At 42.5% G+C, this 72,089-nt stretch overlaps 1 protein-coding gene and 1 long non-coding RNA gene across 2 annotated transcripts; both read left to right on the top strand.

Annotated features, from left to right (window-relative positions):
* The first annotated feature begins 49,109 nt into the window (after positions 1 to 49,109).
* Positions 49,110 to 64,818, top strand: LOC121581700 (IgGFc-binding protein-like). Its single transcript, XM_041897176.1, has 23 exons — positions 49,110 to 49,186; positions 49,800 to 49,840; positions 50,237 to 50,493; positions 53,817 to 54,369; positions 54,803 to 54,999; positions 55,105 to 55,485; positions 55,843 to 56,144; positions 56,334 to 56,599; positions 56,953 to 57,006; positions 57,124 to 57,261; positions 57,545 to 57,807; positions 57,911 to 57,995; positions 58,106 to 58,177; positions 58,304 to 58,441; positions 58,802 to 59,064; positions 59,275 to 59,359; positions 59,452 to 59,787; positions 60,418 to 60,432; positions 60,639 to 60,847; positions 60,952 to 61,108; positions 61,371 to 61,750; positions 64,124 to 64,253; positions 64,685 to 64,818. The coding sequence occupies exons 1-23, from the start codon at positions 49,110 to 49,112 to the stop codon at positions 64,816 to 64,818; spliced, it is 4,533 nt and encodes a 1,510-aa protein (XP_041753110.1).
* A 3,866-nt stretch (positions 64,819 to 68,684) lies between these two features.
* Positions 68,685 to 69,529, top strand: LOC121581494. Its single transcript, XR_006003212.1, has 3 exons — positions 68,685 to 68,857; positions 68,988 to 69,076; positions 69,254 to 69,529. It is a non-coding gene; the product is annotated as an uncharacterized LOC121581494 (long non-coding RNA).
* Positions 69,530 to 72,089: the final 2,560 nt, after the last annotated feature.

Genomic DNA, 72,089 nt, shown 5'->3' with positions numbered 1-72,089 from the left:
TGTGGCTTTTGAAACACACATACAGTGGGGGAAAAAAGTATTTAGTCAGCCACCAATTGTGCAAGTTCTCCCACTTAAAAAGATGAGAGAGGCCTGTAATTTTCATCATAGGTACACGTCAACTATGACAGACAAATTTAGATTTTTTTTTCCAGAGAATCACATTGTAGGATTTTTTATGAATTTATTTGCAAATTATGGTGGAAAATAAGTATTTGGTCACCTACAAATAAGCAAGATTTCTGGCTCTCACAGACCTGTAACTTCTTCTTTAAGAGGCTCCTCTGTCCTCCACTCGTTACCTGTATTAATGGCACCTGTTTGAACTTGTTATCAGTATAAAAGACACCTGTCCACAACCTCAAACAGTCACACTCCAAACTTCACTATGGCCAAGACCAAAGAGCTGTCAAAGGACACCAGAAACAAAATTGTAGACCTGCACCAGGCTGGGAAGACTGAATCTGCAATAGGTAAGCAGCTTGGTTTGAAGAAATCAACTGTGGGAGCAATTATTAGGAAATGGAAGACATACAAGACCACTGATAATCTCCCTCGATCTGGGGCTCCACGCAAGATCTCACCCCGTGGGGTCAAAATGATCACAAGAACGGTGAGCAAAAATCCCAGAACCACACGGGGGGACCTAGTGAATGACCTGCAGAGAGCTGGGACCAAAGTAACAAAGCCTACCATCAGTAACACACTACGCCGCCAGGGACTCAAATCCTGTAGTGCCAGACGTGTCCCCCTGCTTAAGCCAGTACATGTCCAGGCCCGTCTGAAGTTTGCTAGAGTGCATTTGGATGATCCAGTAGAGGATTGGGAGAATGTCATATGGTCAGATGAAACCAAAATAGAACTTTTTGGTAAAAACTCAACTCGTCGTGTTTGGAGGGCAAAGAATGCTGAGTTGCATCCAAAGAACACCATACCTACTGTGAAGCATGGGGGTGGAAACATCATGCTTTGGGGCAGTTTTTCTGCAAAGGGACCAGGACGACTGATCCGTGTAAAGGAAAGAATGAATGGGGCCATGTATCGTGAGATTTTGAGTGAAAACCTCCTTCCATCAGCAAGGGCATTGAAGATGAAACGTGGCTGGGTCTTTCAGCATGACAATGATCCCAAACACACCGCCCGGGCAACGAAGGAGTGGCTTCGTAAGAAGCATTTCAAGGTCCTGGAGTGGCCTAGCCAGTCTCCAGATCTCAACCCCATAGAAAATCTTTGGAGGGAGTTGAAAGTCTGTGTTGCCCAGCGACAGCCCCAAAACATCACTGCTCTAGAGGAGATCTGCATGGAGGAATGGGCCAAAATACCAGCATCAGTGTGTGAAAACCTTGTGAAGACTTACAGAAAACGTTTGACCTGTGTCATTGCCAACAAAGGGTATATAACAAAGTATTGAGAAACTTTTGTTATTGACCAAATACTTATTTTCCACCATCATTTGCAAATAAATTCATTAAAAATCCTACAATGGGATTTTCTGGATTTTTTTCCTCATTTTGTCTGTCATAGTTTACGTGTACCTATGATGAAAATTACAGGCCTCTCTCATCTTTTTAAGTGGGAGAACTTGCACAATTGGTGGCTGACTAAATACTTTTTTTCCCCACTGTAACTTATTTTAATTAAGGCACATGAAAGTTCACATATTCAAGAAGGCATTTCTGCAGATGCGAGCACATACACACACACACACAGGTAGAGGCTGCTGTTGGTATTCGGACATGACTTTGAGGCTGATTTCGTTTGGTCTTGGCAGTGAATGTGTCAGGGTCTGTTGACAGCAAAGCCAATCCCAGCCAATATCTACAAAGGGCAGTGCTAGACACGGAATTGCTACAATGCACCATAACATTCACCTCTCTCTCTCTCTCTCTCTCTCTCTCTCTCTCTCTCTCTCTCTCTCTCTCTCTCTCTCTCTCTCTCTCTCTCTCTCTCTCTCCTTCTCTCTCTCTCTCTCTCTCTCTCTCTCTCTCTCTCTCTCTCTCTCTCTCTCTCTCCCTCTCTCTCTCTCTCTCTCTCTCTCTCTCTCTCTCTCTCTTTCTCTCTCTCTCTCTCTCTCTCTCTCTCTCTCTCCTCTTTCTCTGTTTCTCCCTCTCTCAACATCTATTCCCTTACAGAATATAGATGAAAAGATGTGTGTCCTGTTTGCAGTTTAAAATGAAAAATATGTCACACTACCACACACCAATAGCAGCAAGTCAGAAGGAGTCTGGATGAGGAGAGGAAGGACAGAGAAAATTATATTTTATATTGCAAATGTTTGGAAAGTATTGTAATTCGGACAGTAGTGGAGCCTCCTCCAGCTCTTTGTTTTTGTGGACTACAAAATGAAGCACTTCATGTACATCACCCATATTTTTATGAGCACTATTCTAATTGAGGTCACACTCCTTTCCACTTGATATCTGCAATTAACACAGAACGCAGGCCTGGAAATAGATGTTTCGCTAAACCATTATTGTTGAATCCTTGCCAAGAGTTTTTCAGTTTGAGAAAGGCAGTGAATTTGAATTAGCTCAACTTCATGGAAAACTATGTATTTGCATTACCTAATTTAATGCTTTATCCAGAGTCCCTGTTCTCCCTATTTCAAATCAAGACAAAAACTTTTCAGGATGTCAAAGACAGCCATTTAAAATATTGAGTCAATTGTTTGGCTACTGTCTCCTGTCCCTTTGTCACAGGAGATGCAACACGCAGTGTCTGGAAAGATTATTGTCTTCTGTTAATACCACCAGCTGAACTGATGCATGTCAGAGCAACATGACCTGCCTGCAGCTCTCTGACCTTCCATCTGAATGATGGGCCAATGGACCAGCCACTGGAAATGACCAGAGCTACAAATACAGCGGTCATATAAAACTGTTCATTTGAAAATTATACTTGAAAGTGAGATGACGTCATTCAGATAACAATCTCTAATGTTAAGGAAGTCTCAGGTTTTTGCTAGTCTGAGTTAGAATAAATTATTATAAGCTGCAGACCATGCAATTTACCAAAATAGTTTTCATCTATATTTTTCGTAGCTGTCTATTTGCCACCACAAATCAATGCTGGCACTAAGACCACACTCAACGAGCTGTATATGGCCATAAGCAAACAAGAAAATGCACATTCAGAGGAAGAGTTTCTCATGGCCGGTGATTTGAATGCAGGAAAACTGAAATCTGTTTTACCTCATTTTTACCAGCATGTCACCTGTGCAACTAGAGGCAACGACTCCAACCACCCAAGCCATAGACTATTTTCTTTGCTGCCGGACGGCAAGAGGTACCGGTGCATCAAGTCTGACACCAACAGGCTTTTGAACAGCTTCTATTCCGAAGCAATATGACCGATAAATAGCTAACAAAATAGCTACACAGACTATCTGAGTTTACCTTGTACAGGGCCCTACACACACAATGTCACTCCAACACACACACACACACACACTCACTCAATAATTTGCTCACTCACACATAATATGCACATACATTTATACAGACTCTACACACACGCACTCACATACAAGCTGCCACTACTCTGTTTATCTTATATCCTGTTGCCTAGTCCCCTTACCCCTATACATATCTACCTCACTCACTCCAGTATCCCTGTAAATATGGTATTGGAACTGACTTTTTAAATATTCCTGTATATAGTATGCTTCCTTACTTACTTACTTACTTACTTTATTGTGTATTTCATATTTCCTATTATTTTTTCTTGTGTTTTTTTATATTAATATATTGTTATTGATTATTGCATTGTTAGGTTTTGAGTTTGCAAGAAAGACATTTCACTATGCTTGTGCATGTGACATTAAAACTTGAAATTTGATACAAAACTCTACATCACCTTTACTCCACACACAGAAACACAGACAAGGCCCTCCCTTGCCCTCCCTTTGGCAAATCAGACCATAACTTCATCCTCCTGATTCCTGCTTACAAGCAAAAACTCAAACAGGAAATACCAGTGACGCGCTCTATATTGAAGTGGTCCAATGAAGTGGATGCTAAGTTATCCAATAACATTAAGGAGTTTACCACATCATACCTCGACGACGTCTTCCCCACCATGACAGTACGAACATACCCTAACCAGAAGCCATGGATTATAGGCAATATCGACACTGAGCTAAAGACTAGAGCTAACGCTTTCAAGGAGCGGGACCTTAATCCGGACTCTTATAAGAAATCCCGCTACGACCTCCGACGTGCCATCAAACAGGCAAAGCATCAATACAGGACTAAGATTGAATCATACTAAGCTGGTTCTGATGCTAGACGGATGTGGCAGGGCTTGCAAACTATCATGGATTACAAAGGGAAACCCAGCCGTGAGCTCCCCAGCGATGCGAGCCTATCAGACGAGCTAAATGCTTACTATGCTCGCTTCGAGGCAAGCAACACTGAACCATGCATGAGAGCACCAGGCACCAGCTGTTCCAGATGACTGTATAATCTCGCTCTCTGTAGCCGATGTGAGTAAACAAGTTAACATTCACAAGGCCGCAGGGCGGAATACCAGAACGCGTACTCAGGGCATGCGCTGACCAGCTGCGAAGTGTCTTCACTGACATTTTCAACCTATTTCTGACCCGGTCTGTAATACCAACTTGTTTCAAACAGACCACCATAGTCCCCGTGCCCAAGAACAACAAGGTAACCTGCCTAGATGAGTATCGCCCCTTAGCACTCTATAGCCATGTAATGCTTTGAAAGGTTGGTCATGGCTCACATCAACACCATCATCCCAGACACCCTGGACCCACTCCAATTTGCATACTGCCCCAAAAGATCCACAGGTGACACAATCTCTATTAAACTCCACACTGCCCTCACCCACCTGGACAAAAGGAATACCTATGTAAGAATGCTGTTCATTGACTACAGCTCAGCATTCAACTCATTAGTCCCCTCCAAGCTCATCATCAAGCTCTGGACCCTGGGACTGAACACCTCCCTTTGCAATTGAATCCTGGACTTCCTGACAGGCCGCCCCCAGGCGGTGAGGGTAGGCAACAACACATCCGCCACGCTGACCATCAACACGGGGGCCCCTCAGGGGTGTGTGCTTAGTCCCCTCCTGTACTCCCTGTTCACCCACGACTGCATGGCCTCGCACGACTCCAACACCATCATGAAATTTGCTGACGACACAACAGTGGTGAGGACTGATCACCGATGGCGATTAGGCAGCCTATAGGGAGGAGGTCAGTGACCTTGCAGTGTGGTGCCAGGACAACAACCTCTCCCTCAACATCAGCAAGACAAAGGAGCTGATCATGGACTATAGGAAACAGAGGGGCAAGCATGCCCCCATCCACATCGATGGGGCTGTAGTGGAGCGGGTCGAGAGCTTCAAGTTCCTCAGTGTCCACATCACTAAGGAATTAACATGGTCCACACACACCAACACAGTTGTGAAGAGGGCATGTCAGCGCCTGTTCCCCCTCAGGAGGCTAAAAAGATTTGTCATGGGCCCTCAGCTCCTCAAAAACGTATACAGCTGCACCGCTGAGAGCATCTTGACTGGCAGCATCACCGCTTGGTACGGCAACTGGAAGGCACCCGACCGCAAGGCGCTATAGAGGGTGGTGAATACGACCTAGTACATCACTGTGGCAGAGCTCCCCGCCATCCAAGACCTCTACACCAGGCGTTGTCAGAGGAAGGCCCAAAAAATTGTCAAAGACTCCAGCCACACAAGCCATAGACTGGTCTCACTGCTACTGCACGGCAAGCAGTACCATTGCACCAAGTCTGGAACCAACAGAATCCTGAACAGCTTCTACCCCCAAGCCATCAGACTACTAAACAAGACTGCTAAATAGCTAGTCAAATGGCTACCTGGACTACATGCATTGACCCTTTTTTGCACTAACTATCTTGCACTGACTCTATGCACACACACGGGACTCAACCCACACACTCACACATACTTACACTGACATCCCAACATACATATACATACACACACACATACTACATACACCCACACACACATTCACACACACCACATATGCTGCTGCTATTGTCTATTATCTATCCTGTTGCCTAGTCACTTTACCCCTACTTATATATACAGTACATAGCTACCTCAATTACTGGCACTCCCTGTATATAGCCATGTTATTTTTATTCACTATTCGTTATTCACTGTGCATTTATTCTTTATCTTTAACTCTGCATTGTTGGAAAAGGACTCGTAAGTAAGCATTTCATTGTTAGTCTACACCTGTTGTTTACGAAGCATGTTACAAATACAATTTTGATTTGATTTGATAACAAAAGACGGCAACATCTCTGTCTTTGAATTATCAGACCAGACTACAGTGGCATGCATTTGCCAATCCAATTTCAAAGAAAAGATAGAGATGGACAGACAAAAAGAATGAAAGAGAAAGGGGTGATGCCTGTGACAGCCTTTGCCACGGCCCGAGGTGGCTTCAGGGCAGTGTCGCGGCACCTCCCCTGCAGTGTCAGAACTCAGCCAAGCATCTCCTCCACTCTCTTATCACCGTGCCATGCTGTGACGGCCCACAGAACCCTGTTTGTGCTTTCTGATAGGGTGCATCATTTGCAGTCGGAGCGTAGCAACGGAGAACGCCCACGCAGACAGCTGTTCCGCACACACACACACACACACAAACACACGTGTTAATACATACAAACATACACGAAGACACACACACAGAAGTGCACACAGACTCTCACGCACACCATGTGCAGACAACCCCATCTGATTCTGTTACACACACATGCGTGCACACACACACACACACACACCATGTGCAGACAGCTCTGATTGTCCCTCTTTGAGTCCAGATAAAGAATAGGAAAGATGTGTTTGGGTAGCCCCCAGCACATTCTGATAAGGGGCTGAATGAGGTGTTTCATGGTGGAAGAAATGGAACGAGGGAACGAGAGAAAAGAGAAATGTACTGTATGATTTATTTATCCGTACAGAAGGTGTTGTAAAAGGGAAATGAAAGGAAACAGTGTTTGATGCTTTTTTATATTGCATATAATATAATGTCCAGTATACATCACCAAAGACTTTTAGATACGGACAAAACAGTGGCTGTGTTTAATGGAATCATCACACGTTCTACAGTAAGAATGTTTGGCTTTCTGCAACCTTCACACCACCACTGCTTGAAATTGAAATATATGTCCCTGTTTTGTCGAATCCAAAAGTGAAGCTTTTCAAAAGTGTTTGAAACGGTCAAATACCAGAGACTAGGCCTCACATTTATCATTTCAAACACACCTCCGTTAGAATTCTCAAAGGACTTCACTGCGATAGATACTTTAACAGAGAGAGAGAGCGAGAGAGAGAGAGAGAGAGAGGGGGAGAGAGAGAGAGAGAGAGATGCTCACTTAGGCTTCTTAACTCTCCCTTGTAACATTATTTCCTTCAGGCTTAACATAATTTCTCCATATTTTGTTATAGTGTTGTCGTGGAAACCACTCAAAGCTGTGTTTAATCAGCTGGAAACATATGCCGGGTCTCGTTCGCTTGGGCGGGAGAGGGCACACACTCTTATGTGTGCATAATGAGGATACGAGAGCCTCTCACACACACTCACATACATACACACAGAGAGATAAAGCCGCCAAAGCATGTCACGTGGGACCCTTTTATCCCCCAATGGTTACAGCTTCCCTTTAAACCTGAGACTAAAAGAGAGAGAGAGAGAGAGAGAGAGAGAGAGAGAGAGAGAGAGAGAGAGAGTAGGCCTCTCATCATACACACCATGGCTAACCTCATCCCCAGGCTTGAATTGCTGGCACATAGTGCCTGGTAACATTGTGCAACAAAGTGGGACTTGAAAGGGGTGTGGTTAAAACCAAGGCGGGAGAGAGAGCGAGCCTGCTATAGCTGTTTTAGATGGGAAAATTGCCAATCAAAATAAAGGTTCTATCACACTGACCATATTATTTGGGGGAAGAACAATTAATTCTGAGTTTGGGCATATACAATTTCTAAGATGCGTACATTCAGATTTTCCGAACTCACTCCTTTCTTTAAATCACTTGCGCTGCTTGCGCTTTTAAGTCCACAATGAAGGGGGGAGGTTCTGCGGGTTATGCTAGATGGTGATGGACTGAGAGATCAGCCAATTAAAACCAACGGTTGTTTCGTCCGCTCCTGCCATAGACTTCCAATCAAGTCCCGTTCTGAGGCGCTGTGAAACCAGACGGTTCGACAGAGAGAGAGACGGCTGGTGGACGAGATTATGCAATGGCCTATTTGGCCCTTCTATGGTTGGAAATCTTTGAGTTGCTGTTTTGACTCAGTAATAAAAGTAGAGGCTCTTATTCTTAATAATAAAGGATGAACTTCATGTTTCACCTTTACTATTTCAGCACCAGCTCCATCGGACCGGGTGTGTCGGTGTTCCATGTCACTATGCATCTAGCTCTCTCGGTTTCAGCAGGACATGGAATTTTGAGGAATGGCCCCGGGGTGGAAACAAATGATCCTCCCTGGTTGTTGTTGACTTATTCAGTTATTCGGCCGTGTTGCAAATGGACCCGTTCTGCGCAAATGGAACCTTCAGTGCTGAATGATTAATTGTGAGAAGTCCTGGAAGTGTTTTTAGCTGCGAGGCTTTGGACTAGCTCCTCTGTCATTCACAGAATGGAGAATATGCCAGCGAGTCTTCACTTTCTACTGGGATTTCAGCAATCTTGAGGAAATGAAGTTGTAATTCGACATTGAAAAGTGTTTGAGAGTTCATACGCAAATATATATGTGATGCTTTATAATGCACTAATGTCATTGGTAGCTAGGAAATATCTTGAGCTTGAAAACCTACCCCAGAATTACAACCTGCATGTGTTACATATCAGCAGCAAGAGAACACCTCAAGGCAACAACCAGCTTAGGAGATGTTGTGACAATAATGGCAAGGTGCTTATTGCTTTTGTCTGTTTATCCATGTTCATGACATTGCTCCCATATTTCATTTGTCTTGTTGTTTTGGTATTGTGTTGCATTAGTGTCATTACATGTGGCTTTGGTAAACCACACACACACACCCATGCTCTCACACACACACACACACACACACACGAACACACACACACACAGACAAACACAAACACAAACGGCACTCAAGAGCTCTAGGAAACGTATGTGTGTGTGTGTGTGTTTGTGTGTGTGTATGTGTGTGTGTGTGCATGTGTGTGTGTGTGTGTGTGTGCATGTACGTGTGTGTGTGTGTGTACGTGTGTGTGTGTGTGTGTGTGTGTGTGTGTGTGTACATTTGTCTGTGCACTGTGTTTCAGTGAGTCAGTCTTCCCTTGCCCTAGGTTATGAACTGAAGACTGACACCAGGGCAGAAGAGGGTGGCGGTGGTGGTCTTGGTTGGACCCGCCCGGCTGCCACCCACAGTGTCAGGCCCTGTGGTGTTTCCAATGCGTCACTCAGTGCAGTGAGTGGAACTGAGGCTCATTTGATTCATCTGGCTAGGGGGTAAATGAAAACCATTAACGAGTCTCCGCCTCCTCCTAGTGCAAGGCACAGGAGAAGTGATTTGAATTGCAATAGTGTGCAGTTGGACAAACTCTCTCCCAGGCTGTCTTTCCTACATGCTGATTTCTCAGTGAGCGGTTTTGTTTAGTTTAGTTTCTTAGTGTCAATTTGACTGTGCACTGAAAAAAATTATATTAAAATTAAAATGTTTATACATTTTATTTTATTTTATTTTTCATACGGGTAATATGTCAAATATACAAAGGACATTAAGTCATATTTATAGGCTGAATTTGTGGCCTATGTTACCTGTGACTAAGTAAAGTAATCAGTAAAGTAGTCCAGTAAAGTAGTCCCATATACTGAGACAACCACATGCTACATAATCCATCCTTGGTTTTGTCAGAGAAAGATCGAAAAGAGCTCTTTTATTAATTACAATCAATATTTATGAATGTAAAACTAGGAAAAGAAAGAGAGAGAAATGTTCTATCACATTGTTCTATCACATTGTTCTATCACATTGACCATATTTTTGAAAGATAGAGAGCCTAAGAGCAAGTGAGGGTGAAGGAGTGATAACAAGAAGAAGAGCAAGAAAGAGAAATCGTTTTGACTTCTGTAGATCCTCCATCCTCAGACGTCTCTTTTGTTGGGTTCCGCTTCCGGTGGGATGCATTGAAACACGTGTCTTTCTCGTGGCTTTCTTTCGCAAGATTGTTTTAAGATGGTCATACCATGGATAATTTAGCTATTTGATTTTGAATTTTAGGACCCCTTTAGGTATATATACAGAAAAAGATTAAAACACTATTCCATAAAATATTGAATTTGGCCTTTACTACTATAGCCAATAGAAATGCATTGAATAACACATTCATAAATGGCAAAAAAGACAGTAAAAAAAACACATCATAAGGAATAAGGGTTTGAAGTATCTGTCCTATATCTAGGAGATATAAGAAAGGTGGGGAACATCCAATGGGTGGGTTTCCCTGTGGGTCCTACTTTATGTTTCACATCCATGGGCTTATTAACACTAAAGATAACAATTACATCATTTCTCTGTGAACGCCTTTACTAGACCTATGCTGCAGATCCAAAACGGATTCTTTGTCTCTGAAAAATGCGATTTCAAAGCCATTGTCCAACCAGAGACCCTCTACTGTATCTGTAGGTCTCAACACTCCATTGTTAACAGCTTTGGATAAAATACTTGTTAGAGACCAGAGACAGATTCAACACACACACACACAGTGTCTCTCTTTCAGTGTCAGTAGATAAAGGAGCATAGCTCAGTCTTCAAGCCATAACACTCGGTATCTGTATGGTCTGACTCCCTCTTTTAGGATGGGGAATCAGAACTATTCTAAAGTTGATAAGTCTTTAAGATGTATTCTATTTATTTTTTTAACCAGGTAAGCCAGTTGAGAACAAGTTCTCATTTACAACTGCGACCTGGCCAAGATAAAGCAAAGCAGTGCGATAAAAATGATGTACAGTATATTCATTTTACAGTATGAATGATGTACAATTCTCTTATGTTTCATGTTCAAGCTCAGACTGCTCTTTTACGTGACTAAAATAAATGTTTAAAATCTGATTGAGCTCTTAGAGACCTCTTACACAGAGAAACGAAAGTTTAATGTCTAATTAATCCTCCTTTTAGACAAACTACCCATCAAAATAAAGGCTAATAGCCTAAAAGGGGGCTGTTCTTTTTTTCCAGATCCTCCTGTATTGTGGAAGACACAATTCCAAGTAAAAAAATTAAATAATAAAAAATGTATTTCATTATAATCAATGGTTAACAGAAGCTTGGCCTCGGTGCGAAACAAGCTCATTGTTAGCAGGGGAGGCAGGCACAAAGACAAAGCTTTAGTAAACAATGCAAAAGTGGCAGGAAATGCTCTGTGTCACTGTCTCCAACTAGCTAATCCCTCTCTGCTCTGAAAAAAGACAGGCTAGCTCCCCAGGTGCTAGGATACGCACCTGTTCTCCCTTTAATTGTGATGAAGCAAAGACACTATCGTTTACACCCAATTTCATGGATGCGCCCTCTTTCTCTCTCTCTCTCTCTCTCTCTCTCTCTCTCTCTCTCTCTCTCTCTCTCTCTCTCTCTCTCTCTCTCTCTCTCTCTCTCTCTCTCTCTCTCTCTCTCTCTCTTTCTTTCTGTTTCTCTCTTTCCCATGATTTATTCATGCTTGTTTTACACACCACGTAGGAGCCATGTGGTGGGGCCCTGTGGAGCCCTGTGGAGCCCTGTGGGGCCTTGGGCCTGCCATGACAAGCAAGCCTGTAATCTGCTTACATACAGAGGACACAGGCTCGCTAGCCTCACCAATTACAGCTTACTCTCCACTCCTGGCATCATGGCTGGGCGTGGGTTGTGTTGGTTGGAGGTCTTTTTATGATGTCCTTCAAAGAGGAGTATAGATAGAAGAGAGTATCTGCTGTCAGCAGGTGACTCATGGCCTGAGTGCGTGTCATGTGCATGATGTGACCAGTTGCAACTAGAGTAAAAGCTCCCTGTATAGACGTCATGATGTGTTTAGTGTCGCTTTGCGAATGGAAAGAATGTTGTAGCTCGAGGCAAGGTCGCCAGAGGTGGCAAGTAATATCAGCATTGTTTCTTGACCTCTTAACTCTCTGGGGTGGGCGATATATCAACTGGACGACTTACAATTTACATTGACACTTCAGTTGCAAGCGGCAATGCTAAGCATTTGACCAGTATTTCCACCTTATTCAGCCCGTCCCTGGTTAAAAGGATAGGGTGTACAGTAGTCTGGTGATTGATTGAGATGTGACTGTAGTAAGACTGATTTCCCAGGTGAAGAGTAGGGTCTTTGTCTACATCACACAGCTGTCAATCAGACAGGCACCATGATCTTTCAGAGACTGCACAGATGAACGATCTTCATTTGATCATCCTTCTGCAAGATAACTATCCTGCAATGCAGAAAATGAAAAACGTGTAGTGTTTTTGAGGTTTAAAAAGGTGTGCTTTCAGACTTGATTTTCCCTTTAAAATTGTTTATTAAATTCCATTAGTTATAATTCACATAATATTTCACATTTCCTGTTACTGCGTTATTTTCCACTTGTAGCAAAACACACCCAGACAGAGATGCATTTTATTTGCAAGAAAGAAAGCAATTTAGAAGTATATTAGTGTTTTGCTATTCATCTTCTTGTGCTCAGTTTAAAGTGATTTCTGAAAGGGCACTGGTGTTCTTCCTGAAATTAATTGGTAACTGGGCAATTCCACGATAATGGAAACATTTACAAAAACTAATTTAGTGGAAGAACTGTGCAGATGCAAACTTTGGTAACGGAAATACGATAAAATCTCTCTCAGGTTTTTATGTGACCACTTTTTCCCAAAACGCTGTTAAATATCTGCCAAATGAAGATTGAAATATGTCTGCGGAAAGAATGGGGTGTCAGCAATGACATGGTACCTTGAATTTGAAAACATCTCTTTTGGTTATTGAACTACAGTAACTGAAGTAGATTTACACCCAGTAACAGAATTACGTTAACAGAATTTCATAATTGGTACCTGATCTGTGCTACACAGAAATTCATTATTATGGATATGAAAGTCATTCTCATGGTGTTCCACAAGTTTGGACATCGCAGCACAGAAGAGCACAGTAGAGTACAGTGCAGTACAACACAGTAGAGTAGAGTACAGTAGAGTACAGTAAAGTAGAGTATAGTTCGGTACAGTACTGTTCTGTATTGTACTGTACTACTGTATTGTACTGTATTCTACTGTGCTCTACTCACTGTACAGTACTGTGCTGTGCTGTACTGTACTGTATTGTACTCAGTGCTGTACTGTATTGTACTGTGCTCTACTCACTGTACTATATTCACTGTACTGTACTCTACTATCCAAACGTGTGAAACATACGATGATAGGTCTAAGATAGGTTCAGATCTGTGGACTTTAACATCAAGACCAGGATGGACTGACCAAATTTCAACTACTTTTCAACATGGGTGAGGATGCTGGTTACAGTACATGGAACGAGAGGGGGCTCATAAGGTGTCAGTAAGAGCTGGGTAAAATGACGAGGGAGAGAGAGAGAGAGGGAGAGAGAGAGAGAGAGAGAGAGAGAGAGAGAGAGAGAGAGAGAGAGAGAGAGAGAGAGAGAGAGAGAGAGAGAGAGAGAGAGAGAGAGAGAGAGAGAGAGAGAGAGAGAGAGAGAGAGAGAGAGAGAGAGAGAGAGAGAGAGAGAGAGTCACTATAACTAATTGTTAGGTCTACCATTATTTGTTACTTCTGTGAACTTTCATTATCCTCCCTCCACATGAGGGAGAGAAATTAGACAATATCTTGAAGATATGTGGGTTTTCGGCTACAGAATTACAAAGCATAATGCAATATTTATTAAACTTACAGTAGGTAAACAATTTCTCCAAAACTAAATGTAATATTTGATATTAGTTGGTAGGGGTCTTTACATCAATATTATTGTGTTTTAATGTATTTCTGATACATTTTTAAGACTTTTTCTGGTATATGATTTCTAAGACCCCTTTTCCATCTGTTTATCCAGAAATCAAAGCCTTTACTTTTGCCAAATTTTTAAGATGGAAAATGGTTGGAAAATGTATGTATATAGACTCTTAGCTTTCATTTGACACCCAATTTGAAATGCTCCTATGAACTTCACATGTTGGTACTCGCGGGTCCTTTTCGATGGAAATGCCCAACTGCTGTTCAACTAGGAGGACACACAAAAGTACTTCTAATAGGGTTTTCACTAGACCTTCAAACGAAAATCAAGAAGTATATACAGTGAGGAAAAAAGTATTTGATCCCCTGCTGATTTTGTACAGACATTTACATTTTAGTCATTTAGCAGACGCTCTTATCCAGAGCGACTTACAGTTAGTGCATACATTATTATTTTTTTCATACCCCCTGTGGGAATCGAACCCACAACCCTGACGTTGCAAACGCCATGCTCTATCAACTGAGCTACATCCCTGCCGGCCATTCCCTCCCCTACCCTGGACGACGCTGGGCCAATTGCACGTCGCCCCATGGGTCTCCCGGTCGCGGCCGGCTACGACAGAGCCTGGATTCGAACCAGGATCTCTAGTGGCACAGCTAGCACTGCGATGCAGTGCCTTAGACCACTGCGCCACTCGGGAGAAACCTACCACTTGTACGTTTGCCCACTGACAAAGAAATGATCAGTCTATAATTTTAATGGTAGGTTTATTTGAAGAGTGAGAGACAGAATAACAACAAACAATTCCAGAGAAACACATGTCAAAATATTATAAATTGATTTGCATTTTAATGAGGGAAATAAGTATTTGACCCCTCTGCAAAACATGACTTAGTACTTGGTGGCAAAACCCTTGTTGGCAATCACAGAGGTCAGACGTTTCTTGTAGTTGGCCACCAGGTTTGCACACATCTCAGGAGGGATTTTGTCCCAGTCCTCTTTGCAGATCTTCTCCAAGTCATTAAGGTTTCGAGCCTGACGTTTGGCAACTCGAACCTTCAGCTCCCTCCACAGATTTTCTATGGGATTAAGGTCTGGAGACTGGCTAGGCCACTCCAGGACCTTAATGTGCTTCTTCTTGAGCCACTCCTTTGTTGCCTTGGCCGTGTGTTTTGGGTCATTGTCATGCTGGAATACCCATCCACGACCCATTTTCAATGCCCTGGCTGAGGGAAGGAGGTTCTCACCCAAGATTTGACGGTACATGGCGCCGGCCATCGTCCCTTTGATGCGGTGAAGTTGTCCTGTCCCCTTAGCAGAAAAACACCCCCAAAGCATAATGTTTCCACCTCCATGTTTGACGGTGGGGATGGTGTTCTTGGGGTCATAGGCAGCATTCCTCCTCCTCCAAACACAGCGAGTTGAGTTGATGCCAAAGAGCTCGATTTTGGTCTCATCTGACCACAACACTTTCACCCAGTTCTCCTCTGAATCATTCAGATGTTCATTGGCAAACTTCAGACGGGCCTGTATATGTGCTTTCTTGAGCAGGGGGACCTTGCGGGCGCTGCAGGATTTCAGTCCTTCACTGCGTAGTGTGTTACCAATTGTTTTCTTGGTGACTATGGTCCCAGCTGCCTTGAGATCATTGACAAGATCCTCCCGTGTAGTTCTGGGCTGATTCCTCACCGATCTCATGATCATTGCCACTCCACAAGGTGAGATTTTGCATGGAACCCCAGGCCGAGGGAGATTGACAGTTATTTTGTGTTTCTTCCATTTGCGAATAATCGCACCAACTGTTGTCACCTTCTCACCAAGCTGCTTGGCGATGGTCTTGTAGCCCATTCCAGCCTTGTGTAGGTCTACAATCTTGTCCCTGACATCCTTGGAGAGCTCTTTGGTCTTGGCCATGGTGGAGAGTTTGGAATCTGATTGATTGATTGCTTCTGTGGACAGGTGTATTTTATACAGGTAACAAACTGAGATTAGGAGCACTCCCTTTAAGAGTGTGCTCCTAATCTCAGCTCGTTACCAGTATAAAAGACACCTGGGAGCCAGAAATCTTTCTGATTGAAAGGGGGTCAAATACTTATTTCCCTAATTAAAATGCAAATCAATTTATAAAAAATTTTACATGCGTTTTTCTGGATTTTTTTGTTGTTCTCACTGTTCAAATAAACCTACCATTAAAATTATAGACTGATCATTTATTTGTCAGTGGGCAAACTTACAAAATCAGCAGGGGATCAAATGCTTTTTTCCCTCACTGTATGATGGCTATGGCATACCCTTAGCACCTCGTTATCATATCTCCCAATGATTTCCAATTCCCACACAAGTCTTGATTCCCACACATGAGAGCTCCCTCCAGCAAAGGAATGCTAATGTTTTAAATATGAACATTCCTGTTATTTAGTATTGTATTGCCTACTGCTGATGTAAATATGTTTAATAGAACATAGAGCCATTGGGGCACTGATTAGTGACACCATAAAGTTAATAGATTCATTTTCATTATGCATAGCTACATGGATTAATATCCATATCACTTTTTCATGAGGGGTTTCCTCACGTGATTACATGTTGTCAATAAAACATTGATTTAGATTACATTATTCATGACTCTTTTGGAGTGGGGATCATTACCGAGACTTTTTGCAACCTTTGACTACCACTCAATGGGATGGAAATGATTCCTTGTGAATATCTGATGAGTGTTGCAGCCTTTTCTCTGTCAGCCCATTCATATCCATATTGACGAATGAGAGTGGCCGAAAGTAGCAACAATAGTTGGGATAATCCGCTCTATGGCGTCCACTAGACTAGAATAACACAATATATCTCAATACTGTATAGATCAATATACTGTATCTCCATCTATGTAGCTATGTATCTCATTTAGTTCACAGGGATAACGCACAATAACCTGCATTATATGCATACAATACACAATGCAAAAGTGCTGTAACTACCCATCCGTTGATCCTGAGCAAGCTAAGAGACAAACTAGCGTAGCATCAACAACAATACAACTGTCAGACAGGGAGAAGACACTGACGTCAAAGACAATACCTGTACCACTAGGAGGCCCAAATCATCTCAGACCTAAAACTGCATTCATCCAGAAGCCTAAAAGTCTTTCTAGAAAGTGGGTCAAGAAAGAATTCTCAACCTGCTGATGCCAAGAAATTACATTTCTTGACATTTTGACAGGAAACAATGTAATGGCATTATATATAAGCCTTCCTTTTTCTATAGGTATTTTTTTCTGTATTTAGTGCTAGTATATGGTCATACAATGTTGAAATAACCTCTCATATGGTTTCTTCCATCATGTCACTAAACCAGCTTACAGTACCTGTACTTCAAACTGAAAGAGAACGTATTATTACTCAGTAATTGCTTATTAATTAATCAGTAATGTGCGTCTGTTGCCTGTGTGCATGTGTGTGTCCATGTGCATGTGTGTATGTTTTCCCATGGCATCAGCCCACTGCTATAATCCTGGCTGTGACTGTTGGACTGCAGCCCCGTCCTCTGTCTCTCTCTGTCCTGGGGTGGCATCTGTCTGAGCCTGATATGCTGCACAGAGAAGGAGCCTCTCAGGCTGTTTTTATGTGCACTCTGAACATACTCCCTCTTGTCTGCCTGAGAGAGAAAGAGAGAGAGAGGCTGTGATAGTGTATGCATATAGTATTGTAATGTGTGCATGTATGCATGTTTGCTAGTATGTGTTTCCAAATCCAGTTCATTGCTATCCCACACAACACACCAACCTTTGAAGTCAACATTAGTGGATATTTAAAACAGTAATAACAATAACAGATGATGTTCAGTATTCCTATCGGGTGATTACATCTACAATGATGAGCATTTAAAGGGCAAATGGCTTTATGCAACATTGGGCTCTGTGGACACACTGGGGCTCTGAGCATCCACTCACAAGTGGTTTGGCACGCAGCTGCAGGCAATATCGTGCTGATTGTCTGTTTATGTGTGTGTGAAAGCCAGTGTTTAAATTAGTTGTTGTCAATAGGTCTGTGATCAGAGAAATAGTCACATAAAACGTAAACATAACATAAATCAAACCATTGTTTAGCTTTGAGTTATAATTCAGCCCTTATGTTTTACTATAGACCGAGCAAGTACAGAACAATTCCTGGTGAATTTTTTTAACATCATATTTCACACCTCTCAATTACATTTAGAGCCAGAATCAAACCATTTGACAGGTCTATATAATATTATATACCACATAAAAAATATATTCATTTGATAACCATTGTGTCCACACTTATACCTAGAATTGTGTTTTTTCAGGTGCCGTCTGCAGCCTCCATTTCCATTCAACAGTGCGACCACTTCTTTGTTTTGGTTTTTAAGGACCAAGGGGGTGGATCGTGCAAATCAGAAAGAGGTAAAGGCCACCTCATTGTCAATCGAAGGACAGTTTTTGTGTGTGTTTGTTTTGTTTGAGTTGTGATTGCTTATGTACTTCGTCATGTTATCACAAAGGAACAAAAGCTATGGAGTGCACCTTTAAGTTGTTTGACACTTTTAACTTTCCATCCCTCACTCCCCTGCATTTGACCCCTGACCTTGGCTCACCGCCTGTCAACACCAACTCGCCCTCATCCGATACCAGCTTGGCTCGTTCTCTCTCTCCATTGATTATGGTCATTTTGTACCTGAAAACATTCATTAATCTGATTAGCATAGCACCTGGGTCCAGTTCATTAGACCTGGCCAGCTGACACCCACACAGGCAGGCAGACGTCTGGCTGCCCATAAGGATCCATCACAGAACCACTGAGCCCTGAAGAGCACCGGGGCAGACAGGGAGGGAGGGAGAGTAGACAGGTAAAAAGGTATGTTGGCAGGCAGGCAGACGGCAGACAGGAAGGAAGCACCAGCCACAAACACAAGCGTGCACGGATGTAGAAGCAGGTGCATACACACTGCACACGCACACACACACACACACACACACACACATAACCCAGCATAAAAGGTCTGAAAGACTGAGGATCCATGAGGCTCAAAAGAGAACATGCTTGCCGGGGGGGGTGAAGGGGGAGAGAGAGAGAGAGAGAGAGAGATGAAGGGACAGTGGGTGGAGGAGGAGGAGGAGGAGAGGAAGGCCACCCCACAAATAAAAGGCTGTGGCCTGATCAGTCAGAAGGGCTCCCTGGAGACCAGCACCACAGAAGGAGTCAGACTAAACGTGATTGAATTCACAGTCATACAGTCTTCAAAGGCCCAGGTTCATATGAAACACACTGCGCCCAGGACACATGCACTCTCTTTATCTCTCTTTCTCTGTCTTTCTCTCTGTCTCCCTCTGTCATTCTCTATCTTTCTTCCCGCCTCTCTGTCTATCTCCTTCTCTCTCTCTCTCTCTCTCCCTCTCTTTCTCTCTCTCCTATATGCCCTCTCTGTATCAAATTCAGAGCCTGGATATCAAAGTCTAAACCCAAATATAAAATGGAGAATGAGACACTCATGGACAGTTTCAAGGCATTTATTTGGTCATGAAAACTACAAACTGCGGTTTAGGGTCTTTGGGTTGTTTCTCATCCTTATTTGGATGCTTTTCACACATTGTGACATTTTCAAACATTTGTTTTATTTTAGAGTCCTTGGACTCTGTTTAACACAACCCATAATTTGTGCCTCATTTTTTTGTATCTGGAACAGAAGGGAACAATCAATGGACCGCTGTGGTCAAATGAGCACATCCTTGAGTCAATAGAACATCACACGCTCTTAACAGCTTTTTATTTGACATTTTTAAAGGGACATATTTGCTTGGCGAGCAATAGAATGGGGCCTATTGTTTTTTTGTGGTCCACAGATTGTTTATCGACTCGGGGTTGTGTGAAGCCTATGCCTCTGACGGTGTGGTGAGGCCTCAGGAGAAAACGATGGATTCCTGCTCCTCTGTGAGCATCAGTACATTGGCTAGGTCAGATGTCTGAAGGCCATAACATCGTATGCATTCCCACACAGAGTTGCTCGCATATACAAACAGACACAGAAAACTAGAGAGGAAGCTACTTGCTCTCCAAGCAAACTGCTTGATGCAAGTATGGAAAGTATGTACGTGTCATGATGAAATCAAATGAAAATGTTGTGATATGGGCACTGGAGATGGGGGTGTGAGTAGATGGGTCTGGGCAGGGTGATGTTGTGGATGTTTGTATGTGTCTATATGTTGTCATTTGTATGTGTATGTTTTGTATTGTAAAAACAAATTGAATCATAAATAAATAAAATCAACAATCCAAAAAAAATACTATGCCACCTGCTGGAGGTTTGCAGCACCAGGACTCTTAACTGTATAACGTTCGAGTTCTAGTGACCAGTTGGGAACCACAGTAACCATGAAACACAAGGACGCAAGATTTATAGGTAAATAGGTACAAATGTAGCCCACCCACTAATGGGCTAAAGTGGAATTTTATTCCACAAAAAGGGAAAAAGTCTCCAGTTTAAGGGGTGGGGTTTTCCTCCTTCTCTGTCCACTCCAGATCCACCTCCTCTGCGTTAGGCCTAAGGAACAAAGAAATGTTGTGCAGTACAATAACACACAATTGTCTTTGAATAAATATTTACAATAAACTATGGTCTATTCCTTAAAAACCCAAAACCGATCTTTAAAATCACATGAGTCCAGTCCAGTGGAAAATAGTTCATTGTGTACTTCCCTGTGACTCCAGTCTGTGTTTTCTGTCAATGATGCGGCTAGAGCTCCGCCCCCTTTCCAGTTTCTCCATGTTCGTCTAAGATCCTTCCTCACTGGCGCCCCAAGCCGTTATCCCCACATACTGCTTCTGCAAGGCTATTGCCGCGTTTAAAACAACTGGGAACTCGGATCTGGGAACTCTGAAATCTCAGACTTCCAACTTCAGTGCATTCAAAACAACTGGGAACTCAGAAAAAAACTAGCTCCAACTTGGAAAAATCGATTTCAACGTTCATCCAACTCGGAATTCCAACTCCGGAACTCGGGCCTCTCTCTAGAGCTCCGACTTTCCAACCTGAAGATCACTGACGTCATGATTTGATATCGTATTTTTCAGAGTTCCCAGTTGTTTTGAACGCAGTATTTAAATAGAGTACCACAGTATGAGTCATAATACCCATGTGTTTCTAAAATCCCCTATGGGGAAAATGAATGTTGGAAAAACTATTGGAACCATTTCCCTGTTTGCTAGGTTTAATGGGTATTATGACACCTCCACTGTGGGGCTCTATACAGACTTCAATATGCAGTGAACCAATGGGAATACATTTGAATGATTGTACCTGCCTTCTCGCAAGGGTGGGTGTGCCAATGCTCCGGTTTCCTCCTGTTGTTGCACTCCAGTGATTATCATCAATGTTCTTATGAATCCACACAGTGACACTCCAAAACAAAACGTAAGCGAAATCACACAAAATACACGTGAAAAAGAGTGAGAGCAAGCCATTTCCTGGTAAATGCACAACATTCTCATTTGATTTAGTCATATCATGACATACTTAACAACAATGACAATGCTATGGCATTGGACATGCGCATGCACTCCTTATTCAATCTGTTCAGACACACTGTAATATTGCTTATTCATCTACATTTTCCCTTGGTCATTCATGTGATGCCTTCAATTCACTTAATTCTTCCTTCCATCAATTTGGGTTACAACAATCTTACTTTATTCACCTCTGTTACCATCAGAAGTCTCAACTCTGTTACCATCAGAAGTCTCAACTCTGGTATCATCAGAAGTCACAACTCTGGTATCATCAGAAGTCACAACTATTTTTTACCATTAGAAGTCTCAACTCCGTTAAACTCGGAAAACCAAGAACTAAAATCTCAAGTAATTGGGTCAGATAATTAATTAAGTTCTGGGGGAGATGTATTAGAAAATGTACTAGAACGAGGAGCGGAAGCATGGCAGCAGCTCCACCCCCCTCTCTCTGCAAGTTTCAGGCGAGTCTATTGGCCAAATGTCCCCTCCCTTTCCAAATTCGTGATTTGTTAAAATAACCAGTGATGAAAAACCTGCGCACCAGAACAACTGTCGCTCGTTGTTACAGGGATGGTAAAAACAGCTTGATTGCCGTAGCAACATCAGTGAAACTGGTCAGAAGGGAGGAGTGCTTCAAATACAGGCAGTTCTGCAACATCTTTAATTGAGCCTCTCATTCTCCTTAATTACCGGCCTCAACACATTTTGGAAAGAGATTAACTGTATAGGAAGCTCTGGGGACAGGTCGTCTGGATACTGGACAGTCAATAAATTGCCAGATGCAAAATTATCATATTTAGAGGACAACAGTTCTTGTCCTTTATCTCTGTTATTTCTTGGCATGCATCATTCTAGACTAATGTTAAATTGTGTGCAGCCCAATGGACATATAATCCACAATGTCTCAGGAAAGACTGTCTGGGATAGCAATACTCAGTATAGAAAACCGTCCGGCCTGCAAGCTGGACCTACATGCCGTGGTGAAAACATTTGCACAAAAAATAAAGTGGACTTCAGGAGACCAGGGGAGTCTCCCAAGTTGGATTTAAATTAATTTAGGCCTAATTTAATTTACCTTGAATATTGCAGCCCATTTGTGTAGGCTATTAGCCAGACAAAACCCGCTGAGTTCAACAATAAATAGTGGCTGAATTTATCCTCAACCCAACAAATGTTTTCCTCATTGTTAGGCTATTTGTTTTTAAAGTTGATAAATACCACCTAAATTGCAGCAAAAGTGGGTATAGAGCTATAAATAGTACACTGCATAATGAAACAATCCCTAGTAAGCTAGTGTTTTGAAGGTGGACTGACTGTATTAATTGGCATTAATAGACTGGTTTTATGCGCAACAACGTTCTCGCCAAGCTGGGAGAGAGCGCGTGGACGGCTCGTTCAGGTAGCCTATACAGGACAGCTGTATATTCTAAAATATAAATTGGTAGCTGATTAGTATTCTATTGTATCGAAAATGTATTTGAATTTCCAACTTTAATTACTGAAAAAGTAATGACATTATCGCCACCAGCCAGCAGTCTAAAAATGGCAGCATTGCTACACCGTGTATAGCTTCATGAAATGTTAGGCTTAACCTGAGAAGATGACGACCGAATAGGCCTACCAATAAACATGTATCCATTAGCTAAAGCAAAGCTATGCCCTGGCACCATAGAAAGCCTTTCATCGATTCGATAGACATGCAGCTGCGTCGACATGTTTCTAAAACAGCACCATGGACAGCGGTAGTCTACTTTGTGAGTGGGTGTCTGGCTGACACATTCGATTATTATAGTTATTTTAGGGAGGGGGGCGAACGCCGACCTTTTCTGAGGGTAACTCTTACCCGAAGAAAATCTCAACTCTGTTACTTTCACAAATCTCAACTATGTTACCCTCAGAAGTCCCTCCACCTTAGCTATTCGTAGCTTAATGGGTGTTCTTTATGCACTGGATAAGTTAACCTGCTATTACAAACTCCAAACATTCGCCAACTCAAATAATTACAAATTAGTGTTGCATGAATAAAACAGAGTATGATTATTAAAACATACCTCATGCCCAACTCTATTAATCTCCTATGAATTCCCTTCATTTTGCATTCAGGCACCAGCACATTTATGCAATTCAGTAGCAATTCAATTCCCAATATCATAATTAAAATCCACATCTCCCTTCTTCTCCCAATCTCCCTCCTCTATTTGAGCAGCTTTTGATATGTTATCAGACTTGTTCTTGGCATCAGATAATGTGTGTATTGGTGGCCTCTGACAAGCTTCTTTCCTGTGCCATTTGGAGCTTACTTCTCTGATATTTGACGGTTGACATTCAAAGGTGCTCTTTCTAGCTGACTGTGGCAGGCTCTCCCGCTTGCTAATGTTATCTGTTTCGCTCCAGTTTAGAGGCGGAGAGGTGTGGAGGTTGGGGCGCTGGAGGCAGAGAGGGATTTTCAAAGCATAATGACGGTTTTGCTGGGGCGCCTGCCTGCCTTTCTGCCTGTTCCTTCAGAAAAAATTGCTTTCATTCTTTCAGTCAAAGACTGCAGAGAGCCTTCCTTGGGCTTGAAATGTATGTCCTTAAAGGGCAATTCCACCACTTTTCAACCTCATTTTCATTATATCCAGCACAATACCAGTGTCAACATATGTGAAACAAATTTTAAAGTTAAAAAGTTCTACATGATGACATCATCAAACATTGTTTTAATGGTGATTTTCAAACACCATGAGATTCGCGGTGACATGGGGAGCAAGAAAATACCCTCCCTTGCGATAGAAACTAGTTGCAGGTTTTAAAAATCACTGTTTTTTACGTTTAATCCTACCCTGTGATGTCACAGAGAAGCATTTCTTAAAGACCTTTCTTATCTTTTTAACCACAGAGCATAGAAACGAGCTATTTTCACATATGTAGAAACTGGTTTAGTGCTGGAGATAATGAATATGAGGTTGAAAAGTGGCGGAGTTGCCCTTTAAGCTAAGCCTCTTTAGTAGGATGAATATATCCATATTACCGCCACAATTAAAATAACAAAGGTTTTTCCTCTGCCTTTGCTTTTCCCAGTTCCCGTTTAGTCAACATTCCACACCTCTAGGAAGAGGGTAGGATTTCATGTTGCGTTCGACTCATTGCTAGTATAACTCACACACATGTACAGCATATTCCCTTGTTTAACCTTGATTTGGTGTGCAGATGCCTGCCTGTATTTATGCATGTCAGTGTGCTTGAGTGCATGTGTACACATACTGTATCTACATGTGTATGAAAGGCTGCAAGCCGGAGAGAGTTTGTGAAGTAGCTCAGGTTGCTCCACTCTGGTCCACTACCCTCTGGTTTTTGGGTAGGCAACCTTTTGGCCCAGACGACAGCCTGCGGTGCTGAGAAGACCTCTCTCTCTCAGCCCAGTGGCTCGATGCCTCAGCTAAGGTGAATAAGAGTAGATATCCAGTCCTGCGTGAGGTCTGCACCTCATCAAAAACCAGTCTAGGCTGGTTTGTCCAGCGAATCAAATCAGGACCAGCCGGGCCTGAAACTATTTCAGTTTTTGAGTGGAATCCCTGGATACGCCTCAGTCATTTCAACATTGATTCGATTCCATATGAAATAGAACCTCGAAAACAATGATGGTTTGACATTGTGCAAAAAGCCCACAGGCTGTGTGTGAGTCACCACCGTATTGTTACAACATCACCTGCCTCTGTGTGTTTTCGAGCCAGAAGACCTTGGCTGTCGGTAATATCATCTCTTCATACTATTTAAAGCACACATTCAAATACGAACACATATACAAAAGGTGCTTCATACACAACTGATAGAAGTACAGTACAGACAGTGAAACCTTTACAGTAGACACAAGAAGCACAAGGACATACTGCACAATAGGACAAACTAGAATAATGACAATAACATCAATGCAGAGCAAACACACACCCTCAAAGACATGCTGAGTACTGTAGGCATCATAATACATCACCAACCAAAGACATACCACGCAACCCAAATACATTAGGAGAAAAACAACATTAGTCAAAGACGTAGGTGTGTATCCAGGTGATATATATATAGTCTTTAAGAAGTATGAATCAGTCAGTCAGAAGCTCTAACGATGCACTCGGAATGGAGCTCAGGAGAGTTGATGACATCACTGCTCACTACTCCCGCTGTGCTTATACCCTGGTCTATGAATGAATAATGAGTGTGTTTCTTCTCTGAGTGGTCTAAGTAACGCTGAGTCCTCCCTGTACTTGGCCTCTCTGCTCTCTCTGCTCGCTCTGTGGGTAGACACATTTAACATTCATGAGACTGATGTCATTCATCTAACATTGCCACGATACGTTAGACTACATCTGAAGCCTCTCACGCTCAAATAGGACTGAGCTGGTCAGAGCACGTCATCCAGACACACAAAAAGTGTTCACCACAAGTCTAGGTATCTACAATAATGATTTGGGAGGTGTTTATGTTTGTTTCTTGCATATCCCAACTCCCCCTGAAAGACCCACAGGAAGTGGGGTCACAATTGTCCAGCACCCCTGGAGCAATTGGGGTTAAATGCCTTGCTCAAGGCACAGCTTGTCGGCTTCAGGATTTGAATCAGCAACCTTTCAATTACTGGTCCCTTTCGGTTACTGGTCTAACTCTAACCTCGAGGCTACCGGCTGCCCCTAGACCCTGTCCTTGCTCAGTACCCTTTGACCTTTGAGTAGAGCCAGGGACACTAAACATGTTCTGAGTGAGTGCCTGTTTGCTTGCTTGTTTCGTGTGTATTTGGAGTCCACTTCAGACTGACATCAGTCAGTTAGCCCAGTGAACTGCAGCTCCTCTCAGCATCAGTGTGTGTGTGCTGACCTTTAAACTGATTGTGGATTAACAGAGTCTCCGTCCTTGGCCTTTGAAGGTTACAACACTAACACCCCTGACTCTACTCACCGCTGCACTACCTGTAAACATGAACCTTGGTGGGGGAGAACAAAAAGGTCTATCACTTTCTGTTCCTCTCCAACACTCTCCCTCCCTCCATCCATCTCTCTCGGCATAGGTATCGGACATTGGGGCTCTCGCTGTCTACTTCTCTGTGTCTGTATCTGTCTCTCTTCTGCCTCACCTCCCCTCCCCTCCCCTCCCCTCCCCTCTCCCTCTCTCTCTCAATTCAATTCAATTTAAGGGCTTTATTGGCATGGGAAAAGTATGTTAACATTGCCAAAGCAAGTGAAGTAGATAGTAAACAAAAGTGAAATAAACTATAAATATTAACAGTAAACATTACACTCAGAAGTTCCAAAAGAATAAAGACATTTCAAATGTCATATTTTGTATATATACAGTGTTGTAACAATGTGCAAATAGTTAAAGTACAAATGGGAAAATAAATCAATATAAATATGGGTTGTATTTACAATGGTGTTTGTTCTTCACTGGTTGCCCTTTTCTTGTGGCAACAGGTCACAAATCTTGCTGCTGTGATGGCACACTGTGGTTTTTCACCCAGTAGATAAGGGAGTTTATCAAAATTGGGTTTGTTTTCGAATTCTTTGTGGATCGCTGTAATCTGAGGGAAATATGTGTCTCTAATATGGTCATACATTTGGCAGGAGGTTAGGAAGTGCAGCTCTGTTTCCAACTCATTTTGTGGGCAGTGTGCACATAGCCTGTCTTCTCTTGAGAGCCAGGTCTGCCTACGGCGGCCTTTCTCAATAGCAAGGCTATGCTCACTGAGTCTGTACATAGTCAAAGCTTTCCTTAAGTTTGGGTCAGTCACAGTGGTCAGGTATTCTGCCACTGTGTACTCTCTGTTTAGAGCCAAATAGCATTCTAGTTTGCTCTGTTTTTTTGTTAATACTTTCCAATGTGTCAAGTAATTCTCTTTTTGTTTTCTCATGATTTGGTTGGGTCTAATTGTGTTGTTGTTGTTGTCCTGGGGCTCTGTGGGGTCTGTTTGTGTTTGTGAACAGAGCCCCAGGACCAGCTTACTTAGGGGACTCTTCTCCAAGTTAATCTCTCTGTAGGTGATGGCTTTGTTATGGAAGGTTTGGGAATCGCTTCCTTTTAAGTGGTTATAGAATTTAACGCCTCTTTTCTGGATTTTGATAATTAGCAGGTATCAGCCTAATTCTGCTCTGCATGCGTTATTTTGTGTTTTTCGTTGTACACTGAGGATATTGTTGCAGAATTCTACATGCAGAGTCTCAATTTGGTGTTTGTCCCATTTTGTGAATTCTTGGTTGGTGAACGGACCCCAGACCTCACAACCATAAAGGGCAATGGGTTCTATAACTGATTCAAGTATTTTTAGCCAGATCCTAATTGGCATGTCAAATTTTATGTTCCTTTTGATGGCATAGAAGGCCCTTCTTGCCTTGTCTCAGATCGTTCACAGCGTTGTGGAAGTTACCTGTGGCGCTGATGTTTAGGCCGAGGTATGTATAGTTTTTTGTTTGCTCTAGGGCAACGGTGTCTAGATGGAATTTGTATTTGTGGTGCTGGCAACTGGACCTTTTTTGGAACACCATTATTTTTGTCTTACTGAGATTTACTGTCAGGGCCCAGGTCTGACAGAATCTGTGCAGAAGATCTAGGTGCTGCTGTAGGCCCTCCTTGGTTGGTGACAGAAGCACCAGATCATCAGCAAACAGTAGACATTTGACTTCAGATTCTAGTAGGTTGAGGCCGTGTGCTGCAGACAGTTCTAGTGCCCTCGCCAATTCGTTGATATATATGTTGAAGAGGGTGGGGCTTAAACCACATCCCTGTCTCACCCCACGGCCCTGTGGAAAGAAATGTGTGTGTTTTTTGCCTATTTTAACCACACACCTGTTGTTTGTGTACATGGATTTTATAATGTCGTATGTTTTTCACCCAACCCCACTTTCCATCAATTTGTATAGCAGACCCTCATGCCAAATTGAGTCAAAAGCTTTTTTGAAATCAACAAAGCGTGAGAAGACTTTGCATTTGTTTTGTTTTGTTTGTTTGTCAATTAGGGTGTGCAGGGTGAATATGTGGTCTGTCGTACGGTAATTTGGTAAAAAGCCAATTTGACATTTGCTCAGTACATTGTTTTCACTGAGGAAATGAACTAGTCTGCTGTTAATGCAGAGGATTTTCCCAAGGTTGCTGTTGACACATATCCCACGGTAGTTATTGGGGTCAAATTTGTCTCCACTTTGTGGATTGGGGTGATCAGTCCTTGGTTCCAAATATTGGGGAAGATGCCAGAGCTAAGGATGATGTTAAAGAGTTTAAGTATAGCCAATTGGAATTTGTGGTCTGTATATTTTATCATTTCATTGAGGATACCATCAACACCACAGGCCTTTTTGGGTTGGAGGGTTTGTATTTTGTCCTGTAGTTCATTCAATGTAATTGGAGAATCCAGTGGGTTCCGGTAGTCTTTAAAATTTGATTCTAAGATTTGCTTTTGATAATTTTTTTCTTTTTTTGTCATTTAGCAGACACTCTTATCCAGAGCAATTAGGGTTAAGTGCCTTGCTCAAGGGCACATCGACAGATATTTCACCTAGTCGGCTCGGGGATTAGAACCAGCGACCTTTCAGTTACTGGCACAATGCTCTTAACCACCAAGCTACCTGCCGCCACGTATATATATCATGTATATTTTTTTGTTTGTTCTTTGTTATAGGGCCAAAAAAATTGGAAAAGTGGTTTACCCATACATCTCCATTTTGGATAGATAGCTCTTCGTGTTGTTGTTTGTTTAGTGTTTTCCAATTTTCCCAGAAGTGGTTAGAGTCTATGGATTCTTTAATTACATTGAGCTGATTTCTGACATGCTGTTCCTTCTTTTTCCGTAGTGTATTTCTGTATTGTTTTAGTGATTCACCATAGTGAAGGCGTATGCTCAGGTTTTCTGGGTCTCTATGTTTTTGGTTGGATAGCTTTCTCCATTTCTTTCTTAGGTTTTTGCATTCTTCATCAAACCATTTCTCTCTCTCTCTCTCTCTCTCTCTCTCTCTCTCTCTCTCTCTCTCTCTCTCTCTCTCTCTCTCTCTCTCTCTCTCTCTCTCTCTCTCTCTCTCTCTCTCTGTGCTCCACTGGTTGCCCTTTTCTCATGGCAACGGGCCACAAATGTTGCCACTGTGACCCTCTAACCCCTTCCGTTTCCCTCGGGGTGGGGTCTCCATTTTCCTTGGTCTCCACAATTCTATCAGAACCCCTCCCTGATAGAAAAGAGGGATGACAATCAAACTGAAAATGATTAGCAAAACAATTAGAAGTGCTGATGGGACTGTGTGTGGTAATGAGATGGTGCGTCTCATTGTTGCGTGTGATGGATTGCAGTTTAAAGCTAATTGAGGGACAGATAGGACACTGGGCGGTCTCCGCCATGGTATTGTGCTAGGGAGCATAGGGTTTATCAGGGAAATCACTGAACCCAGTCAATTAAATTCCTTATCAGATTTCACAAACCAGAATGATCTTGCTTTAACCCAACCATAAGGCAATATCAATTGGTTTACTAATGAATTTTATTGGTTTCATAATGGATTTCATATTTCTTTCATCAGTTTCAAGATGCCATTATTGGCATGAAGGATCTTGCTGAGTTAAACTCTTCCTTTGCAGATTGCATTTTTCTATAATGTAGCTAAGATACTGTACCCTCATTCCAGCTGAAAGGCCTAATGTCACAGTTGTAATAAATGTACATTTATTCAACATATTCAATTTGCCACTGTGCATCTCTACAGTAGCAGAGACAGATAATTTAAAGGTTAGTTTCCATTATGTTGTCAGTGGGATAATTCACACTGCCAGACCGAGAACATTTGCGGTCTCATGTCTCTGACTGTTTTCTTTCTGAGAGAGAAAGAGTGCCACCCTCTGGTTAAATGATAGAATTACCTCCAAAAAACCTTGTCCGTTCCGTTCCACTGGTGAGTCATTATAGAATCCACATGATATAGTCAGCAAACTGAGAGAAATATGAATACATAGTGAAAAAATGTATACACAGAGATCATACACAGTCACACACACGCACACACATGCACACACACATGCGCAAGCAGGTACACACACACACACACACACACACACACACACACACACATAAGAATGTATTTTACTAGAACAAACCATTACCTTCCGCCCGCACCACACATACTCTCCTATTAAGCTTAAGCACCTTAAAAAAGGACTTGCTTGTCGGGCTGTATTTCCTATACATGCATGCTAGGCTAGTGGGGAAGTGGAATACATTACATTGTGTTGAGCATGATGAACAGCAAACGTCTCCAGACAGAGCCCTGAGGGGCCCCTCTCCTCTACTTCTCCTCAGAGAGAAGCTCTGTGTTTAAAAAAGACAATTAAGTATTGTACTGTACTGTATTGATCATGTCTCCCTCATAGGCAATGCAGAACCACTACACCTGTATTCATTACCTGTTCAGCTGGGAAGGGGTGATGAGGTATAGCACTGATTGCGAAATGAAGTGCCGTGAGCCGAACGCCTTAGAATCACCTTAGGATTCAATGGAAAAGTGCCAATGGAGTGTGACGTCACTAGCGGGGAGAAAGGGTATGTTATGACCTATTTGGAAGAGAAGAGGTGTTTTGGCTAATGACCAAGGGCACATTAATAGCAAACTGGCTCTTACCAGGCTATATTGTTATTGAATGAAAATAAATGTGTTCTAGCGCTTTATTGCTTTGTGGTTCAAGGGTGGTTCATTGCTGGGTGGTTCAAGCCCTGAATGCTGATTGGCTGACAGCAATCACGGGTATGACAAAACATTTATTTTTACTGCTCTAATTACGTTGGTAACCAGTTTATAATAGCAATAAGGCACCTCGGGGGTTTGTGGTATATTGCCAATATACTCTGCGCTGAGTCGTGCATAAGAACAGCCCTAAGTTGTGGTATATTGGCCATATACCACACCCACTCGGGCCTTATTGCTTAAATAACCACCTATTCACTTTCAGCACTTCAAAATGTTGACACAGTCAGACCTGTGAAATAGAATCAAATTGGCTTGTCAAATAGTAGGATGAATAGTCAATAACAGAAGTTAAAAGCTTAATGTATTTTCTGTTGTAATTATTGAATAGTCTGACTTTATTTTGGTTATCGCCAATTTAAACTGTTTTGTGATTAGTTGACTTGGTCTACACTTCTACATTCTAGAGAGGTGCAGTCTGTCATCCTCCTGGGCAGCGTTTTCTGATTTGAGCAACAGCTCATTTTCAAAATGAGTCTTTTATTGAAAAATAGGCCATTTCTGCAATATGTCCTTGAGTCCTTGGAGTAACTTTAAACTTTTACTGCAGTGGCCTAAATCAGGGTCACACAGAGTGCTTCTTAGTAGACAAATCTACACTATACTGTATGACCAAAGGTATGTGGACACCTGCTCGTCGAACATTCCAAAATCATGGGCATTAATATGGAGTTGGTTCCCCCTTTGCTGCTATAACAGCCTCCACTCTTCTGGGAAGGCTTTCCACTAGATTATGTTGGAACATTGCTGCGAAGACTTGCTTCCATTCAGCCACAAGAGCATTAGTGAGGTCGGGCACTGATATTGGGCGGTTAGGCATGGCTCGCAGTCGGTGTTCCAACTCATCCCAAAGGTGTTTGATGGGGTTATGGTCAGGGCTCTGTGCAGGCCAATCAAGTTCTTCCACATTGGTCTTGACAAACCATTTCTGTATGGACCTCACTTTGTGCACGGGGGCATTGTCATGCTGAAACAGGAAAGGGCCTTCCCCAAGTTGTAAGCACAAAATCGTCTAGAATGTCATTGTATGCTGTAGCGTTAAGATTTCCCTTCAATGGAACTAAGGGGCCGAACCAGAACCATGAAAAACAGCCCCAGACCATTATTCCTCCTCCACCAAACTTTACAGTTGGCACTATGCATTGGGGCAGGTAGCGTTCTCCTGGCACCCCCCAAACCCAGAATCGTCCATTGGACTGCCAGATGGTGAAGCGTGATTCATCACTCCAGAGAACGTGTTTCCACTGCTATTTGATGAACTGACTTGTTGGGAATTCTCTCAACCAGCTTCACCTGGAATGCTTGACGGTGCCACATTGAAAGTCACTGAGCTCTTCAGTAAGGCCATTCTACTGCCAATGTTTGTCTATGGAGATTGCATACACCTGTCAGCAACGGGTGTGGCTGAAATAGCCAAATATACTGTTCTTTTCACTAGAGGGCGATTTGGTCATTTGACTGCAGGAAAGGGCTACAACAATAATGGTATGGATCCACTTTAGCAGTTATGCCAAGCTCAAACATAAATCTGCTGGTACCTGGGTACAAACATTTGCCTCTCGTAGTATTTAGTAAGGGGAACAAGCCCTCACATGTAAATATTGGGCTCTTTTAAGAGACAAGTGCATGGTGCTTTAGGAGTTTTAGGAAATTCAAAATGAGTGAAACATTATTCGATAGCTTTTTCATACCCAGAAATACATGTAGATGCAGACAAAACAGGAGAAACAAAGCAATCCACATACAAATGTCTCTGTTTATTCCATTGTTTTGTCTTAGACATAGGGAATGGGGATAAGAATAAGAGAGAGAACAGAAAGTCAATAGAGCCAACTAGTAATGTCTGTGACATGAGGGAGAGCTCAACGTCTACCTTAGAGAACCCTCTGTTATCCATCACTCATGACCTTGACCTGGCGGTGTTCTGTAGGAGTGGGCGTCCCGAGGCCTCTGGAGACTGGAATCAGCGAAGAAAGAAGAGGGTTGAAGATATCCATATGCCACTTTTGACCTATCCCCAGATGAAAGAATGTGGTCTGGATTGATTTCTTAACGGAGGTGACCTTTTGGGTCTTCGCCTCATCGGGAGGGAAGAGAGGAGAGAGAGATAGGGCGGAGGTGTGTCCACAAATGGGCTTGGAGTTTTAGAGAGAGGAGGTGATAGAGAGAGGGGAGAGGACACACAGACTTATTATGATGACAGGTGGAAATTCACTAGAAACAGACCCCAGAGAACCAGATAAACGACTGCATAATTAGTAATTTTTTTATATACACTACCAGTCAAAAGTTTGGACACACCTACTTATTCAAGGGTTTTTCTTTATTTTTACATTGTAGAATAATAGTGAAGACACATGTGGAATCATGTAGTAACCAAAAAAGTGTTAAACAAATCAAAATATATTTGAGATTTGAGATTCTTCAAATAGCCACCCTTTGCCTTGATGACAGCTTTGGACACTCTTGGCATTCTCTCAACCAGCTTCATGAGTTAGTCACCTGGAATGCATCTGAATTAACAGGTGTGCCTTCTTAAAAGTTCATTTGTGGAATTTCTTTCCTTCTTAATAAAGTTTGAGCCAATCAGTTGTGTTGTGACAAGGTAGGGGGGATATACAGAATGTTCTAGCAGTGTTTGAATTCCTGGCTTAGGAAGGCCACCAAAAATTCAGAAATGTCCATCCCGAACTACAAAAAGTTCCGTCTAGATAGAACTGCCAAAGGGGGCAGAGTTGCAATCTACTGTACAGATAGCCTGCAGAGCTCTATCATACTATCCAGGTCTGTGCCCAAACAGTTTGAGCTTCTACTTCTAAAAATCCACCTTTCCAGAAATAAGTCTCTCACTGTTGCCGCTTGCTACAGACCCGCCTCAGCCCCCAGTTGTGCCCTGGACACCATATGTGAATTGCTTGCCCCCCATCTATCCTCAGAGTTCATACTGCTTGGTGACCTAAACGGGGATATGCTTAACACCCCGGCCATCCTACAATCTAAACTAGATGCCCTCAATCTCACACAAATTATCAAGGAACCTACCAGGTACAACCCTAAATCCGTAAACATGGGCACCCTCATAGATATCATCCTGACTAATTTACCCTCTAAATACACCTCCGCTGTCTTCAACCAGGATCTCAGCGATCACTGCCTCATTGCGTCTGTAATGGGTCCGCGGTCAAACAACCACCCCTCATCACTGTCAAACGCTCCCTAAAACACTTCAGCGAGCAGGCCTTTCTAATAGACCTGGCCCGGGTATCCTGGATGGATATTGACCTCATTACATCAGTAGAGGATGCCTGGTGTTCTTCAAAAGTGCTTTCCTCTCCATCTTAAATAAGCATGCCCCATTCAAAAAATTCAGAACTAAGAACAGATATAGCCCCTGGTTCACCCCAGACTTGACTGCCCTTGACCAGCACAAAAACATCCTGTGGCGTACTGCATTAGCATCGAACGGCCCCCGCAATATGCAACTTTTCAGGGAAGTCAGGAACCAATATACACAATCAGTTAGGAAAGCAAAGGCTAGCTTCTTCAAACAGAAATGTGCATCCTGTAGCACTAACTCCAAAAAGTTTTGGGACACTGTATGTAGAATAAGAGCACCTCCTCCCAGCTACCCACTGCACTGAGGCTAGGAAACACTGTCACCACCGATAAATCTACGATAATCGAGAATTTCAATAAGCATTTTGCTACGGCTGGCCATGCTTTCCACCAGGCTACCCCTACCCCGGCCACCAGCTCTGCACCCTCCGCTGCAACTTGCCCATGCCAGACGACACCATTTTGTATACATCTGGCCCTTCATTGGACACTGTGTTAACAAACCTCCAAACAAGCTTCAATGCCATACAACAGCCTCCAACTGCTCTTAAACGCTAGTAAAACTAAATGCATGCTCTTCAATCGAACGCTGCTTGCACCCGCCCACCCAACTAGAATCACTACTCTCGGCGGGTCTGACTTAGAATATGTGGACAACTACAAATACCTAGGTGTCTGGTTAGACCGTAAACTCTCCTTCCAGACTCACATTAAGCATCTCCAATCCAAAGTTAAATCTAGAATCGGCTTCCTATTTCGCAAAAAGCCTCCTTCACTCATGCTGCTAAACATGCCCTCGTAAAACTGACTATCCTACCGATCCTTGACTTCGGCGATGTCATTTACAAAATAGCTTCCAACACTCTACTCAGCAAATTGGATGTAGTCTATCACAGTGCCATCCGTTTTGTCACCAAAGCCCCATATACTACCCACCGTTGTGACCTGTACGCTCTCGTTGGCTGGTCCTCACTACATATTTGTCGCCAAACCCACTGGCTCCAGGTCATCTATAAATCACTTCTAGGCAAATCCCCGCATTATCTTAGCTCATTGGTCACCATAGCAACACCCACCCGTAGTATGCGTTCCAGCAGGTATATCTCACTGGTCATCCCCAAAGCCAACACCTCCTTTGGCCACCATTCCTTCCAGTTCTCTGCTGCAAATGACTGGAACGAACTGCAAAAATCTCTGAAGCTGGAGACACTTATCTCCCTCACTAACTTTAAGCATCAGTTGTCAGAGCACCTTACCGATCACTGCACCTGTACACAGCCCATCTGTAATTAGCTCACCCAACTACCTCATCCCCATATTGTTATTTACATTGTTATTTATTTTGCTCATTTGCACCCCAGTATCTCTATTTGCACATCATCTTCTGCACATCTATCACTCCAGTGTTAATACTAAATTGTAATTATTTTGCACTATGACCTATTTATTGCCTTACCTCCATAACTTACTACATTTGCACACACTGTATATATATTTTCTACTGTGTTATTGACTGCACGTTTTGTTTATTCCATATGTAACTCTGTGTTGTTGTTGTTTTTATCGCACTGCTTTGCTTTATCTTGGCCAGGTCGCAGTTGTAAATGAGAACTTGTTCTCAACTGGCTTACCTGGTTAAATAAAGTTGAAATAAAAAATAAATAAAAATAAATAAATACAGAAGATAGCCCAAGTGCAGTCGCAAAAACCATCAAGTGCTATGATGAAACTGGCTCTCATGAGGACCGCCATGGGAATGGAAGACCCAGAGTTACCTCTGCTGCAGAGGATAAGTTCATTAGAGTTACCAGCCTCAGAAATTGCAGCCCAAATAAATGCTAACAGACACATCTCAACATCAACTGTTCAGAGGGGACTGCGAATCAGGCCTTCATGGTCGAATTGCTGCAAAGTAACCACTACTAACGGACACCAATAAGAAGAAGAGACCTGCTTGGGCCAAGAAACATGAGCAATGGACATTAGACCGGTGGACATTTGTAATTTGGTCTGGAGTCCAAATTGGAGATTTTTGGTTCAAACCGCCGTGTCTTTGTGAGACGCGGTGTGGGTGAACGGATTATCTCTGCATGTGTAGTTCCCACCGTAAAGCATGGAGGAGGAGGTGTTATGGTGTGGGGGTGCTTTGCTGGTGACACTGTGTCTGTGATTTATTTAGAATTCAAGGCACACTTAACCAGCATGGCTACCACCGCATTCTGCAGCGATACGCCACCCCATCTGGTTTGGGCTATCATTTGTTTTTCAACAGGACAATGACCCAACACACCTCCAGGCTGTGTAAGGGATATTTTACCAAGAAGGAGAGTCATGGAGTGCTGCATCAGATGACCTGACCTCCACAATCCCCCGACCTCAAACCAATTGAGATGGTTTGAGATGAGTCGGACGGCAGAGTGAAGGAAAAGCAGCCAACAAGTGCTCAGCATATGTGGGAACTCCTTCAAGACTGTTGGAAAAGCATTCCAGGTGAAGCTGGTTGAGAGAATGCCAATAGTGTGCAAAGCTGTCATCAAGGCAAAGGGTGGCTATTTGAAGAATCTCAAATATAACATATATTTTGATTTGTTTAAAACTTTTTTGGTTACTACATGATTCCATATGTGTTATTTCATAGTTTTGATGTCATCACTATTATTCTACAATGTAAAAAATTGTTTAAAAAAATAAGAAAACCCATGAATGAGTAGGTGTGTCAAAACGTTTGACTGGTACTGTATAAATGCAAAGAGCACTTTACATTGTGTAAGGGAAAGTGGGGAAAGTCACGCCATCCACTACCTATGAATAGCACCTGTTTTCTGTTTGTTTGATTTGTAAAGAGACTGAGTGAAATATGTTAGAACATGATATATTTCATCTCAAGTGGGTCCAATTCATAGACTTATGAATTGAACAGCATGTTGTGTGGTCTTAGGCTGCCTTGTAAAGGAACGAGACATATGGTATAGCTGTCGTTCTGTTTCAATGCCTTGCGTGTTCCATTTACAGTGGGGGAAAAAAGTATTTAGTCAGCCACCAATTGTGCAAGTTCTCCCACTTAAAAAGATGAGAGAGGCCTGTAATTTTCATCATAGGTACACGTCAACTATGACAGACAAAATGAGGAAAAAAAATCCATAAAATCACATTGTAGGATTTTTAATGAATTTATTTGCAAATGATGATGGAAAATAAGTATTTGGTCAATAACAAAAGTTTCTCAATACTTTGTTATATACCCTTTGTTGGCAATGACACAGGTCAAACGTTTTCTGTAAGTCTTCACAAGGTTTTCACACACTGTTGCTGGTATTTTGGCCCATTCCTCCATGCAGATCTCCTCTAGAGCAGTGATGTTTTGGGGCTGTCGCTGGGCAACACGGACTTTCAACTCCCTCCAAAGATTTTCTATGGGGGTTGAGATCTGGAGACTGGCTAGGCCACTCCAGGACCTTGAAATGCTTCTTACGAAGCCACTCCTTCGTTGCCCGGGCGGTGTGTTTGGGATCATTGTCATGCTGAAAGGCCCAGCCACGTTTCATCTTCAATGCCCTTGCTGATGGAAGGAGGTTTTCACTCAAAATCTCACGATACATGGCCCCATTCATTCTTTCCTTTACACGGATCAGTCGTCCTGGTCCCTTCGCAGAAAAACAGCCCCAAAGCATGATGTTTCCACCCCCCATGCTTCACAGTAGGTATGGTGTTCTTTGGATGCAACTCAGCATTCTTTGTCCTCCAAACACGACGAGTTGAGTTTTTACCAAAAAGTTATATTTTGGTTTCATCTGACCATATGACATTCTCCCAATCCTCTTCTGGATCATCCAAATGCACTCTAGCAAACTTCAGACGGGCCTGGACATGTACTGGCTTAAGCAGGGGGACACGTCTGGCACTGCAGGATTTGAGTCCCTGGCGGCGTGAGTGTGTTACTGATGGTAGGCTTTGTTACTTTGGTCCCAGCTCTCTGCAGGTCATTCACTAGGTCCCCCGTGTGGTTCTGGGATTTTTGCTCACCGTTCTTGTGATCATTTTGACCCCACGGGGTGAGATCTTGCGTGGAGCCCCAGATCGAGGGAGATTATCAGTGGTCTTGTATGTCTTCCATTTCCTAATAATTGCTCCCACAGTTGATTTCTTCAAACCAAGCTGCTTACCTATTGCAGATTCAGTCTTCCCAGCCTGGTGCAGGTCTACAATTTTGTTTCTGGTGTCCTTTGACAGCTCTTTGGTCTTGGCCACAGTGGAGTTTGGAGTGTGACTGTTTGAGGTTGTGGACAGGTGTCTTTTATACTGATAACAAGTTCAAACAGGTGCCATTAATACAGGTAACGAGTGGAGGACAGAGGAGCCTCTTAAAGAAGAAGTTACAGGTCTGTGAGAGCCAGAAATCTTGCTTATTTGTAGGTGACCAAATACTTATTTTCCACCATAATTTGCAAATAAATTCATTAAAAATCCTACAATGTGATTCTCTGGAAAAAAAAATCTCAATTTGTCTGTCATAGTTGACGTGTACCTATGATGAAAATTACAGGCCTCTCTCATCTTTTTAAGTGGGAGAACTTGCACAATTGGTGGCTGACTAAATACTTTTTTCCCCCACTGTATGTGTGTTTCAAAAGCCACATTCCAATGCCTGCTCAGGTGTTCTATTTTAACCCTGGCTTGACACATTGTCACCAAGGAGGAACAGGTAAGGGTAAAACAATTAGTTTATTAACAGATAGTCAAGGATGAGGTGCTCTTTACATAGGCAGGTAGAGGGAAGACAGCTTTGCTGTCGAAACACTACTAGAGGATGCAGCTTTTCCTTTTCTTTAAGGTTTACACCATCATGAGACTTGCCATGTTCCAGTCCTCCAGCCATGAAAAAGGGAAGTGGTGTAAGTCTATTAATGTAGTATGTGTTTATTGGTGAAAGAATATTATGCAAGTGCAAGGGACTTTTTTATCTGTCGATTTATAGATAGCAAAATCAGGTACCTGTAAATTGATAAAGCACACTTTCTTTAACCTCAATATCAACTTGTTTTGACATTACATTGTTGTTTTTAACTGTATATATTATGTATTTAGGATGTTTTCAGTGTATTTTGAACGCTTTCAGACAATGCGATTAATCACGATTAAGGGCTGGATTCAAGCCTTATCGCGGAAGTATCACAGAAGATCCACGTTAAAATGTATAGGTAATTTCAGATTGAGCCAACATATGCAGTGTTTACCGTGAATGATGTCTCCGTGAACACCATTGCCATTAAATTTCTATTGAGTTGTTACACGGATCTTCCACGATACTTCTGCAATATGGATTGAATCCAGCCCTAATAGAAAATAGTACACTAAAATTAAAAAAAGAAAATTGATTAACTCTGACAGCCCTAATTCAATATGATCATGATGAGACATAATTTTGGGTTATCAATTGATTAGATATTCAGTTGCACGCATATATAACAGTAATTGTATGTTAAACATTGTAGCCCCATCTAAAACCACGCAGCGGAAACATACTGTATGTGTACAGTCAATGCTTTCCTTACATTTCTGTGCTGCACCAATTAGTAATGGATAAGAAATTGAGTTCACATTATTGACTCACTTCCTGACATCAATAATAATAATAATACGATTAATCAGTTATTATCCTTATTTCCAGTCAGGCCGACACTTCATGCATGGGAATTTGCGTCATACAGACATCAGAGCCCCCTCCACCTGATTTGCTAGGTCGACTTATTACCTTGATAAATAGACTGAGAAGGCGGTTCAAGGCAATGCTTGTCATGACTATTTGGTCACTCAGAGCCATATCGATTGACAGCCAACACCCCAAGGCATTAAGACTGGGCAAAGGGCAAGATTTGGCAGTTTTACCATCAATCCATGGCCCAAATCCAATGGTAAAATAGGAGGTGAATAATTAATTGGCTATATTGATAATTCGATAATTCCATTGACCAACAGATCTAAGTGTTCTCATGCAGGTAGAACCCAGTCAAAAGAGAATGTTCTGGATTTAAAGTATCATGCTCTCTTGCTGTACTATTTTAACATGCTACTGTTCCTTACAACCAACAATGTTTTGGCATGCTATAGCAACCAGTAGGCTACAAACTACAGCCAGGCCCCACAAAGGTATTGGAATGTCTTCTGATAACTTCCTGAGGAGGACACTCCTAAAATAGATATGTAGATAATCTGTGATCCATCTGTTGAGAACCTCCATAGATTTCATTGATTCTTATACTGTACATACGGTCAAATCAGACTCTCTCTCTGAAACGCCAACAAAACAGATGTTATCAATGGAGCAGTTAAGACCATGTCAATATTTGTTTTGGAGGGTCTTTGTATTGACAAACAGACAGACAGACAGACAGACAGACAGACAGAGAGAGAGAGAGAGAGAGAGAGAGAGAGAGAGAGAGAGAGAGAGAGAGAGAGAGGTCTGGGGTCCGCTCACCAACCAAGAATTCACAAAATGGGACAAACACCAAATTGAGACTCTGCATGCAGAATTCTGCAAAAACATCCTCCGTGTACAACGTAAAACACCAAATAATGCATGCAGAGCAGAATTAGGCCAATACCCGCTAATTATCAAAATCCAGAAAAGAGCCGTTAAATTCTATAACCACTTAAAAGGAAGCGATTCCCAAACCTTCCATAACAAAGCCATCACCTACAGAGAGATGAACTTGGAGAAGAGTCCCCTAAGTAAGCTTGTCCTGGGGCTCTGTTCACAAACACAAACAGACCCCACACAGCCCCAGGAAACAACAACAACAACACAACTAGACCCAACCAAATCATGAGAAAACAAAAAGAGAATTACTTGACACATTGGAAAGAACAAACAAAAAAACAGAGCAAACTAGAATGCTATTTGGCCCTAAACAGAGAGTACACAGTGGCAGAATACCTGACCACTGTGACTGACCCAAACTTAAGGAAAGCTTTGACTATGTACAGACTCAGTGAGCATAGCCTTGCTATTGAGAAAGGCCGCCGTAGGCAGACCTGGCTCTCAAGAGAAGACAGGCTATGTGCACACTGCCCACAAAATGAGGTGGAAACTGAGCTGCACTTCCTAACCTCCTGCCAAATGTATGACCATATTAGAGACACATATTTCCCTCAGATTACAGCGATCCACAAAGAATTAAAAAACAAACCCAATTTTGATAAACTCCCTTATCTACTGGGTGAAAAACCACAGTGTGCCATCAGAGCTGCAATATTTGTGACCTGTTGCCACAAGAAAAGGGCAACCAGTGAAGAACAAACACCATTGTAAATACAACCCATATTTATGTTTATTTATTTTCCCATTTGTACTTTAACTATTTGCACATTGTTACAACACTGTATATATACATAATATGACATTTGAAATGTCTTTATTCTTTTGAAACTTCTGAGTGTAATGTTTACTGTTAATATTTATTGTTTATTTCACTTTTGTTTACTATCTACTTCACTTGCTTTGGCAATGTTAACACACGTTTCCCATGCCAATAAAGCCCTTAAATTGAATTGAAATTGAATTGAATTGAATTGAATTGAGAGAGAGAGAGAGAGAGAGAGAGAGAGAGAGAGAGAGAGAGAGAGAGAGAGAGAGAGAGAGAGAGAGAGAGAGAGAGAGAGAGAGAGAGAGAGAGAGAGAGAAGGAGAATTAGAGGGAGCATACTTAAGTTCACACAGGGCACCAGATAAGACAAGAGAATTTCACCAGATAGGACAGACTGAACCTAGCCCCCCAGCACATAGACTATTGCAGCATAGATACTGGAGGCTAAGGCAGGGGGGGTTGGGGGACACTGTGGCAGGGCCAGCCAGGTAGGATATAACCCCACCCACTTTGCCATAGCACAGCCCCCACAACTAGAGGGATATCAACCATCTAGCTTCATTGTCAGATCAAACAGCAGATTGCTTTGTTTATTGGGACCTAGAACTAGCATCTCTGTTTTGTCAGAGTTTAAAATTAAAACATTTGCCGCCATCCACTTCCTTATGTCTGAAACACAGGCTTCCAGGGTAGGCAATTTTGGGGCTTCACCATCTTTCATTGAAATGTACAGCTGTGTCGTCCGCATAGCAGTGAAAGTTGACATTATGTTTCCAAATTACATCACCAAGAGGAATATATAGTGAAAACAATAGTGGTCCTAAAACGGAACCTTTAGGAACACCGGAACTTACCATTGATTTGTCAGAGGACAAACCATCCACAGAGCCGAACTGATATCTTTCGAACAGATAAGATCTAAACCAGGCAAGAACTTGTCCGTATAGACCAATTAGGGTTTCCAATCTCTCCAAAATAATTAGGTGATTGATGGTGTCAAAAGCGGCACAAAGGTCAGGGAGCATGAGGACAGATGCAGAGCCTTGGTCTGATGCCATTAAAAGGTAATTACCACCTCCCCGAGTGCAGTCTCAGTACTATGATGGGTTCTAAAACCAGACTGGAGCGTTTTGTATACATTATTTGTATTCAGGAAGGCAGTGAGTTACTGAGCAACAGCTTTTTCTAAAATGTTTGAGAGGAATAGGCCGATAGTTCGATATAGGCCGATCGTTTTTTTTTTTCTTCCAGGTCAAGGTTTGTCTTTTTCAGGAGAGGCTTTATTACTGCCACTTTTAGTGTGTTTGGTGCACATCCGGAGGATAAGCAGCCATTTATTATGTTCAACATAGGAGTGCCAAGCACACAAAGTAGCTCTTTCAGTAGTTTAGTTGGAATAGGGTCCAGTAGGCAGCTGGAAGGTTTAGAGGCCATGACTATTTTAGTGAATGTGTCGAGAGATACAGGATTTAAAAAACTTGAGTGTCTCCATTGATCCTAGGTCCTGGCAGTTCTGTGCAGACTCAGGACAACTGAGTTTTGGTGAAATACGCAGATTCAAAGAAGAGTCCCGTAATTTGCTTTCTAATGATCATGATCTCATTGTAGAGCTAAAGGATTTCGAGCCCTGTCTATGTTGATAGATAAGATGAGAGCACTCCTCCAGCTTGGATGGAGTCCATCTCTCCTCAGCAGGCCAGGCTTGGTCCTGTTAGTGGGGGAGTCCCAGAAAGAGGGCCAGTTATCAACTAATTCTATATTTTGGGAGGGGCAGAAATCAGTTTTCAACCAGCGATTGAGTTGTGCGAGTCTGCTGTAGAGCTCATCACTCCCCCTAACTGGGAGGGGGCCAAAGACAATTGCTCGATGCCAACACATCTTTCTTGCTAAGTTAAAGGCTTTACCTGGTCAATCCGACATCTGCATTGGCCGTGCAACATTTACAGTGATACGGCCTCTGCAGAAGTCAGGGCATTCATACTTCTTGCGCTTCGCAGAGCAGCGCAGAGCTGTTGTGAAGGAAGTTGTCAAGGAAGTGAGTTTGTGTTTACACAGGACCTCCCGCTCCCACCTACTGTCAACCAATCATGTCAATGTGGAGATATACGGAGCCCTCCACATTGTTACAACATTTGGGAGGCGCACGGTAATGCGGTACGGAGCTTGATTTGGCCTCTGCATGCCTCCTGAGGCGCCGCAATTGCATCACACCCTCCATACGAAACATCCGACCACATTCGCGGATTAAGCATAAATTGGCTCTTACACGCTGAAGTTATGTTGCGCTTGGTGACCTCTGACTGTTTCATCCTAACATCGTTGGTGCCGATCTTGGAAAACAATATCCCTATACCATCTACACTTGCCAGTTTTAGCAAGCACCATCTTCAGATTAGCCTTTATGTCTGTAGCCCTGCTCCCTGGTAAACAATGTATGATCGCTGGATGATTCTTTTTAATTCTAATATTGCGGGTAAAGGAGTCGCCAATGACTAGGCTTTTCAATTTGTCAGAGCTAATGGTAGGAGGCTTCAGTGGCTCAGACCCCTTAACCAATGTTCCCTCTAAATTGCACTCTAAGCTCCCCCGGGACTGCTGGCAGAAGAAATATCAGCCCACGCAGAGAAGCATAAGATTCGACACTCAACTTTCTAGAGTTTTCCCCCTTAATTAACACTATCAACGCTTCCCTTTACTGTGGGAATTGTGATAGAATCAACGCAATATTAGCCACTTTTAGTGCAACATACCAAAACAAAATAAACTATGCCAGACTTAGTATGCAAAACTATGGAAGCGGTTTTGTTGTAGGCAGAACGCATCAGAGTAGGATTCTATTGCATTAACATGCACGATTCAGGCCTGTTCTCTACACAGAATGGTGCGCCATAACCAATCAGAGCTGCAGTAGGTCTACTGTATATGCAAATAGACCATTGCCAAATATAGATCTGTGCCATTCACTTTGAACTGGACTGTGTTTCCAGCATGAGCGGTCGTGAGTAGTAGATGTGCTTGTTTTGAGCTGCATGTAGCCATGTGTGCACATTTGTTCATATCCTTTGCTTTTTAGTGAGTTATTAGCCCAGTTATAGATCATTTGTAGTCAGCAATGGGGGCGTGATTGCTTCCTACAAGAGCACAAAACTTGCATTTCTAGCCATCTTTGAAAAGCAAGTCAGGTAAAGAGCTTTTATTTCTTAAAGGGGCAGTGTTGTATTTTGAGACAGGCTTGAATAAGCTAAGTAGCCAATAAGCAGAGGGTAGCATAATTTGATAAACAGGTTCATGTCAAGCCCTGCATTTTTTTTTTAAGTCTCATGGAATGCAGGCCTACATTGGACACCACACATTCGCTCCTACTGTAGGCTAAATGATAGATTAGCTATTTCCATGTAAAAATGTTATGGGATGCATTTTCTCCATTCTTTTTTATGGTAGGCCTACATTATGATCAAATAGCCACAGTAGCCTACTTGACCACGGTTAAAACTGTAATTTAAAGCAGGTACAGTCTCAGAGTTCACAGTAAATGCGTGCTGGAAGTTACACAGAATTTTCACAATGTTCAAGTTTGCTCTCAGCAGACCTGAAATTTGCTCAGTGCCGAAAACAACAGTGATGCGCAGGTTGAGTCATAATCCCGGTTAAAAAATCCATAATTGTATAATCCTTGTGCAATTTATATAGGCTACATTGTTGTTTTTCTTTCATTATTTTAGGCTATCTGGTATTAGTGCATAAACCTAAGCTGCAGGGCTTAACTGTAGGCGCCAAATCGCCTACACAGCCAATCGCCAAATAATGCTTTTGGGAACAGGCAGAAAATGTTAACATCAATCCATGGAGGCAAAAATGACATTGTCGAAGTTTAATTCAATAAGACAAAAGCTGCGAAAGAAGAGTTGAAAATAAAGAGAAGGGAGGGCTAGAAAATGTTTGTTTGGAAAATATTTGGTGAAGTGGTAAAAGAGGATGACAGCAGTGCCAGCTATGATATGTGTGATGATTGTGAATTCGACAGTCACAAGACGGGACTTCAAATAGGCCTATAGCATGTCAAGGGAACTGTAGCCTACTGTTTAGATGGGTTAAATGGAAACTGAAATCTGGACACTGACTGTAGGTCTATAACCTCTCACATAGCCTTAATAATAACTCATGCAAAATTAAGCATTTCATGCAGTAAATTGATACACCAAATGTAAGGCAATGCTCACTTAGAAACCATCTGTAGAGGTGCTGTCTTCATCATAAAAGCAACATAAAAGCTGATAGTATTTCAATCACATAACATATGCATCGAAGCCGAGGAGGTCCTGCAGTTAAATAAAAAAAGTAGTGTGACGAAAAAAACTACGACGTTATTAAGAGTAAAATCGAACATGTTTGGCAGGTAGCCAAGTAGCAACAAACAGTACAGCAGTACGGAGACAACGCGGAAGTTGTCTCCAGTCACTTTTGATGGGGAAAAAAGTAGGCTTTTATATTATTACAGGGGCAAACACTTGGGAACTGTTCATTGTGCATGTAATATTCATATAGCAGTATGTGTAAGCACCATATGTATAAATACATGTATAAATGAATGTATAGATATGTAATGACACACGTTACTACGTGACATATGGGAACATATTATAAATCAGATACTAGTCCCTTACAAAAAAAGATAAAAGTTTTGAAACTGCAGTAAAAGTGCAGTAACTGCAGTCGACTGTGGTATTTTGGACACAGTAATTGCAGAATAACTGCAGTGTACTGCAGTTGTACTCTAGTTATACTGCACTCTAATTACTGCAGTTATACTGTACTCTGACTGCAATCTTTTATCGTAAGGGGTGCCATTATGAATTTCATTATGTAGGCCTGTAATTCCCTTAATGTGGTGTTGTTGTAATTGTATTCGGCTTCCCTTATGGGTACATTGTTACCTGGCTAGCAGTAGGTTTGCATGGTTTAAAAGGTTAGTGCCACCCTCTTCAGATAGGTAAGAATGCATAAATTAATAGATTAGTGTGGCATTATCTGCCTCCCTTTTGGGGAATGTTCAATGTGTGGGCAAAATATTTGCTTACATGCATTTACAGTGATAAGGAGGAGCTATGTAATTTACATCACTTAGCAGACGCTCTTATCCAGAGCAACTAGGGTTAAGTGCCTTGATCAAAGACACATCAACAGATTTTTCACCTTGTCGAATCAGGGATTCAAACCAGCAACCTTCCAATTACTGGCCCAACACTCTTAACCACTAGGCTACCTGCCACCATAATGCATGTCATGAATGCTTTCTAGACACGTACTCTGTCACATAATTTTATTCCTCCTTGAAGTCACTGAACTTTACTTTGCTTCACTCTTACTTGACTTTACTTTAATGAATGCACATTTATCTTCTGTAAATGTGCGATTTAGCTAAAAGGCTCATTTCCATTTGTAGTCCCTGGATTACAGATTAGGTTTTTAATTGAGGAGGAAGTGGCTATTAATCCTGCAGTCACAGGAAATGTAAGTTATTATGTGGATTATAATTAATGGATATTTTTGTAGTAGTTGATTCATTTTTTGTTAGGGAAAATCAAGTCTGACATTTCTAAATGGAAATTCTAAACTTTAGAAGCCTTTTTAAACCTCATATACACTACAAGTTTGCATTTCCTGCTGTGCAGGAAAATTCTCAGCAACAAAAGAATGATTGAATTGAGATCCTACATATGTACAGTCAATTTACCCTTCTCTTTTACCTGTTAAAACCGGTGTCCAGTATGATTTTGCCAAGAAAGCAAGCATTGAATAAATAATGCTCCTTTTCTAAGACCGATATGCAACAAAGTATGTTTTTTTTAGGTTTTGCATGATTTTGTTTTGCCATCATTGATTTAATGACCCACAAACCACGTTAATATTGATGATTGTAGGTTGTAAGAAAAGTGAAAGTTGTTCTAATTTCAAACAGTACTACCAGCTATAAGACTTCTGAAAAATTAATAAAATGGCCATCGGACTATTTACATTGACATATCCCCCCCCCCAACTACATGTAGAAATTACCTCGACTAACCTGTACCCCTGCACATTGACTCGGTACCGGTACCCCCTGTATATAGCCTCGTTACTGTTATGTAATTTTATTGTTATACTTTTTATTTTATTTTATTTTTTACTTTATCTTATTTAGTAAACATTTTCTTAACTCTATTTCTTGAACTGCATTGTTGGTTAAGGGCTTGTAAGTAAGCATTTCATGGTAAGGTCTACACCTGTTGTTTTCGGCGCACGTGACAAATACAATTTGAAGCTTGCTTATATCTGCATTGTCTGTTCCTGTTCATAAACAAACCCATTGTCAAACCCAAGAGTTCTATAAATGCCACCTTGTTTAAGTATTAATCATGCTCTTACTTTGTTTCAGTTTTTTGTTCATAGTGGAACTAACTACAGTACACTGTTTTACACTCACCTTTTACTTTTTGGATCATGAGGCGTCCGAAATAAGCAAATAAACAAACTTTAGCAATGTAGTTTTCCAATAGAACAGTGTCTTAGCCAGGCGTGGTAATAGGGGGAAAGTCACTCTGGGAACCCACCAATGTATTACCTTAAAAAGCTACATTTTACTCCCGGAAATTCACTCCCGGAACCCGGTTTCCCTGGATTTCCCCTAATTTCCACCCCTGATCTTATCAATAAATACAATAAAGATTGAGCTCAGTGATTGTCCTCACACTTTTCCCTTATGATTCTTACATGCTCCTAGCTCCTAAGAAGTGAAAAAAAGTACAATAAATCTGCATCTTTTGATTGTCAGCAATCTCTAATCAGTGTGGCGTAGTCTACTAGTCATGCCATAGCTTTGATCCTATACTAAATCCCTGGCCTTGGGACTGGGGACTGGCACCCTTTATAGTAACTATGTCTCAATCAATTCGTCAATTCAATGTCTGTTTGACGCCATACACCTGACCACCCCCATTTTCTACTTTACCCGCCCACTGCTCTGGGTTTTACCTGATCAGGTGTGTGCTTCCCCCAGACCCTTATAAAAGCCTGCCCGCTCTCCTCTCCCCAGTCAGAATCAGAGTGAGACCTGACAACACTCTGAGACTCAATACTCTCCACTCTCTCTATACAGTGAGTGCAAAGAGTATTTTATCTCTAGCCTCCATAAGGGATCACAGCAAGGAGAACAGCCATGCTAGAAGGCACCTACACTGGGTTGGTGGCTACAGCAGCCCTCCTCTGCCTGCTACATGCAGGGACCACAGCAAGGTGGGTCTCACTATCATACTGTATCTCTTGGTCTAATGTCTAGCATCTAACATACTCTTAGATACTCTCTCTCTCTATCACTTTCTCTTCTTCTCCAACACACTCCCTTCCTCCCTCCATCCATCTCCTTCGGCATAGGTATCGGCTCTCTCTGTCTCTGTCTGTCTGTCTGTCTGTCTGTCTGTGTCTCTCTTTCTCTTCTGCCCACTCTTCCCTCCCTCCCTCCTCCTCCTCTCTCTCTCTCTCTCTCTCTCTCTCTCTCTCTCTCTCTCTCTCTCTCTCTCTCTCTCTCTCTCTCTCTCTCTCTCTCTCTCTCTCTCTCTCTCTCTCTCTCTCTCTCTCTCTCTCTCTCTCTCTCTCTCTCTCTCTCTCTCTCTCTCGCTGAATCCTACTCTTTCACTTCTATGATTACTGTCTAAATCCTTATTATGTCAACATTAGTATTAATAATACAAATGCTGAACTTTTGTTTGCAACTTGTTCTCTGATGCACCATGACATCGAGGTTATGATGTTGATATATTGATTTATAGGCAAACAAAGTGTTTTACTATGATATCCATTTCTCTCCCACTGTTTTGATTTGATCCTGATGTTGTTTTTCTTCCTTCAGCATTGAAGGTGACAGTTCATCAGTTACCAGGACAGATGCAGGTGCGAAATAGTATCAAGGACAAATAATGCTAAGCATTGTTTTGCTGTTTTTTTTCTTCAAACAACACAATGATTGCTAAAGGAAAAATGGGATTTGTCAGTAGAACTAGCAACCTATTAATCAGTCTGTTTTATAGGCTACACTTGTGTGCAGTTACACGTCCTTAATTCCAGTGTCATCCACAACACCAATTTCTTGCTACAGTAACTTTGGAGAAAAACCTTTATTAAAAGCCAAAACACAGAATAGGTTATTAAAAATTGTACTTGACTATTTTACTTGACTATTCTCTCTCTCTCTCTCTCTCTCTCTCTCTCTCTCTCTCTCTCTCTCTCTCTCTCTCTCTCTCTCTCTCTCTCTCTCTCTCTCTCTCTCTCTCTCTCTCTCTCTCTCAGGGACCTGCACTGTCCACAGCAACCCCCACTACAGCACATTTGACGGGGCCAACTTCCTCTTCGTGGGCCCCTGTACCTACGTCCTGACCTGGGTGTGCTCGCCCTCTGCGCCCTCTGAGACCCCCCTGTCCCACTTCAGTGTGGAGGTGAAGAATGAGCTGAGAGGAAACTCCTCTGTGTCTGCTGTTCAGCAGGTCAAGGTGGAAGTGGAGAACCTCAGGGTCTCCCTGCACAAGAGACAAAACCACCGGGTCATGGTGAGTACCTTATAGGTTGATATTATGAAGTTTCTGCATTATAGAATGGGTTATAATCATTTATTGGTTATAATCACTTTCACATATGATTTAGGCCTTGCAAATTCCAACTGGCCATGTTAATGTTACATAATGTATCTAGACCCATAAAAATGTCCTGACTTTAGTTGTGCTTTTTGTAATTGAGTCACTGCATAATAGTGCTAAACTTAGTCACTGGGTCTAAACGTTGGATTTGAAATGGATTTGAAATGATACAATGACTATGAGGTTAAAGTGCAGACTGTCAGCTTTAATTTCAGGGTTTTTTCATATGTATTGGGTGAACCGTTTAGAAATTACATCACTTTTTGTACATAGTCCCCCCATTTTAGGGGACTAAAAGTATTGGGACAAATTCACTTACAGTATACGTGTATTAAAGTAGTAAAAAGTGTAATATTTGGTCCCATATTCATAGGACATGCAATGACTACATTAAGCTTGTGACTCTACAAATTTGTTGGATGCATTTTCTGTTTGTTTTGGTTGTGTTTCAGATTATTTTGTGCCCAATAGAAATGAATGGTAAATAATGTATTGTTCATTTTGTAGTCACTTGTATTGTAAATAAGAATAGAATATGTTTCTAAACACTTCTACATTAATGTGGATGCTACCATGATTACGGATAATCCTGAATGAATCGTGAATAATGATGAGTGAGAAAGTTACAGACGCACAAATATCATACCCCCAAGACATGCTAACCTCTCACCTTTACAATAACAGGGTTGTAGGTTGGTGGAGATCCCCATCGACTGAGGATGAGGGGTCACCATTATGTAGATGTGTAAAAATTATCCAACCATTAAGTAGAAATTATGTTGAATAATAATAAACTACATTCATCAATCTGACTCCAATATTATGTGAATTAATGCAACAGGCCCTGTGCGTCTCTGGAGGACATAGCAAGCTAGCGAATCATTGCATCACCGACTCAGTATGACTATAATGTCTAACTTGCACCGTTATGCATTTATTAAGAGACTAGATACAAATAGCTAATCCCGGCAACCAGTATTCTAGCATTAATTTATTGAGGCAAGCAGATCAGGGATGTCAAGTTCGTACCCAAGCATGTGATATGTGTATAGTGTATATAACCACTATCAATAGACCTACTAAATTATAGGCATATAGTCAATCAAAGAATTACTCTGGAAAACTAGGATTGCATTTACTCAATTCAACAATTAGAATGTATTAGTCACAAAATAATTGACACTCAAACAATTACAGTGTACATGAAATAAATGATACATTAGAGAATAACACAGAGTAAATTACTATATCCAATAGTATACTCTTCAATTCAGTATAATCTCTAAAAGAAAAAAACTTTGTGTGTCTGATACACACAGGAGCTTGGTAGCAAGTTCTCAAAGTATGAGCGAATTCACTGCCCTTTTAACCAAATTCAAGCGGGAACGCACCCCCAACCTGAATTAACATTTCTGGGCACTTTGCTAGTGCAAACAAAAGGCAGAAACAACACACCCAGATTCTAATCTAATCAACTCAATTTGAATGTTCTGACCAGACAACAGGAATGTGCCTGATAACCAGTCAACCCAACATACAATTTCAATCCAGTCACTTTAAAAATACATCAACCAGAAAACATACAATGCAGTAAGACATATCAAAATGTGCAGCTCTTTATAAGCTCTTGAAACAAATCAAACACAACAATTAAATTCACACAGTAACATTAATTTAGTCATCACACCTCTCCTGGCGTCAGTGACCCCAGGACTTCTGGGGGAACGTCTCTTCATCGAGATTGCCACAGATAAGGTTTCTCTCCCGTGAAATGCAAATTTACAGCCATTTATCCAGACAATGCCAATGACCCTCTGTAACTTTCTCACTCATCATTATTCACGATTCATTCAGGATTATCCGTAATCATTGTAGCATCAACATTAATGTAGAAGTGTTTAGAAACATATTATATTCTTATTTACAATACAAGTACCTCCAAAATGAACAATACATTATTTACCATTAATTTCTATTGGGCACAAAATAATCTGAAACACAACCAAAACAAACAGCAAATGCATCCAACAATACTTTTGGTCCCCTAAAATATACAGCCATTTATCTATGTACAAAAAGTGCTGTAATTTCTAAACAGTTCATCCGATATGGATATATATATTACCCATATACTACCCACCACTGTGACCTGTACACTCTTGTTGGCTGGTCCTCACTACATATTCATTGCCAAACCCACTGGCTCCAGGTCATCTATAAATCACTGCTAGGCAAATCCCCGCCTTATCTCATTGGTCACCATAGCAACACCCACCCGTAGTATGCGCTCCAGCAGGTATATCTCACTGGTCATCCCCAAAGCCAACACCTCCTTTGGCTGCCATTCATTCCAGTTCTCTGCTGCCAATGACTGGAACTATTTGCAAAAATCTCTGAAGCTGGAGACTCTTATCTCCCTCACTAACTTTAAGCATCAGTTGTCAGAGCACCTTACCGATCACTGCACCTGTACACAGCCCATCTGAAATTAGCCCACCCAACTACCTCATCCCCATATTGTTAATTATTTTGCTCATTTGCACCCCAGTATCTCTATTTGCACATAATCTCTTGCACATCTATCATTCCAGTGTTAATACTAAATTTGTATTATTTTGCACTATGGCCTATTTATTGCCTTACCTCCATAACTTGCTACATTTGCACACACTGTATATATATTTTCTGTTGTATTTTTGACTTTATGTTTTGTTTACCCCATATGTAACTCTGTGTTGTTGTTTTTTATCGCACTGCTTTGCTTTATCTTGGCCAGGTCGCAGTTGTAAATGAGAACTTGTTCTCAACTGGTTTACCTGGTTAAATAAAGGTGAAATAAAAATAAATAAATAAATACCCTCATAATCATTATATCATTGCAAATCCAAACTGCTGAAGTACAGAGCCAAAACAATTTTTAAAAATTGTCACTGTCCCAATTATTTTGGAGCTCACTGTATCTGCTGTTTCCATGAACTGATTATCTGAAAAAGTATTTACAATACAACAAGTTCAGATAAGTTCAAAGTTCGGTTACACAATAATGTACAATAATATGAAACCTTATCAGGTTTTTCAAAGTTTTATGGGCCATTAGGGCATTAGTATTTTGTCCCCTATTCCAAAGTATTGAACACCTTGATCCAGTAAATATTTACTACATACTACCGTAGATGTGCGAACGGCAAAGAAAGACCAAAGTCTTTCAAGCACACTAATCTGTATCATTTTTTCAGGTCAACGGCATTTGGAGGAAACTCCCTCTGAGTCTCAATGGTGGCACTGTTAACATCCGAGGCAACGCCGCTTCCGTCGTCGTGGAGACAAACTTCAACCTTTTTGTATCCTACGACGATGCCGGTGCTGTCCACATCACCGTTCCCGTATCGTACTCCGGTAAAGTCTGCGGCATGTGCGGGAACTTCAACCACCTGAGAGACGATGATTACCGCACGCCTGGCAGTTCCGAGGCCGCAGACTCTACCACATTCGGCCAGAGCAGGCAGAGCGAGGCCTGTGACTTGACCGTCGTCCCCCAAGAGTGTCCACCAACTGAGGAGGCGGAGTATGCCAGCGAGCCATACTGTGGGTCCCTGGTCTCCAGGCATGGGCCTTTTTCTGGCTGCCAGTCTGTCTTGGGAGCAGAGAGCTACTTCCGGAGCTGTGTGGCGGGGATGTGTGGAGCGGGTGGTGACCCAGAGGTGCTGTGTGAAGCCCTGCAGTCCTACTCTGATATGTGCCTCAAGGCCGGGGTGCTCGTACCAGCCTGGAGGAACTCGACTATGTGTCGTAAGTTGTTTTATGTTTTCCTATTTTGACCTTCCTGTTGTAGTAAACAGTTTGCTCTTATTAACTGGTGAAGTTAGAGACAACTTGATGATGATGATGATGATGATGATGGTGGTGGTGGTGGTGATGATGATGATGGTGGTGGTGGTGATGATGATGGTGGTGGTGATGATGATGATGGTGATGATGATGATGATGATGGTGGTGGTGATGATGATGGTGATGATGATGATGATGATGATGGTGGTGGTGTGATGATGGTGATGATGATGATGGTGGTGGTGGTGGTGGTGGTGGTGATGATGATGATGATGATGATGATGATGGTGGTGGTGGTGGTGATGATGATGGTGGTGGTTGTAATGATGATGATAGCCATCTTTTACACCATGACCAGACTTTTGTCTCATCTCTCTTTCTCTACCTCCCCCAGCCCTGGAGTGTGGTGTGAACAGCCACTACAATGCCTGTGCTAAGGGCTGCCCTGAGGTCTGCGCCAGCATGGATACCCAAGGGGCGTGTGGGAGCTGTGAGGAGAGGTGTGAGTGTGACCCAGGCTTCAAGCTCAGCGGGGGAAGTTGTGTCCCTGCAGAGGACTGCGGCTGCTGGATAAAGGGAGAACACTATGAAGTAGGGAATGGCTTTAGGTGGAGAGCAAAATATTAACACACACACACAGACAGACAGACAGAGAATGTTCATGTTCATCAATCTCTTTTCTTCACTCTTTTCTAGAGAGGAGTGACATTCATGGAAGGCGAGTGTGATCGTGTGTGCCAGTGTATGGGTGGGGACAGACTCCAGTGTGCTGCTTCCTCCTGCATGGCCGACGAGGTGTGCAAGGTCAAAGAGGGGGTCAAAGGTTGCTTTCCCTCCAGCCCGGCCACCTGCCACGTCTATGGAGACCCCCACTATATCACCTTCGACGGCAAGGCATACACCTTCCAGGGGGGCTGCAGCTACACCCTGGCCAAGACATGCGGCACACACACACCCGTCCAGTTCTCAGTGACAGGCCAGAACTGGAACCCCAAGAACGAGAGCAGTGCCAAGCTGGGCGCAGTGGTTCTGGAGACAAGGGGTCTGCATGTGAAGATGGAAAACTACAGTGCCACTGTAAGCATGAAAACTACAACATTTTGAAATAATCTTAGCATGTATTACTGACTCATTGGACTTTACCCTCCCATTAAGCCTTCCCCATTGTCCTGTATTGTCTTGGCATGACAGGTCAAATAAACTTTATGTAGACTAGTAGTACAGAATGTAACTATGCCTATACATTATATGTCTTTATTTGTATTTGTGACAGTTCAGTGTACTTTAGTGTCTACAATTTGACCAATGAGATAGTGGAGACATACATTACTCCAACAACAATTCAATTTAATTCAGTTCAGTTCTACTGTCATCTATTTTACTTGGCTCCACTCTACGTTACTCTACTCTACCCTTCCCTACTCTCCACTATAGGTGAACCATGTTTGGCAGCATCTTCCTGTTACAGTAAACGGCACATACGGCATGGTGAAGCTGTACAAGAAGAAGCAGTACACTGTCATGGAGACGACCTTTGGCCTCCGGATCCTGCTGGACGACCAGAGCAGGCTTTTCCTGCAGCTGGACGAGCGCTACAAGGGTGAGATGTGCGGCCTGTGTGGTACCTACTCCGACGACCAGGGGGATGACTTCCTGACCCCTAACAGCACCAAACCCGAGACCAACGTGGTCACATTCGCCAACAGCTGGAGAGTGAATAGTCCGGAGGACGATCGGTGAGTTGGTTGAATGTTTTGAACCATAACGGTAACGTACATGGTCATTCGGTTTGTAGTGAATGACCATATCCGGCGCATAATCTGAAGTGCGGAACCGTCATTGTATCATTAACACTATTCTATGACCATATCAACAAATCCAGTACATAACACCACTGATCTCCTCTCCTTTCCCTTCTACCCTAGCTGTGTTGCCTCCCCCCCTGCCCCCCAATCATGTGACTCCCATTTGGATGATCAGGGCTACCGGGAGTGTTCCAAGCTGCTGCGCGAAGCCTTCAAGCCCTGCCACCCCTTCGTCCACCCCACACCCTACATCGACAGCTGTGTGTCTGACCACTGTGCCTCCGGCGGGAACATGCATGTGACATGTGACTCCCTGAGGTCCTATGTGACCACCTGCCAAGTGGCCAATGTGATCCTTCCGCCCTGGTGGAACGACACCGCCTGTGGTGAGTGTGGTATGGTGGTGTTGTTTTTATAATGATGATGATGATGATGATGATGGATTGGGTTTAGAGCCAATCTTTAGGTTTTAATCTAATTTACATTTGGTTATGGACCCACTACTACGGTGAGGCTGTCCTAATATGAACACCGTACTATGATTGTATGGAGGTTGCTCACCCCATCCATCATCATACACTTTGCCTTTTGCTGTAGTCTTCAACTTTGATCCTTCATTCTTCTTTTTCCTCCCCTCCCCCCTCCTTCTCTTACTTTGCCCTTTCTCACATCCACCTGAACCTGAGGCTTGTGTAATGTGTTCCTGTGAAAACCCCTGTTGTCTGTCTTATTATTGCAGATAGTCTACCTGACCCTCCCACAATACCACCAGTTACTACACCTGACAAGGAACGTAAGAACCTTGACCACATTATTTTTTTAGCAAATTGATCAATGGCAGCATTCCCATTCCTTTGATACCAGCTAGTTCATTTGGTGACTGAGTTTTCTATGGTTCTGCCTCCTAAAGTTTGTCCTCTAGACTGCAACTTTGACAACAGCGAGTGTTGGTGGGAGCAAATTGTTCAGGACAGTTTTGATTGGAGGAGACAGAGAGGCCCAACACCCTCTGACCTCACAGGGCCAACCCAGGACCATACCACAGGAGGTGAGAGATTACATGGTTGTGACAAAAAAATGAAATTACCTACCACACCCAGATCCAATCTCAACGTTCAAATGGGCATCAGTCACTGTTTCTGAGATTGCACATTATTCAATGAATGCGTCAATACATGGTTGTAGCCTATTGACTTGTACAAACAGTGATACATAAATACCTGTCTACATACTGTAGAGGACACCATAGACACCATAGAAGCAAGCCATTTCAGAGCTAATATGCTGGGAGTCATGATGTTAAAGAGTGTCTGTGTGCATTTGTTGGTCAGGTGGCTCCTACATGTACATCGAGGGTGACGGTGTGTCCCACGGAGACTCTGCCCGTATGATGAGCCCTAAGTGCCAAAACGGGCCGGGCCAATACTGCCTGCGCTTCTGGTACCACATGTATGGACAAGCCACGGCCATGGCTCTCAATGTCTACCAGCTTGACCAGCACAACAGAAACAAAAAACTGTGGTCCAAAGCCAACAACCAGGGCTCCACATGGTATCCGGCAGAAGTGGATATTATTATTGATGGGTCATTCCAGGTAGGAGAAGGTTAACTAGAGGGTTAACTAGTGTGAAAAGATTGTGGTTTTACAAAGAGAGGGGAGATTGTTTTTCATCCAACACAAAACGTCTCTGTTTCAGATCATCATGGAGGGAATCCGAGGCTCTGACCCTCGGTCTGACGTGGCATTTGATGACGTCTCCATCCACTATGAATCATGCTCAGGTGAGCTTTTTAATTATCATAGGGACACATGCTTTATCCAATCCCTGAATGTCCGATAAGAAAACGTTCACCCTTTATGACCAATGCCATTCCTTTGCTTCATCTGGCAGGTTCTTCGATTGGTGGTATTAGTGGAACTTCAGGTCCGTCCTCAGTTGATGGAGGAGTTGCCCCACACCCAGGTACATAACATTATAGACTCATCTTCTTATGGAAGATACATTTTTCTCTATGGTACTTCAGAATAACGTATTACAATTTTAGACTCATGTTGACGTTTACAAATGTTTCTAATGTTCTCCGTTCAGTCTGCAACTTCGATTGCGCTTTCGAGCAGGACCTCTGCGGTTTTACCCAGCTAATGACTGACGTTTTTGATTGGACAAGGCACAGTGGCTCCACTCCCACTGCCATGACTGGGCCATCAGCTGACCACACAAAAGGAAGTAGGTGTTCGGAGGACGTGTTTGGCTTGGCAGTGACTGGACCCAGGTTTGAGTCCCGGTCGGTGCTACCCCCTGAATGTGCACCAATATGCTTATTGTTGGACATTGTAATGCTTTTTAATGCATTGTAATGGTTGAAAAATCTCCAAAACTCAAACAACAGACCTGAAAGTCCAAATTGGGTTGAACGACTTACCCTTAACTATTTCTTCTGCTCCATTAACCTCAATGGCTATATGGTTAGAGGTACACCCTTACATAAACAACCTGACCTGTCCCATTGCTGTTAGAACCCCTAATAAAATCTAAAGGAATATAATGTGACCCCATCTCTAATCTACTTTCACCTATAATCTGCAGGTCCATTTGGTCACTACTTGTACATCGAGGCCAACAGTGTGTCTAACGGAGACACGGCTCGCCTCCTCAGCTCTGAGTGTTCTGACCCCGGTCCTCAGTGTCTGCAGTTCTGGTACCACATGTCTGGCTCGGCCGAGACCATGGGTCTGCACGTCTACCTGCTCCAGGACCGCTACGCGGACGGGGTGTGGGGAAAGAGGAACAACCAGGGAGACTCATGGCAACAGGCTCAGGTGGATCTGATGACCACTGGACCTTTCCAGGTGAGGTAGTGGTGTGACCTTGGTCTTGGTGTAGCCCCTGGCCTTTCCCACCCTCTATGTTGTAATTTAAAGACTAGTTTGGACTAGCTCGGACTTGTGTACTACTGTTCATCCAGAGGCCCTTTTGACAAAATGTGCTTACTTTACCTGTTTGTTATATATCAGTTTGCTATTATGAATTTTTCCCCTTGGCTATTACTTTGATCTCAGATCATCTTCGAGGGCCACAGAGGCACCACTGATCAGTCCGACGTGACTATAGATGATGTATCTCTGCATCGTGGACGCTGTGCAGGTAAGGGTCACTCCCTCCATAGTTCATATTGGTCAAAAACACAACCATGTTTGGGGTCATTGTCATAATTTGGATATTCTTTTATCTCCTAGACTTGATTAAGCAACCAACAACAACAGAGAAACCTGTACGCCCTCCAGTGGACAACTCCACCAATGCACCACCACCAGCTCCAACTACTGCAAGACCTGAACCACCCACAACAGCTAGGCCAGAATCACCAACAACTGCAAGACCAGAAACACTAAGACCAACAACTGCTAGACCAGAAACACCAAGACCAACAACTGAAAGACCACAACCACCTAGACCGACAAATGAAAGACCACGACCACCTAGACCAACAACTGAAAGACCACAACCACCTAGACCAACAACTGAAAGACCACGACCACCTAGACCGACAACTGAAAGACCACGACCCCCAAGACCAACAACTGAAAGACCACAACCACCTAGACCGACAAATGAAAGACCACGACCACCTAGACCAACAACTGAAAGACCACAACCACCTAGACCAACAACTGAAAGACCACGACCACCTAGACCGACAACTGAAAGACCACGACCCCCAAGACCAACAACTGAAAGACCACGACCACCTAGACCAACAACTGAAAGATCACAACCACCTAGACCAACAACTGAAAGACCACGACCACCTAGACCAACAACTGAAAGACCACGACCCCCAAGGCCAACAACTGAAAGACCACAACCCCCAAGACCAACAACTGAAAGACCACGACCACCTAGACCAACAACTGAAAGACCACGACCCCCAAGGCCAACAACTGAAAGACCACAACCACCTAGACCAACAACTGAAAGACCACGACCCCCAAGGCCAACAACTGAAAGACCACAACCACCTAGACCAACAACTGAAAGACCACGACCACCAAGACCAACAACTGAAAGACCACGACCACCTAGACCAACAACTGAAAGACCACGACCACCAAGACCAACAACTGAAAGACCACGATCCCCAAGACTGACAACTGAAGGACCAAGACCACCTAGACCAACAACGGAAAGACCACAACTGCCCCCAACAGCAAGACCAAGTAAGTCTTTGTGTCCTTCTATAACACAAAGTTAAAATCTTCATTCATCACATAACCCTCCTTTAAAACAAGTTTTATACAATCTGTCTTTTACAAATGGAAAGACACTAAGTACAAGGGAAATGTAATCTCTGTACTTATACTTGCAGTCAGTGTGATATATATATTATATACACTCAACATCGTATTTGTTATTTGCTCTCCAGCGCCATCTTGCCCAAAGAACAGCCATTACATCCCCTGCATCTCCGCCTGCCAGCCCACCTGTAAGCACCTCCATGGCCCGCCCGACTGCCGCGCTGACGAGCCCTGCGTACAGGGTTGTGTATGTGAAGACGGCTTTGTGCTCAGACAGAGGGTGTGTGTGCCCATCCAGCAGTGTGGCTGTGTGGGCAGCAATGGCAACAGCCATCATGTGAGTAACCCAGCACAAAATGATTAACTGTTTTTATATGTAGCTACCTAGTTATATGTGTAACATGTGCAGTGTAATAACTTTAATGATGTATTTGATTTCAGTTTAAAGAGAACTGGTACACCGAGCACTGCCATCAAAAGTGTGAGTGTGATGAAGGCGATGGTCTGGGGGAGATTGACTGCGACGATGAAGATGGGTGTGATGGGGATGCCGTCTGTCTTCAGAATGAAGCTGGACAGTATTTCTGCAAGTCAACAGGTATAGGCCACACTTGATTCTCAAGGAACTGGCTTAATGGGCTGGGGAAATGTTTGCCTGCGCTACAGACGGCTATATAGGTCCGCTAATACAGGACTAGTAAAGGCCCAGTGCACTACTTTTGGGAAATACATTTCTGTTCAAAAAATTTAATATGTACTTTTTTTATTATGATTTTTAGGGGGTGCTGCAGCACCCTCAGCACCCCTACGTCCCGCGGCTATGCCTATGCACTAATGATGTCCCTACTGTTGCCTTCCAGACTTCAGCGAGTGCACTATCAATGGAGACTCAGAGTACAGAACATTTGACAACATGAAGCACGACTTTGAGGGCAGAAACTCCTACATTCTGGTCCAGACCACAGGCCTGTCCAAGAACCAGCCAGATGTCTACATCGAGGCCATCATTGAGATCGTCAACCAGGATGGTGTTGACAGTCATGGTGACAGTAGCCATGGTGACAGTAGTCATGGTGATAGCAGTGATGAGGATGACAAGCATAAAGACAGCAAGGAAAAGGACAGCAATGACAACAGCCATGACGACAGCAAAGAGAATGACAACCGTCTGCGACTCAGAGGGCTGAAGATCAGAGTCTATAACCACACAGTGGAGTTCAGAAACAACAGGAAACTTGTTGTAAGTATTCCAGACATATACAGTGGGGAGAACAAGTATTTGATACACTGCCTAATTTGCAGGTTTTCCTACTTACAAAGCATGTAGAGGTCTGTAATTTTTTATCATAGGTACACTTCAACTGTGAGAGACGGAATCTAAAACAAAAATCCAGAAAATCATATTGTATGATTTTTAAGTAATTTATTTGCATTTTATTGCATGACATAAGTATTTGATACATCAGAAAAGCAGAACTTAATATTTGGTACAGAAACCTTTGTTTGCATTTACAGAGATCATACGTTTCCTGTAGGTCTTGACCAGATTTGCACACACTGCAGCAGGGATTTTGGCCCAATCCTCCATACAGACCTTCTCCAGATCCTTCAGGTTTCGGGTCTGTCGCTGGGCAATACGTACTTTCAGCTCCCTCCAAAGATTTTCTATTGGGTTCAGGTCTGGAGACTGGCTAGGCCACTCCAGGACCTTGAGATGCTTCTTACGGAGCCACTCCTTAGTTGCCCTGGCTGTGTGTTTCGGGTCATTGTCATGCTGGAAGACCAAGCCACGACCCATCTTCAATGCTCTTACTGAGGGAAGGAGGTTGTTGGCCAAGATCTCGCGATACATGGCCCCATCCATCCTCCCCTCAATACGGTGCAGTCGTCCTGTCCCCTTTGCAGAAAAGCATCCCCAAAGAATGATGTTTCCACCTCCATGCTTCATGGTTGGGATGGTGTTCTTGGGGTTGTACTCATCCTTCTTCTTCCTCCAAACACGGCGAGTGGAGTTTAGACCAAAAAGCTCAATTTTTGTCTCATCAGACCACATGACCTTCTCCCATTCCTCCTCTGGATCATCCAGATGGTCATTGGCAAACTTCAGATGGGCCTCGACATGCGCTGGCTAGAGCAGGGGGACCTTGCGTGCGCTGCAGGCTTTTATTACACTGCACATGGTTCCAGCTCTCTTCAGGTCATTGACCAGGTCCTGCCGTGTAGTTCTGGGCTGATCCCTCACCTTCCTCATGATCATTGATGCCCCACGAGGTGAGATCTTGCATGGAGCCCCAGACCGAGGGTGATTGACCGTCATCTTGAACTTCTTCCATTTTCTAATAATTGCGCCAACAGTTGTTGCCTTCTCACCAAGCTGCTTGCCTATTGTCCTGTAGCCCATCCCAACCTTGTGCAGGTCTACAATTTTATCCCTGATGTCCTTACACAGCTCTCTGGTCTTGGCCATTGTGGAGAGGTTGGAGTCTGTTTGATTGAGTGTGTGGACAGGTGTCTTTTATACAGGTAACGAGTTCAAACAGGTGCAGTTAATACAGGTAATGAGTGGAGAACAGGAGTGCTTCTTAAAGAAAAACGGTTCTTACTGGTTGGTAGGTGATCAAATACTTATGTCATGCAATAAAATGCAAATGAATTATTTAAAAATCATACAATGTGATTTTCTGGATTTTTGTTTTCGATTCTGTCTCTCACAGTTGAAGTGTACCTATGATAAAAATTACAGACCTCTACATGCTTTGTAAGTAGGAAAACCTGCAAAATCGGCAGTGTATCAAATACTTGTTCTCCCCACTGTACGTTATGTAAAATGGCAAGTATAAGGCTATTCATAGCCTGTACTTCTCTTTATACATTATTTATAACGGCCTTTCTGGGGGTTTTCATCCTCAGCGTTTTGTAATCAGTTGCCCCATGTCATATTGAACACATCTCTGAAACATTATCTCTGTCTACGTATTATAATTGTTACAGGGTGTGTGTGCACGTGTGAGCGTGCGTGGCAGAACCATGCACAGACCTTTGGTAGGGCAAGTGTTCAAAATGAAAAAGGCAAAATAAAACAACATTTAACTTGATTTCATTTGAGTTTGTTCTGCTGCTGACATCTGCTTCTTACTAACAAGCAGTCGAATTGCCTCATTCTTTGTCCCTAACAGTGCGAGACACACGTGACAGATCTAACTCAAAAGTAGCCTCCTACCAGTATTCAAGTCTCCCCGTCTGGTGCCCGCAGCCAGTAGCCACTGCATGCAAGTCAGATGAGTGCAGTCTGGGGCGGGAGGGCGGGGAGGTGTATAATATTCTGAGATTCAAGAGTTTACGAAATTAGCTAGATTGATGTGCAATTCGTTACCTTTAAAATGTAAACGAAAAATGAAAAGAGAAAAAAAAATCCATGAGCTGCAAGGGCACTTTTTCATAGGAGGGCAAAAGGGCAGGCAATCCGGCACTGGTTGAGCCTTATCTGTGCAGTATCAGATAAATGGTTCATGACTGGCTTATAGTACACTCTGAACTTCAGAGGAATGCAGGACTAGTCATATATCATATTTTCACTTCTTCGCTTGCTCTCTCTTTCTCTCCCTCTCTCTAGGTGGATGGTAGGAGCACTCGTGCCCCTGTCTCACCAGCAGGGGGTCTGAGGATTCTGGAGCGCTCCTCACGTATCTACCTGAAGACAGACTTCGGCCTCTCTGTGGAGTTTGATGGAGACAGCAGAGCAGGTAACACCACTGTTATATTACAGCCAAAGGAGAGTTTGAATAAGTGGTATCTCACCAGTCTCTCTAATGATAGGACAGTAAGACAGCTGTACAGACAGAGTTTATTACACAATATTATCGTCATCATTGACACCTTTTTTCATAGCTTGGTGAACATGTGGTAACAAGACAACATATCACTCCAAACACATCTGTGTATGATGTGTTTTAAAATGTAATATTTACGATATGCTATAGATAATGTAATGTATGCTTTATGATATACAGTAAACTGCTTTATGATATACAGTAAACTGCTTTATGATATGCAGTAAACTGCTTTATGATATGCAGTAAACTGCTTTATGATATACAGTAAACTGCTTTATGATATACAGTAAACTGCTTTATGATATGCAGTAAACTGACATCCATGTGTTTATTTTCTGTAGAGATCATCCTGCCCCACACCTACAAGATGAGGGTGGGCGGCCTGTGTGGCAACTTTGACGGCAAGAAGAAAAACGACATGATGAAGCCCGACAGTAACCAGGCCAAGAGCATGAAGGAGTTCGGAGAGAGCTAGAGAGTGACGGAGGACGGACTGAGCATAACGTGGAGGTATGGAGTCACAGAGACCAGTACTAGATGCCACTACCATGTTATTGTCTGTGATATAATGTGTAAAGTGTAAAGTAAGGCATCCATATTAGGAACTCCCTCAGATGTCACTCCTCATTTAACTTTTTTTAGAATCTCAAGTTTCACTTTAATTATCTCTCTACCAAGCAGAGAGATTTGACTTATTGGGGAACAATGCTAGTCATTCTTATTTTTTATTGATAGTAAATGTTACATATTTAAAGAGCACCAACACCAAGACTGACTGCTCGTTCTTTGATGTTTTCAGAGGATCATCTTCCCTTCGTAACTTTGCCTATGGCCAGTGACCTGACCTCCATGCATCAAGACCATTGACTGTGTAATATTCTTCTCATAGGCAGACACTTTCCTTCCTACAATGGACGCAGTGTATTTGGAAACACTTGGTTTAAAAAAAAGCTTGGGTTTTTGTGGACTGTACGGAAAATGGGTCAATTAAGTATTCTACTTCTTCTATATGACTGTTGGTTTAAATCCTGTTGTTACTGCAGCTTATGACCCACCTGTGTGCCTTCTTAGATCTCTTACAGTAGGTTATTTGCACAGTTCACCTAATCAATGCACACAAGTTACATATTTGTGTATTACTGCTAACGTGTACTGTATATTCAAAAGCCCATATTCCCTTAGCTTTAGGCTGATGTCCAATAGTTCAGTGAATGTAATGTGCAATATTACTGTATGATAATAGAAAACTAAGTGTTTTAGCTGATGTTTCATCCCACTGAATGTAAGTTTTATTTCTTGAATTATATATCCATGATTAATATGAATTTTATGAGATCTTATAAATAATAAATAATTATTCACACTGCTCCGATTCTGTATGTGTTGAAAGCAATAGGGCAGTCGAGTTTAAATAGGGGACAACAAAAAGGCCATGGTTGTAACCCACGTGACTTGACCTAGAAAAACCCTTGGACCCTGGGTATGGTGTATTATTTATTGTCTCAATCAGTCTGGTCATGTGTGTCTCCATTGTTCTAGTCAGAGGAAATACACACCATTCCTTACATGTCAAACACTAACCAATAATGAAAAGAATGTTCTTGTTACTAAACCATTAGACGCCACTTTGACTTTTAGGGAAGCAGATACGACTGTGGTGTCAAGTCTGAGGTAATAGGATATTACCAACCTCTCTATGGAAAATATGTGTTTGTGCGCCTAGCAAACAATGGGATTACTCAATCTGTGTTTGTCTGCATACGTGTGCGTCCGTGTGTATGATTGACAGTGTATTCATTCATACCCACATAAATGAACGTTCACCACATTTGGCTGTAAGACAGTAGGATGGATGGGTCTACCGTACACATCGTGCTTCTGATGCTGTTTCTGCTTCACTATACACAGGGGACCTTGCCAACAGGTAGGGAACAAAGGGAAGGGACAGTTATTGACATACAATCTATTTACTTGTTGTTTTTCATTAGAATATTGGGTTATATTAGACATCATTTTGAAATGTTCATTGTTTGTTGATGGTTCCTCCTAAAGATCTGATGGGTGTGGGCAGAAAATATGATTTAACTTGATAGCCAATGTTGAAATTCTAAAAAGATTGATACAATGTTTAAGATACAAGGCCCAAGATACGATAATCACATATCAAAAGTGTAGTCCATTATTACATGACATAAGATAACATCGTTTTGTGTTATAACAATAATATATCACTTTTCTCTTAGTGATCAGAATAATCTGTGACCATATCTATATAATTTACTAGGCAAACATCTGGGTTTAGTCTATTTTTCATCTTCAAAATATGAGATCATAGCAAAGGTGCAAATCAGTGTAAGGAATGTTGACTAGTCTGATAAGTGAATAGCTTGATACTCGAGACCTCACGTCTAGACGGAAAAATGTCGCTATAACACTGAACTTGTTGTTGTGTGGGTTTGGTGGTGACAAGCATGTCACATCTCTTTAATATAGCTTGTGTTGTGTGGGTGTCTGTCTGGATGTTAGCCCAAATGTCAGTCAACTGCCTTACTATACAATGGGCACACACTACTAACACAAGATATGATTTAAAGGGATGTGTCATCATTTAGATTGTGTTCACTGTCTTCTCTCTTTCGTTACAGCTATCTCTCCAAACCATACGACAGCTACTCAGACTGACTACAGCCCTGTGAACGCATCCCACCCAACTACCCCTTCTACCCACACCTCTGCTCGACCCAGCGTGGCTACTTCCACCCAGGACCCCAGCAGTAGTCTGACCAGCCATGTTTCAGGCACCACAGCCAGTCCCCAAGAGGGTGACTCCACCTCTAATACCACCATCAACACCACAAGCCTACCTACCACACCAACCCAATCGACCCCATCAGAGGGTGAGTATATACCCCACTTGCCTGTTCAACAGGAGTCCCTAAGTGATATTAACGCAATAAGAAGCCCTGCAGTTTAATGATCACTTGTAAGAGGTGTTGCTAGCTTTGTACAAGGTCAAGCCTCAGCGTTCACCATTCCATTGTTTTTCAGGCAGATGCTCAGACCCTCCAGTTCTGTGTTGTTTGGGGCAGAATAGCAGCTGTAGAAGAAGAAGCTGTTTCTGTGACCAGGCCTGTGTGCTGTTTGGAGACTGCTGTCATGACTACAGGACCACCTGCACACAACGTGAGGGACAGATAGAATACTAGTCGTATCAGTACATACAAAAGCAACCAGTTGAAATTATACTTATTTCATAACATATTACATGTTTTCTCAACAGTTGGTTGTTTGAATCGTGACTTTCTAACTGCCATCATTTTCCTTGTTTTCTAAAGCGTTCACCCCTCCAAAGCCAGTCACACAAGAGCCAACAATAGTAGACAGCAATACTACACCTAAACCAACTAACACAGTAGACAGCAGTACTACACCTTCACCATCTAACACAGTAGACAGCAGTACTACACCTTCACCATCTAACACAGTAGACAGCAATACTACACCTTCACCATCTAACACAGTAGACAGCAGTATAACGACTTCACCATCTAACACAGTAGACAGCAATATTACACCTTCACCATCTAACACAATAGACAGCAATTCTAGTAGTACTACACCACCATCTAACACAGTGGACCGCAATACTACACCTTTACGATCTAACACAGTAGACAGCAGTACTATACCTTCAACACCTTCCACATTAGACAGCAATACAACACCATCACCGTCTAACACAGTAGACAGTGGTACTACACATTCACCATCTAACACAGTACACAGCAGTACTACACCTTCAGCGTCTAACACAGTAGACATCAATACTCCACCTTCACAATCAGTAGACAGCAGTACTACACATTCACCAGAAGATGGCAGCACACTAGCAGAAGTCACAATGTCCACTACTCTTGGTGAGTTTATGATGATATCCAAGAATTCTATTCTGTCAAAAAAACTATTTAGTATACCATTTTATCCAGGATAAGCACCCTGCTTCTACAAAGAGTGGCACATCTGTAAATAGTGCTCAGTCACTTACTAAAATCACTTTTCACTTTTGTTGTTTTCTAAAGCGTTCACCACGACAGAGCCAACCACAGGAGACAGCAACACTACACATTCACCAGTAGAGGGCAGTACAGTCACAAAATTCTCAGCCTTCACTAATCTGGGTTAGATTCTGAACTGTCAAACAACATCTAATCACACCTATCCCCTAGCTGTATGGACCAAGAATGAATGCAGCAGTTTCATGACAAATTGTTTATCAAAAACATGGTTTATTTCAGAACTTGGATCACCATCGACTCTTCAAGCCACACATACCGTCCCTGCTGTGTTTAACCCAGTACAGACCATTAACAGTCATCAGTCAAGTCATTCTGATGCCACAACTGGTGACACAACACCACCAGTCACAACCTTGTTCCACAATATGGATGCCACAGCTACCATCTCCAAGGAAACAACTGAGACAGACCATAGGAACATCATAACCTCTCACAAAGGTAGGCTATAGTTCCCACTGCCAAGTTGCTCAAGAATCATGGCATTATGGTAAAATTATTGATTTTGTAAAGGGCATCATTTACAGCCAAGTATGGCTGCTCATATTACATTGTGATTTTTTAAAATCAGATACCCAAACTCTGATCGCCCATTTGAGGGTCTCTATAGTTTCGGCTGGGGATATACGTAAGGAGGAGATCATTGAGGCGTTGCACAATGTAAGTGAAGCTCACAATTATCAACTCACACTTTTACACGGCTTAATGTTTCTAAAACATCACTACATAACCAGTATCAACCATTTTGAAGTAGGCTTCTAGGCTATATTATATCAACCTGTTGAGACAACAGGCAGGAGAGACTATTCCTTGCTTAATACTGCTCTTCCTCTCCAGCTTGCAGCGCAGGTCCAAGCCTTTCTACAGAGAGAGTACTGTAACGACTGCACACTGAGCATCAGAAACATCAGAGGAATATGAGACCAACATTTCATCCAAAACCATGTCTCTACACTAACCCAAAGAATATTATGAGATTCCTGGCACTAACCCTCATCCAATAACCCTAATATATCCTGGACCCCACATATAAACCTACCTCTGAATATCCACAATGCCAGTTTACACTTTTAAGCCATTTTGATTTTGGTTCAGGCTGTCCTTTTCAGAATAATTAATTATATGGCCTATTAATTGTAGCCTATATTTCTATTTAACCTTAGTTAAGAAGGTTGGTCAGTTTAGCATATGGACATATGCTATTATAGGTGGATGATTCTGTTTCGGTACTAGTCACAAGGAGGCAGTAGGCCTATAACCTTTTCATCTCTCAAATAGAAGCACAGTAAAAGAGGCCTTCCACTTTTGTATCAACACTGTCATAAATGCACTTTCATAAGTGACTTTCAAAAGATTCGTTTTTACCCCTTTTTGTCACAATAATATTTTCCATCCAAAAACACACAACAAATCTGTAATACCGCAGCTATTTCCAATTTTCATTTATTTCATGAAGTACTAGACTTTGTTTAAAAAACAAACAGGTACAGATGCCTCTAAGGGCATTATACACCTGTTGGCTACAAAACAAAAGTTATTTTGGACAATTTGTGCAACAATTGGATTGCCAACATATATATAAATATACATACACACATATATCCACACATATGTCCCTTTATATATATAAATGTTTTCGTTTTGAGGTTCATGAATTTTAGCCGTTTTTAACGAATTCAGATTGGTATACGTGTAAAAAGAAAGAAAAACTATCCGCCAGAGCAGAGCGATATTATCTTTCTGCTGCATCTTTTTTCGTTGGCGTAGCTATCACGCGAGGATAGGAGCACGGCTCAGAAATCTAATTATGATTGAGGAGGAACGAGACTCCACCGCCCCAGGGACATCGGTGTCTTTTATAACTAGCTACATAGATCATATAAGGACAGCACGGGCACGGCCTGACCCAGGATGCTGCTCCCTCTGACCCGGGAGATTCGGTTGTCCTCAAGGCCTACTCTCACCGCCTTTGACCGAGCTGTCATGAGCCGACAGTTATGTGGTACCCAAGGCTATTATGGTTAACCTTACCCCACTGAAGACACTGAACTAGGCAAAAAACCCTCGGCTCTGCCGATTAATTGTAAAACACATACATTTTTATATATTATTGCTGCATTTGCAACTTCATAGACCAAATTCAACAATAATGTTATTTTCGTTTCCACTGGAATTTCTAAACGTTCTCTGTGAACCAAGAACGCATGTCAAATGATAGGCAAAATCTGACCATGCTGAGAGGGGAGAAAATAATACGACAGGAAAGGCAATCTACTTAAGCGTATTTTAGGAAAATGTCCAGTCGGTTGCTTTGACGCGCTGGCTTCAGGCACCGCCACTATCACACAGTGGGCTAAGCGCGCACGCTTGATTTGCCTCAAATGCCACGGTGAAACGACATATGATATGAGCCTCGTGTCACGGACTCGGGAGGAGGCGATAAAGGTAGAACTGAAAACATACGTTGTTCGCCCGTTACTCTAAATTATAGGTCTTTATGTTATTCCCCCCTATCCTTGCTTCTTTCAAAGCATCGCTATAGCGGTGCGTGGTGCAAATGGAACACGTATGTTCTCAAGCACATCTCCACAATCCTGATAGTCTAAGGGTTCGACTTTCGCATTCTCGGTTTGGTTTGTAAACTCAGATCATATGGGGTCACTGAGGGGTTGAAATCAGACCAGAACTTTTGCTCTGAACATATTAGCTTGATGCTCCCAAGGGATCACTTCCCAAGGCAATGGCATAGGAATGCCACTCAGGCCAAAGCTCTGAATCGGAGCATGTAACTTTGGGCTTGATTATGCCCAACTCAAGCCTATGACATAAGTTACCAAAGGGTTGTTCCATGTAATTTCAGCAAGCCATGACACCCACCATCTCAGATTGTTCTGAAATCGTTTCTGTAGTTAGAAACATGGACACTACATTACCAAAAGTATGTGGACACCTGCTCATTCCAAAATCGTGGGCATTAATATGGAGTTGGTCCCCCTTTGCTGCTATAACAGCCTCCACTCTTCTGGGAAGGCTTTCTACTATATGTTGGAACCTTGCTGTGGGGACTTGCTTCCATTAGTGAGGTCGGGCATTAGTGAGGTCGGGCACTGATGTTGGGCCTGGCTCGCAGTCGGCATTCAAATTCATCTCAAAGGTGTTCAATGGGGTTGAGGTCAGGGTTCTGTGCAGGCCAGTCAAGTTCTTCCACATCGATCTCGACAAACCATTTACGTATGTACCTCGCTTAGTGCATGGGGTTATTGTCATGCTGAAAAAAGAAAGGGCCTTCCCAAACTGTTGCCACAAAGTTGGAAGCACAGAATCGTCTAGAATGTCATAGTATGCTGCAGATTTAAGATTTCCCTTCACTGGAACTAAGGGGCCTAGCCCGAACCATAAAAAACAGCCACAGACCATTATTCCTCCTCCACCAAACTTTACAGTTGGCACTATGCATTGGGGAAGGTAGCGTTTTCCTGGCATCCGCCAAACCCAGATTTGTCCGTCAGACTGCCAGATGGTGAAGTGTGATTCATCACTCCAGAGAACGCGTTTCCACTGCTCCAGAGTCCAATGGCAGCGAGCTTTACACCACTCCAGCCGATGCTTGGCATTGTGCATGGTGATCTTAGGCTTGTGTGCGGCTGAAAGGCCATGGAAACCCATTTCATGA

The sequence above is a fragment of the Coregonus clupeaformis genome, chromosome 14 (assembly GCF_020615455.1).
Source record: "Coregonus clupeaformis isolate EN_2021a chromosome 14, ASM2061545v1, whole genome shotgun sequence".
In the NCBI taxonomy this organism is placed as follows: domain Eukaryota; kingdom Metazoa; phylum Chordata; class Actinopteri; order Salmoniformes; family Salmonidae; genus Coregonus; species Coregonus clupeaformis.
The sequence above is the reverse complement of the archived record's forward strand: the minus strand, read 5'-3'. Positions and strand labels throughout refer to the sequence as shown.

Bases quoted from the DNA above. Each gene is read 5' to 3' on its own strand.
- LOC121581700 (XM_041897176.1), top strand. From the start codon at position 49,110: ATGCTAGAAGGCACCTACACTGGGTTGGTGGCTACAGCAGCCCTCCTC. The intron at 55,486-55,842 runs GTAAGCATGAAA...TCTCCACTATAG, and splicing joins TGGAAAACTACAGTGCCACT to GTGAACCATGTTTGGCAGCA. The intron at 59,065-59,274 runs GTGAGGTAGTGG...CTTTGATCTCAG, and splicing joins TGACCACTGGACCTTTCCAG to ATCATCTTCGAGGGCCACAG.